Source organism: Cygnus atratus, chromosome 3 (genome assembly GCF_013377495.2).
Source record: "Cygnus atratus isolate AKBS03 ecotype Queensland, Australia chromosome 3, CAtr_DNAZoo_HiC_assembly, whole genome shotgun sequence".
NCBI lineage: Eukaryota > Metazoa > Chordata > Aves > Anseriformes > Anatidae > Cygnus > Cygnus atratus.
The window spans coordinates 16,057,916-16,122,961 of NC_066364.1; the positions used below are offsets into that span (position 1 = coordinate 16,057,916).

At 53.5% G+C, this 65,046-nt stretch overlaps 3 protein-coding genes and 1 long non-coding RNA gene across 17 annotated transcripts in view; 1 reads left to right on the forward strand and 3 right to left on the reverse strand.

Annotated features, from left to right (window-relative positions):
- LOC118246189 (uncharacterized) overlaps positions 1 to 1,612 on the reverse strand; it is a 2,008-nt gene extending 396 nt beyond the window's left edge. For 2 of the 4 annotated variants that reach the window (XR_007708096.1, XR_004778103.2), the window contains exons 1-2: positions 1,474 to 1,612; positions 79 to 356 (exon numbers count right to left, since the gene is read on the reverse strand). This is a non-coding gene — a long non-coding RNA (uncharacterized LOC118246189). The remainder of the gene's footprint in view (positions 1 to 78; positions 357 to 1,473) is intronic. The other 2 variants (XR_004778102.2, XR_004778101.2) reach the window with 2 other exon arrangements.
- On the forward strand, positions 252 to 11,167 carry CYS1 (cystin 1). Of its 11 annotated transcripts, none has more exons than XR_007708093.1 (5): positions 990 to 1,186; positions 1,918 to 1,998; positions 5,290 to 5,582; positions 5,671 to 5,723; positions 10,221 to 11,167. XR_007708093.1 is itself a non-coding variant. In XM_050709948.1 (4 exons), the coding sequence occupies exons 1-4, from the start codon at positions 1,028 to 1,030 to the stop codon at positions 10,327 to 10,329; spliced, it is 471 nt and encodes a 156-aa protein (XP_050565905.1). In that variant the 5' UTR covers positions 990 to 1,027; the 3' UTR covers positions 10,330 to 11,167. The 11 variants fall into 11 exon arrangements, 5 of the variants coding, with proteins under 5 accessions (XP_050565905.1, XP_050565906.1, XP_050565904.1 ...); XR_007708091.1 differs by lacking the exon at positions 10,221 to 11,167 and adding an exon at positions 6,382 to 6,910; XR_007708090.1 differs by lacking the exon at positions 5,290 to 5,582.
- A 3,394-nt stretch (positions 11,168 to 14,561) lies between these two features.
- Positions 14,562 to 23,166, reverse strand: KLF11 (KLF transcription factor 11). Its single transcript, XM_035543026.2, has 4 exons — positions 23,054 to 23,166; positions 20,468 to 20,722; positions 17,998 to 18,976; positions 14,562 to 16,118 (listed from the first exon to the last, which is right to left on the reverse strand). The coding sequence occupies exons 1-4, from the start codon at positions 23,093 to 23,095 to the stop codon at positions 15,808 to 15,810; spliced, it is 1,587 nt and encodes a 528-aa protein (XP_035398919.1). The 5' UTR covers positions 23,096 to 23,166; the 3' UTR covers positions 14,562 to 15,807.
- Positions 23,167 to 26,021: 2,855 nt separating this feature from the next.
- GRHL1 (grainyhead like transcription factor 1) lies at positions 26,022 to 60,443 on the reverse strand. Its single transcript, XM_035543079.2, has 16 exons — positions 60,397 to 60,443; positions 58,024 to 58,210; positions 55,879 to 55,949; positions 54,033 to 54,423; positions 53,577 to 53,653; positions 52,628 to 52,784; positions 52,045 to 52,156; positions 50,974 to 51,068; positions 39,593 to 39,751; positions 34,843 to 34,930; positions 33,299 to 33,438; positions 32,053 to 32,090; positions 31,882 to 31,970; positions 30,245 to 30,330; positions 28,274 to 28,338; positions 26,022 to 26,575 (listed from the first exon to the last, which is right to left on the reverse strand). Exons 1-16 carry the CDS (start codon positions 60,441 to 60,443, stop codon positions 26,461 to 26,463), a joined length of 1,917 nt encoding a protein of 638 aa, XP_035398972.1. The 3' UTR covers positions 26,022 to 26,460.
- Positions 60,444 to 65,046: the final 4,603 nt, after the last annotated feature.

Below are 65,046 nucleotides of genomic sequence, written 5' to 3' on the forward strand. Positions count from 1 at the left end.
GCCACCATAAAAAAAAAAAAAAAAAAAAAAGGGATTTGATAGCTTTTTGCTGATTTTCCCGAGAATTCATGGGCTTACCAGGCCTTTAGCTTTCGGAAAATCTTCGCTTTAGTCCCCAGCAGACTTTGCAGCAGGGAAACATCTCCCGGCCTCCCTGCTAAACCACAGCAGCATTTGGGTCGCCGCCGCCCGAACACCTCCCGGGCTGCAGCTGCTCCCAAACACGACTTGCTCGGCTCACCGTGAGACGCAGGCTTTGCGGAGGCGGCGTCAGCCCAGGCGGGATCCGCGGGACTGCCCTGCAGTGAACTTTTTTCCATCGGGGCCGCCAGGAAACTTTCCAGGAGGCTCCGGGCCTGCAGGGAGCCGGTAGGTTTGTTCGTGGCCAGGGCCTGAAGGCAGTGCCACCGCTCGGGACCGTGCCACCGCTTGGAGCCCAGAGCCTCCTCTCTGTCACCTGGAGCACCCCTGGACGTGGTGCTGGGCACCCTCCGTTTCCAAAAACACCCGAGGGTCTCCTGCTGTGGCTGGGGCTCTCGCAGGGGCTGTCAGTGACCCGTAAACCGTCTGCCGCCCTCCTGGCTCCCCCATTTTGGGGGGGCTTTGGGGGAGACCCCGCAGAAGGGGAGCTGCCTGATCCCAACCCGTGGCTGCTGTCGGGGCCGTGGTGGCCTCCTGGGACCCTCCCCGAATAGCGACGACCCCCTGGACCCCCAGGGAAGGAGAGAGAGGGCAGAAGAGACAGCAGCATGCCCCCCATCTCGTGGGGATCCCGAGCTGCCGAGGGACCTTAGGGACCAGCCAGCAGCCCTGGCAGCCCTCCTGGGCCGGGAAGGCTCCCCCACAACCCAACCCCCCCCCCCAACCCTTTTTCCCATTTTCTCCCCCTCCTTTTGGCCGCCCCGGGGGCTCCCTCCCCGCACGGCGCCGCTCCCCCCCTCGCAGCTTTACCGCCCCCTCGCTCCCCTCCGCCGCCCCGGGGGCCGGCCCCCGCCGTCAGCCGGCTCCGGCTCCGGCCCCCGAGCCCATGGGCAGCGGCAGCAGCCGGAGACGGGGCCCGGTGGCGACGGGGGGCGGCGGCGGAGGCGACCCCCGAGGGCCGGGGGCAGCCCCGGGCCCGGCGGAGGCGGCGGCAGGGGGCGAGGGGGCGGCGGCGCTGCCCGCCCCCGGCAGCCCCCCGCGGGAGGTAAGAAGTCCCCCGGGGCCCTCAGCGACCCCCTTCCCCGAATCGTGTCCCCCCCCCCCCCCAGGGTGGTCGCAGCCCCCCCGGGGGGTGCGGGGATGTTACCACCACCGCCCCGCCTCGCTCGGTTCAAGGGGGTCCTTGTGGGGGGCTCGGTGTTACCCCAAGGTTCTCCTCACCCCCGTTTCCCCGGGACCCCCCCTGTAAATAAGGGGGGGCAGCAGTGCCCAGAGCCTGCCCCGTTTCCCCGGGACCCCCCTCCCCCCCCCCTTAAATAAGGCTTCCACTACCCCAACGGGAGCCGGCCCCAAATGGTTCCCCGGCCGCTGCAGCCGCCCCGTTGCGCTGCCTCAGGAACCGCTCGGGTTTCCTGGATTTTCCTCCGGGGAGAGCTGAGATTTGTTTTCTTCTCCCTTACTCAGAAGTCACGGCGGCATCGCCACGGAGCCGGGACGGGGAGGGTCAGGCTGGGGGTTAGGGGAAGGATCTGCACCCAGGGAGGGGGGTCAGGCACTGGGACAGGCTGCCCGGGGCGGTGGGCACAGCACCGAGCTGCCGGAGCTCAGAAATCATGGAGTAACCGAGTTGGAAGGGACCCACGGGGATCAAGAAGCGTTTGGACAACGCTCTCAGACACAGGGTCTGATTTTGGGGTGGTCCTGTGTGCAGCCAGCGGCTGGGCTCGGTGATCCTCGTGGGTCCCCTCCGATTCGGGGTGCCCTGTGTTTCTACAGCTGGTGCTGAGGCCAAAAATCACCGGCGTCGTTCGTCTTAGCTGGAAGTTGTTGTTGTGGAAGCTGTGTCCTGTTTGTTAGGTAAGCGCTGCCCCGAGCAGAGGCACCACCAGCCCTAAGGCTCGGCTAAAACATTCCCAGTGTGTTTCTGGAGGTACTGAGATGTGTGAACGGGGCTTAGGGGCACGGTGCAGTGGTGGGATCGGAAGCGCTGGACTTGCCGGTCTTCAGGGTCTTTTCCAACCTAAAAAGATCCTGTGATTCTGTGATTTACCGACAGAAGTAAGTATTCAGGATGCGATACTTTCAGGCTTGCATGCCTCAGTTTTGCTCTTTTTTCTGTGACCAAACTGCGTGCCCGTGGCACGGCGACAATTTTCATGCAAACCGATTTGGCAACCAGGAGGCTTGGCGAGCACGAGAAACAGTTTTATGCGAGTCCTAAAGGAAAAAAAAAAAAAAAACAAACAAGAAAAACACAAAACAAAACAAAACTGAAAGGAAGTGAGGTTTGGAAATGGCAAAAGGAGAGAGCTGGTACTGCTGGAGGTACGTTTGCAGGGCAGACCCGGTCTCCTACCTGCGCCGAGGTGGCCGTGGTCCCGCTCCATGGCAGCCCCAGCTCCTCCCCAGCTCCTCCCGGCCCACGGGCTGCGTGCGGCCGAGCAGGAGGGAGCTGCCAGCCGTGGGCACTGCTCGCAGGATGCGGTTTAGGATTTTAGGGCGTTGCGCAAGCAGCCGTCCCACCCTTCCCACGGGGCCGGCCGGGCTGCACCACCCGGGGGTGCCCTCTGCTCTGTGAGCTGGGGGGCGGGTGGAAAAGTGGGGCGAGGAGAGGACAGGCTGGTTTGGCAGAGCTGCTGGGGGCCATGAGGGGCTGGAGGAGCGGTCCCGATGGAGACCCGGCTCCAAACAGCCCCCAGCAGCTCCCCACCAGCCCCAAACCTTCCTTTTTCGGTCCTCCCCCCCCCCCCAGGGCTGCCCGTGCTTTTCCTCTGAGTCTTTGCTCGAAACACCCGTGGTTTTGCAAACGCTGCCACGGCGCAGATGTGGTGGCTGCTCCCCGTGGCAGCCGGGAGGGAAGCCTCAGGCGTTTCACCACCGGCTTCCCACGACGGAAAATCGAGCAGAAACGTTCAGGTCTTGCCTTTAGCAGCTTTTTCCACGGCGCTGCCCTGCTCCTTCCCGGAGCACGATGGCAGCAATCCACCGCCCAGCCGCAGCTCCGGAGGAACACAGGCAGAGCCTGCGTTAACCATCTTCTGCAGGGGGTGCAGCACGCCTCCAGAACACCGATTAAATCCTCAAAGCTGGGTTTTTCAGCCCAAACAAGGCGTTTTCCACCCGTCGGCGCATCACCTCGCTGCCGGACACCCCCAGCCACACACCGCAGGGGCACAGGGTGGCAGATGTGGTTTCCTGCCCTCGCCAAACCAGGCCCCCGGCCGCAGAAATCTGATCGTTCAGATCTAGCGATTTATCTCTGCATTTCCTTCCTGTTTTTATTAATGGCCAAAAAAGCCCCCCCCCCCGAGTCCAGACGCTCGCTCTGCAGCTCGTGCCGGGTGGCTACCGAGGAAAATTCCTTCTCTCTGCCAATTTAATGCTCCTTTTCTTCCTGAAAGCATCTGAAATGTCAGCAGAATCCACCAAAGAGTGAGCTGTGCAGTCCCCTCAGCCAGCATCAGTGGCCAAGCCCCTGTCCCCCCTTACAGCCGGGCTCCCCAAACCATCACTGTGTATTATTTTCCCCGGCATTTTTCGGCAGAGCACGGGTCATTTTTATCCCGACACCACCCCTGACCCAAACCGAGCGCCGTGCATGCGTTCCCAGCCGGAGGACGGAGCAAGGGGTGGGGGTGGGGGGGGGGGGGAGCCATCCTTTCGCTGCCGAACCTATTTCCCCGTGACAGGAGCTGGATTTTGCTCCTGAGATGTTGTTTTGGGCGGGGATCGCTGGCCTGGCCACCCGCAGCATTTCTCGCGTCGCTGGAGGGTGCTGCCTGCCTGCCTGCCGTGCCAGCGGGGCCAGCAAACTTTTTGTGATGCTCCCAATTAAACCTCGGCAGGGAGCTTGGGAAAGAAGCGTCGGTGCTGACGGATCCCTGGGAGAAGGTGGGAGCGGGTTTTGCAGAGAGAAGCACATTTTGCCGACCGGGGGCTGCCCTGTCCCGATGACTAATTAATTCTGCCTTCCACCCACACGACACGTACGGCTCGTAACGTGGAGGAGTCAGCCACGGGGGGGGGCGGGGGGAAAGGCAACCGACCGTGACCCAAACCCACCCTGAGCCCAGCAGCGTAGGAAGGAGGCTTCCCACGGTGGGAAGGGCTGAGTCCATGTGCAAGGAGATTCGGGGCAGCAGCATCCTGCTGGGGGCGAGGAGGATGAGGATGAGGAGGGTGAGGATGAGGAGGGTGAGGATGAGGCATGTTCTGGGAGGAAGCAGCCTCAGGAACCCAGCACAGCTCCGTCCTGGCAGCACGTAGAGGGGCTGCTGCCTGCTTTTTTTTGGCTGCAGGAGGCTGCCAGGAGGTGATGCTCCGTAACCAGAAGGAAATTCCCTTTGCTCACCATCACCTCTCGCTCGCAGCCTTCGCTTTGCCCCAGGAGCTGTTTCCAGGCTCTCCCAGAGCAAACGCGTTGCCCAAGAGCGGGGACCCCTCCGAAAGGAGGTGCGCTGCCTTTTGGAAGGTAGCAAAAGGTGCTCCAGGTTTGCGGAGGCTCAGTTTGTAATTCTGAGCAAGCAGGCAGGATGCGAAAGGCCCAGGACAGGCAGCAGATACCTCTCCCAGCCCCAGGAGCGGAAGCTATGGGGGGCTGCAGAGGCTGACCCGGTGCCAGGAGAGGTGCGGGGGAGCCGAGGCGACGGCGGCAGCCCCGACCCCACCCCGCCGCCCCGGAGAGCTGTTTCGTTTCTGCTTTCTGGACGCCGAGTCCTGTTCAACCTCCGCGGGTGTCGTCACAGGAGTCAGAACAACTCGCGTGAATCACCAGCTGCGGCCTCGGCAAAGCAGCGGCCAAGTCAGCACAGGGCTAGCTCTGTGCCAAGCCACAGCCCCTGTCCCTCTCCCCATCCTTTCCCATGTGACGGTGCAGAAAAGTGGAGAAAGATGGGAATTTTATTCTTCTTGGCTGCCGGGGTTTCGCTTTACCACTGGTCGGGCTGGGGGCTTGGGCAGATGTGGGGTCTGACCATCCTCCCAGTTTAAATTAAAAATTAAAATTTTATTTTAAAAAAATAATGATTAAAATTAAAAAAAAAAATTAAATTAAATTAAAAGCCCAGGATTGGCTTTGGTGGCCCATCCAGTGACCCATCAGGAACCTTTGGGATTGCAGCATTAAAAATTTGGGTATTTCCCCTGCAGACGGGGTCGCTTCAGCGAGCAGCGTGGCGAGAAGTGCTTTACAGCAGGGAAGAATGCTGTGTCGGGTGGGAAGAAGCAGCTCCACGTTGCCGTAGCTTTCTTCATCGGCAGGTGTTTTCCTGCTGCTGGCCACCAGTCAGTGGGGCAGCGCACGTCCATGGGCATCAGGAGGTGCCATCACTTAACACGCAGTGGCTTCGGTAGCCAGCTGGATGCCCACGTAGCTGAAGGAGAGCCGGCAGGACTGTTGTTACTGAAGGGGATGCTCTTGCACCTGCATCACCTTCACAGAGGTGATTTGGGGTGTAAACACAGCCCCCTAGAGCTGAACACAGCTCCCAAGCATTGCCACTGAAATACCTGGTGTTTGTTCTTTTCAAGGCTGTGTTACCTGCAAGCCCGCCTGACCCAGAGAACAACAACGTCAGCAATGAGTGAGTTCCCTTCCCTTCCCTTCCCTTCCCTTCCCTTCCCTTCCCTTCCCTTCCCTTCCCTTCCCTTCCCTTCCCTTCCCTTCCCTTCCCTTCCCTTCCCTTCCCTTCCCTTCCCTTCCCTTCCCTTCCCTTCCCTTCCCTTCCCTTCCCTTCCCTTCCCTTCCCTTCCCTTCCCTTCCCTTCCCTTCCCTTCCCTTCCCTATGTGGGGCAGCTCAAGGTGTCCATGGCTCTCCCCACCATCCATCTCCAAACTGTCCCACCTGAGAGTTTTGTGAGAATTTTCTCTAACTGTTCATAGCCCTAAATATTTGTTCTATACCTATTTGTGAGTTAAAAAAATCCAAGAGCCACGCTGCCTGAAAAGATCCCAGCTCCAGCTTAGGTACAGTATAACAATTTACTCCTAGTCATGAGTGGTACAGAGTTTAGGATGTCTGTGTGTCATAAAGGCATCTTGAAGGACCTCATAAAAAGGTCATCCAGCATGTGTAGGATGGATAACATCGCTTTCCTCCCTGGGAATCACAAGGAGAAACCCATGAGACGCTGCCGTGCTCCAACAGTGAGGGGCAGGAGCATCCCTCGGGGACGGGGGAGTGGCGAGGACCTACTGCTCGCGGTGTCAAACAAGTGAGATCTGAATTCTTCCTTCCACAGACAAGGGTGCAGGCTGTGCCTCCAAGTCTGCAGCTCCTGCTGGCCAGAGCTGCACGCAGACGCTTTTTGGAGGTGGTTCAGCACCCGGCAAATGTTCACGTGGATGAAATCAAAGCAGCTGAGGCCACAGAAGCGGTGGTTAAAGTGTGTGTAGGTGTCTGGTCCTAAATATTACGCAGGGCTGTGGGAAGAGTTATTCCAACACTCATGCAGGGCAGCAAATGTCCTGATGGACTGCCTGGCTGGAGGAATTCCCGTAAACCAATTAAAGAAATAAACGTTGAGTGGGGAGAAAAAAGGAGATAAGGAGACTCTGCAGAACCACGGCATGGTTGGGGCTGGCAGGGCCACCCGGAGCAGCTTGCCCAGCACCGTGCTATCTGCCAGCAGAGCAGGCACCCGTGGTGGGTGCTGGAGGTGGGCACAGACTGCAAAAATTCACGTGGGACCCCATTAAATGTCTAAAGCAGGCCCTAATAAACCTCCAGTCACCTCCAGGTGCCTGGCAACGTGTATGTATTCTCCACTGCATCGTGTTACGTTTTTATTTTCCACCAAGCAATTGTTTTGTGAACCTCTCTCTGGCATTGCCCAGGTCGGATGACACGGCCCAGGAGCGTTATAACGAGTGTATGATTGCTCCCAAGCCCTGTGTCACGAGCAGAGTTACCCAAACCTGGCTTTGACCCATTTTCCAGCTGCAAGGTCTTGCAGAAGGCATTGTAATGATTAATCCTGGACTTGCCCATCCTCAGCAGAATGATTAAAACCCGTGGCCTGGATTCATCCCGCCTCATTTCCAGGCACATAACTGAGGTTGACTTGATCAACTTGACCGGCTGGCCCCCACGGGTCCCTTCCAGCCACGGCCACCCTGTGACTCTGGGCTTTCCACCATCCCCACCTTGTTGGGCTGGCTCACCATGCCCAACGTCTTGCTCAAAAAGCAGTTTTTGCTCAATTTTTGTCCAGTCTTGCCCTTTGCACTTCCTCCTGCTCGGTGCATAGCTCATTGTCTATCCATTTAAAAAAATAATTGCCTCTTCCCTTAATCATCCTCGAACACAGAGAGGCCGTTAGCTGGACGGGAGCACACATCTTGCTTTCCTCTTGCCTTAATTGTTTTGCTTTAGCCTCTTAAATCATTCTTATTGCCACTTTTTTAACTCCCTCCAAGCTGTTAATAACTTTTTAGTGCTCAGATACCCTGTACAGACATCTTGATGGGTTGCCTTGGCCTTTTTTCCTTTGCTGTCCTACCACGCTCTTCTCTTCCCAGCGCTGCTCCTTCTCAGGTCTCTCCCTGCCCCAGAACAGCCAGATCTTGAATAATTTTTCCCTCGATGTCCTGACCTGCTGTTTTCTGAGCCGGGAAGTCTAACAGCCCTCGGCTGGATTCAACAGGCAGTGCCTCGACGTGGTTGTGTCCTTCCTCCTCCAGCCCTGGCTTCTCTGTAGGTGAGACCACCAAGGGCCCCCCCGCAAGTCTGTGGCCCACCAGGTCCTGTCCCAGCCGTGCTCGGGTGTCTGTGCCCCAGGTTAATGCCAGGACCAGGATAAACATTTGGCCAAGGAGCTGCACCGGCTGCTTTTCTTCCGTGCACGATAACCGGGATGTGCCCATCAGCGCGGAGCAGCCCTGTCAGCTGCCTTAGCCCTCTCTGAAGATAGTTTCGGAGACGTGGGGTGTGCTGGGGCTTCTGAAATCAAATCCAGACTTTGTCATTGTTTAACAAGCCCTTGAGATGAAGGGTCAGGCTAGGAGGGCCTCGTGAGGTCCCTGGCCCAGGCTCCGGCTCGGAGCCACACTCAGGGCTCCGTGCGGCCTGGCCATGACAACCAGGCCGAGGCCTGCTGTCCTTGGGGCAGAGAGGTTTCTCTTTTTAAGCAGATGGAATCACTCTTTTTTTGGACTTTTTGCCATTTTTCCAAATTAAACGGCAGATAGATTTGCCACAATAGCAGAGAGACGGAACTTGGGCAGGGCCTTGCTCGTGAAGTAAACGCTGCCCCCTTTATCCCGCTCGATTCTGGGGCCTGCGTGGCAGGAGGCTTTGCTTTTGTCTTCTTAAAAGCACGTCCGTGTTTCACCGGGCTTGAATTTTACCTGGAGACTTTCTCTCATGCTTGGGGGTCACCAGCCAGGCCAGAGCATGAAGGATAATTAACAGCGAGGAATCATGCAGTCGTTAGGAGAAACAATGGCTCTTCTGTGGGTCTGCGAGCAAGCTGCCAAGAGCTCTGCCTCCGATTCATCGCGTAACATGAAATTAGTTGGAGGACTGTCCCAGCGCAGGGTTTAAATCAATAAATCATGTGCCAGCTGTGTGTTTAAGTCGGATTTCTACATTTCCTTTTCCTGATTCTTTCAAATTCAAAAGAATTTGCTTTGCAGCTGCTGGTGCGTGATCCTGGCTCGTGGACACTGGCTTCCAGCTTTCCTCCCGTATGTGCTGCTGCAGCAGAAACCAGATAGCTCACAGTCCTTCAGGAGAAGAGAAAGGAAGAAAAGGAAGGAACAGAACTGGCTAAATCCTACTCGGGAGCTGCCAGGAGAAGCTGCAGCCGAGGGCAGGGTGCAATGTCCATAGCTCCAGGCCCACATGATGCGGCCGCCACGCCAGCTGGGGGCCAGGTGGCTCCCGGGAAAACATCAAACTATTCCTGACATGCACGGGGCACGGCATGAGCACTGCGAGGTCAGGCCAGCTGGGCCTTCTCTCTTAAAAGGTGCAGCTACCTCCGTGCAGTGTGCTCCAACAGGCAAATGCTTCAGAAATATTATGGACACGCCTGTGCCCAAGGAGAACCATCCTTGGCTGCCAAAGATGGCTGAGGGTTTGTGAAAGCAGCTCCCATATATGAGAAAGTTTCCTTGGAAAAGCATTTCAGGGCATTTTCCTTCAATTCAGGGCACTTTCCTTCAATTCTCATTCCACACTTACCTGCTTTGGGGCAGCTCTCATCTAATAACCAGGGTTCTCAGTTTTTTCCCCAAGGGATGCTAACACCAAATTCATCTAAGCTACAAGGCCAAGGATGAGCTGGATCTCATCCTTAGAGAAATGGTAAGCCATAGATGCTAATGATGATAGAGCTAGAGCCATGCTATCAGATATGAAAACCTCACTTTGGCAACCAACCAACTGCCCTACAAAACCATTTATTTCTTGCTTACTTGTTCCTGGAGGGCACAAAGTGAACGCACCGAGCTGCAGGTCTGTGAAAACGTGTTAATACCCAAGTTCCTCCGAGTGAATTGCGGGCCCAGCAGAGCCCACACGCAGACACCAAACCTGGAGGGGTTTGTTCAGGCCCCGGAGAGCCCGAACAAACAAAACTACTACATTTTATCTTACATATCTCTAAAGCAGAGGTACAAAATACCAAAACAGTGGAAACGCAAGCCGTTCCTACTGGCAGTGTCCAGCCCTATCGAAAGGGGCAAAAGCCGGAGGGCATGCAAATCCTGAAATAAATAAACAGAAAATAGTAAGAACACCTTTCTGCATAAAGCCTTGAAGCGAGTAACTGGTGTAAAGGTTATGGCGAGCTTTAGCTGGGCCTCGGCCATAACTCACCGGAGGGTTATGGGGTTACGTGAGTGTGAGCCGCAGCATTGCAAGGACTTTACTTCCATGAACTCACCGACTGAAATAGATGCCAAGTAATAGCAAACGTCAGCCAGTGGTGGAAATTTGATGCGTTAGAGTATCTATATCTCAGCAAGCCACTTGTATTGCGACTTTTCTATTCACAAACAGATGAAATTAGTGTCTTTTTGTGTCTTCGGAGCTGGATTCCCCCTCATGCCCACAATAACTCCTGCCCTTAACCAGCAGGTGCCCGGGAAGGAGCAGCAAGCAGCCGGCGGGGCGGCCGGCCGTGTCGTACGACTGCGCGGAGGAGGAGCTGATGGCCAGCATCGAGCGGGAGTACGGCCGCTGAGCCCCCGGCGGGGAGCAGAAAGCTGCTGCCAACAGACCACGGCCACCCCTCGCACGGCCAGGAGGAGGAGAAGGAGAAGGAGGAAGGAGAGGGTGGGCGAGAGGCAGCGCGACTGCTCCGGTGGCACAGAGGATGACCTGAAGAAAGCCCACCTGGCAATTCGATATTTCAAAGCTCCTTTCTGAACCATGTTTCCAAATGAAGGCATATTAGAGTTCTGTTGAGCGCTGAGATATGGTGCTTTGAAGGAAGACCTTATTTTTTTGTTGTCCTGGCAGTGCAGGTGCTGTACCTGCAGCACAAGGGCTTTTACCCCCCCAGTGAAAGCAGGAGGCACGTCCCCAGGGCCACCTCGCCGTGGCCATGGCCGTCTACTTAGAGAGGGGCTTGCAGAGCAGCTCTTTGCCACCCATTCTCACTCATCGCTCCTGGCCTTCCCCTGCATTTCTTTTCCTTCATAGCTAGTCTAGAAGAAAAATCACTACAATTTATCATTAGCTGAATCAGAAAGCCTGGATCGCCACAGAAAATCGTATGTTTTCAGCGCTCCCTGACAGGGAAGCCTGGTATTTTAGGGTTTCTACCTGTGTTTTACCTGCATCTTAATGTGTTATGAGTAGCTGCTTATTATCAGAACTAGAAAAGTACCTTATTTCTGTCTTCAGCTGAATCGTAAAAGATGCCAGATGAAATCTTTGCAAAGAATGTGCAAGTGCAAGGGGAAACAGCAGGACGCAGCTGTATTTTGACTTCTTTGTCGTTCCTGAAATCTGTGTAAGAGAAAGTTGATCTGTATTCTACATAACTCTCAATAAAGGCAAATAAGCTGTTCAGAAAACGTCTCCCTGTTCAAGCAGCGAGTGGTCCCACGAGCCGAGAGCGGGCAGGAGGCACCCTTGGAGGATGGTGGCGAGGCTGGAGGCCCAGCGGAGAGCAGGCATCCTCGTGTAGCTGGGGGCAGCGGGGTGGGAGGTGGGATCTCTGCTCTCCTGGAAAAAAAACAAAATACGCATTTTGAACGGTAGCGCTCAGCAGCAGAAATGGTCGTTTTTAGCTCTGCTGAGCCGTGGCAGGGAGGCTGCCCGTTTCTCTGCAGCGCAGCAAGAGTCGGTGGCCAGATCTCCCATCGCTTGTGTTGGTTTTCGGCAGCTCTCAGGGACCTACTGGGGTGAGCAGAAAATGCTCGTGCGGAGAAGAGGGAAAACACGGGAGACCTCCTGACTCTGGCACTGCAGGCGGCCGCAGCGCTCCATGCCCTGCCCGGCTTTTATCGCTGTAGGGTTTTAGATTTCCATCCAGCTTGGAATTCCTTCTTTTGGCCAGGACCTCCCTCCAAGGCTGCGTTTGGTGACCGGTCCAGGTAATATCCCTAAAACCCCTTTCAGTCTGTCCTGAAGGAAAGCCTGTACTTGAACAACTTTGCAGATTGAGTTCCTGCACCCAGGACACAGGTGTCCTCCTGCCTCATGCAGCGTGCGGGACGGCAGCCGAGCACAGGCTTTGAGCATAGTACAACAGCAGTAGGCATGCGTGTTAACAGATTAATCACCGCATTACTCATCTAACAAAGACAAACGCTCTGTACGGTGTCTTCTGCCAGCCTACACGTAGGAGAGCCTTGCTGGCCAGCTGTCTGCACATCGCTCCTGTTAGTATTTTTTAAAGGAGGCAACGCCACAGCTGCTGGGAGGACTAAGGAGGGCCCGACTTTCAGCTACGGATGAGAAGTTACTCGTTAGTTTGTGAGCAGATATCGGCACTTCTTTACTGCTGAGCTTGGCAACGCCCATAAATCCGGTGTTTCCTGACTGCCCGTGCAACCAGCTTACAGCTGCACAGCAGGGAAAGTCTTCAAGCCGTCCCTTTCGCCTTGTTTCGGTGGATGTCTTTTCAGCCTGCCAGCGCTGCAGCGGAGGAGGAGCCACCTCCACGGGCAGCCACCAGACCAGGCAGAGCTCCAGGCTGTGATGGGACGGTCGCTCCTTCCCAAAGGATGGAGCAGATTTAGGAACCTTTTCGCTGGGCGGCTGCACGCCGGGTAGCCCATTGCCCTGCGGATGCTTGCCGAAGCTTTCTGCACGCCTAAGCAGCACTCGTGGCCATCTGCACCCATCAGGAAGTCAGCGTTACCCAATTTCCTTCTCCTACGCTCCAGGACTGAACGAAGGCTGCAGTTGACAGAGGAAGAAACAGATCTGGAAGGAAAATGCCTCAGGGCTGACATACCCTGCAGAGAAGGCCACCCCACAGGGTGAAATGTGATTGCTGTGACCAGGCACAGCCGTGGCATCCTCCCGAACCACCCTGCAGTTTCCCTAGCCCGTACGTTGCCACTTTTTGAGTCACAATTTGCTGTTTTCCGCCTGTGTAAGTTTGCCTTTTCACGGCCGCAGCCCGCCTGACGCACGCTGCCTTGCCAGACGCGGAGGGAAGGCAAACAGAGACATATGTGCCGGCCGGCCGGGCTCCAGGAGCGGGGAGAGGGGAACAACCACAGCACCTTCCCCTCTCACCCTCCAGCCGCTCCCACGACGGATGCATTGCTCCACGGGCAAAGCCTCAAGCTCCCTGCTCCCTGAGCGCGGGGACTGGGCCACCTTGCAGCCAGCAGCTGGGACAAGGCTGGCAGCGGCGCCTCCTCTCCTCTCGTCTCCCGTTCCCTTACGTGCCCCCTCCTATTCCCACGCCGATGCCATCTCAAAACGTAGCGGCTAGAAATAAACGTCGCCGTAATCCGGGAGGCAGCCGGAGGTGCTTACAAATGTAAACAAGTCGCTGCTGCTGCTGCTGTCACCCTGGGCGGGCGCGTCCTTCCCCGCTGAGCCCTGCGGGTCACGGCCAGCCTGCCAGGGCGGCTTCCCCGCCGGGGCACGGGGGCAGGAAGGAGCAGGGGTAACGCTGCCGTCTTTCGGGGCAAACCCTCACCTCGTCTGTATTTGCACCGCGCGTGTCACACAGAGCTCGCAGCACGCGGAGCAGCAAGCAGGTCGGTACCTGCCGGGATTAGCTCCTGGAGGCGTGCTACAGGAGGACGGTCACGAATCTCAAGATTTGTGTTTTCATGCAAAAAAAAAACAAACCCTGGCGGTGATGTGCGCGTCCTACCAAATACACGAGAAGCGTTGTGTAAGGTCAGAAGTGGACAAGCACCGGTCAGCCTACGGCCAGACCCAAAAATAAAAAAATGCTGTGCTTGAAGGTAAGTGAGCCAGCGAGCCCTGAAGTCTCACGCTGGCCTCCATATATAACCTAAGTCAGATGTCTTTACGCAGCTCTGAAACGTGTTCATAGGAAACCTGAAATTTCACTTTTTTATGATTTAAAAGCAGCCATATTACGTAGCTTTTAAAACAGAAATCTAAAGAAGATAGGTACCAGAATGTAATTCTACTTCTTTAAAATACAGACTCAAAGAGACTGGATGACACGGCTGAGGCAGCGAGGCAGTCACTGCGGTCCCGCTCGCTCCGTAACCAACCCTCGCGCAGCACAGCGGCAGGAGCAGAAGGAGCAGCGTGGCGGCCCAGCCACCCGTCCACGCACGTCCGCGGGAGAAAGAGCCGCCCACAGGAGGGAAGAGCCGCGTTTGCGTTCCCACACCCGCCAGGAAATTTTGTGTTGTCAGCCCATCAGGTCCTCCCCATGATGCAACAACCTAACACAACGTTTTATTAAATTACGGAGAGAGTTCCCAAGCCAGCTTGCTCAGGCGGACACCAAAAATGGTTGGTTTTGGGGGGAAAAAAAAAGCAAACAAAGAAAAAAGCCACACATGAAGTACAAAATTGGCTATCAGATCGAGACAGGACAGTCCTCCCCCGTTATAGGCATGCTAAAGCAGCATCTAAAAGTCAAGCCTCTTGTTCTAGCGAACTTCAGAGCAAAAAAGAGCAGAATTCTCTCTTTCTTCACCACGCTAATGTGGAAAACGGGGCATTGCCCCCGAAGGGTAACGCTGCAGGCACTCACTGCGCCTGAGCGCGTTTTCGGCCGAGCCCTGTGGAGCACAAAGCAGGCCTGCACGTGCACACGCTCCCCGGCACGTACGCCAGCCAGAGGGACCGCAGCGCGGCGAGAGCAGGGTGTGGGCGCTTTCAAGGCGAGGCACACAGCTCCAGCGCACCCAGCGCAGGCTGGAAGCCCGCTGCCACGCGTTCTAGCCGTACGCTTACGGGTAAGAACAGCGATTTCGCTCCCTGGTCACATTTACACCCAGCGTAAAAGAAAATCCATTCAGCGGGGAGAGTATTTCATTTAATAGAAAAGGGTGATTTCATACAAAGTACTGGGGGGAAGTATAAGGCCACATAGAGAGCATCATCGGGTTGACACGGTGGCTATTTTTTAAGTTAAGACACGATTAGTATTTCCTCTGGTGCTTCGATACAGGTAAATGAAAGCCTGGAACAGTTTCCTATAAGGTGCATAAGCATCCGCAATACATAAAAAACTTAGTTTCTCATTTCTCCTGTATTCCAAAAAAAAAAAAACACCACCCCCGGAGACCCAGCGAATTATTCACAGGTTATCTCGCCCTTTTTGCATTTTTTTCAGTAGATTTTGATATGCTGGTTTAGTGGGACCGCAAGGATCATTTTTAGCGTCAAGGCTGCTCAACTGTATTCGTGCTTCTGCATCCGCTGGAGCAGATCCATCGCAACAGCCTGGCTCCTCCGAACTTCGCTGAGGTGGAGCGTGGACTCGGGAGTGCCCAGCACGTCGAGCTTTACCAAAAGTCACAGCGTCCCCCACTCACAAAGGGTATGGACTTGGCTGAGGTTGAAATCCTCGAGACTTTTATTCTGCAATCATTCTGTTGTGTTTTGAAACAATGACACACACAGATCTCAAAATCTCAAACCTCCAATGCCACCTGCACAAGGAGGGTGTAACAGCAGCAGCCCACTGCAGGATCGGGATCCCGAAGCGTTACAATCCCAAACACTGAGTTCTCAAACGTTGTGAGTTTACAAAATGCTCTGAATGCGTTTCTTTAGGCTTCCTGAAAAATAGTTTCCAAAGCCCTGGGTCTCATCCTGCACACCCCTACTAATGCAGGTCGAGTAATTTGCCTGCATACCGAGACCAAAATGAATAAATACAAAATACATTTGGTATAGAAAACACTAGTATAAAAATTAAAAATCACCCTGTTTCACTGTCCATCAGAATATTAACAGCAAGCATTACAAGTGACTTTTTTAACCTATTGCCGAAATCATTTCAAAAAGAGTTCTGCTTTCCTGAAGTGCTGGTGATTGCATTTGCCCCAAAATGGAAAAAAACAACACACAGGGAAGGGATGAGGAAGGACAGGCCAGATTTCTCACATAGCATTATTAACCGAGGACCTAAAAAGAAGGAAGCTGAAGTGTGCGCAGACACGCTGGGGGAGGAGGGTTGCGCTGTCAGTTCTCTTGCAGCCAGCAGAGCCCTTCCCGATTTTCAGGAAGCTGGTGGAGGCGGCGCTCTCTCAGGCTAGCCCTGGCAGACAGATGACGGCACGGGGATGAGCATACCGAGAGCGCTGCTGCTGCTGCTTTTCGGTTTCTCCACCGTGGCGATTCTGTTCAGTTTGCCAACCTCTGTCTGCCAGCTGGGAACCTTCTTCGTGGTCATGTGGCGGCGGGTGTGCTTCGTCAAGTGGTCGCTGCGCATGAAGCGACGCTCGCACACGGGGCACGCGAACTTCTTCTCTCCCGTGTGAGTTCGCCGGTGGCGGGACAGTTCGTCCGAGCGGGCAAACTTCTTGTCGCAGCCTTCCCAGTTGCAGCTGAAAGGCTTTTCTCCTGCAGGACACAAAAGAAACGCAACTTATTTTCAATAAGCTCCATTTCATCGAAGAACTAACTTATAAGTTATAGCCTACCTCGCAAAATCTGATCTGTTTCACTGAACTGCTCGTGCAGGAAGTCACCATTTGCTGAAGTAGAAGCTGAATCCCAGTTTCAGGGAAAAAATCATCGGTCCTGTTTCTACTTATTTCCTCACACCTATTCAAATGTTCTTTAATCAAGCCTATTTTTTTTTTTAATTATCCAAAACCCCAGCTTAAAGAAAAACGATTCTTCACAAAGCAACGTTATCGATCGACTGAACCAGAAGCAGATCCCTCTGAGCCTGTCCCTCCTACGTGGCCACAGCTCTGTGACCGCTACACGACATCAGCAAATATTGTGGGCAAGAAGAAACCTGGAATCGAACCTCCCAGGCCCACCGAAGGGCTCCAGCTCCGCATATGCGCGCGGCGTACCGAGGAACGGCCCAGCCCTACCTGCCAGCCTACATGCCTGCACGCCCAGACACCGACGGGAGCTCTGTCTGCCAGGCAGTGAAAGCAGCCAGGAAGGCTTTCAACGTCACCTCGGCGCCTGCTTAACATCGGAACCGTCCTAACCAACGTGATCCACCGCCCGCACCCCACAGGCCTCCGGATAAACATCTACCACATGACCCAGATTTACGGCATCTCTTTGGAGCAGAACAAGAAGTCCAGCGGAAAGGATGCACCGCAGCAGCTCTGTCCTCATCGCAGGGGGTGAGGCTCTGCACTGGGTGAGTGATGGCAGCTGAACGAGTGGGTTGAAGCAGGAGCAAGCTGAAGCTGCTCTGCCCACTGGTGCCGTGCAGCGGGCTGGCTTCCCTGCGGATCAGCGACGCTCCGGGCTCAGAAAACACGTGCTGCCAGCCCGTGGCTGTCCCGCAGCACCAGGTTAACTCACCAGCCTGCAGCACTTCCCCGCAAACCAGCAGCTGAACCAGCCGAGCTCTGCTTTACAAGGATTATCGGCTCCACGCAGAGTTTAAGCTCTTTTCCCAGAGGAACTGTACGGACAAGCTGGCAACCTACTGGGAAGCCTTGCCACGGAAGCTGCCTTCCAATAAACCACAGAGGGTGGGGGAAGTAAGGCAAGGAAAAAACTAGACAAATGTTTAAATGAGCTGTTCCATACCAATGATCTGCTATCCTTGTCCCTCAACATCAAAAACAGTCCCTTCCAAAAGCTCAAAAGTTAGTTGTAACAGAAGCTCTGAGCTAGAAAAAGGATAAGTAAAACACATTTATACTGCCTCCACGCTAACCAGGTGTTACAGAGCCAATTAGCTCTTATTAACTGTAATTAACTTTCATTTACTCACACAAAGGGAGTTCTGAAAGTAAGGGAAAACAGCTACATTCCTGCAGCAGCTCTGCTTCCCAGCACGGTAGCCCAAAACCTTAACGCCCACCCCTTTAGCCTAGACAAAGCTCTAGGAAAACGCGCAGCATTTGACTTTCTCTCTTCCCTTTTACTTTCCCTTCACCAAAATGAAGACCAACCACCTGTACTACACTTCGGAGATCCCTCCACGCTCAAAACAAAAACTTGCACAATTCACTTCGGCCTACTCCAGATGGCAGAGATCCACTCCAATCTAAACACACGCACGCAGCGGGCTACGCTTCGCTCCAGCTAACGCATGTGAAATTCAGCTAACGCTACGGGGTCAGCCGAGGCCTCCGAACAAAGTCTGTCTTGTTTTGCCCGCCCGTGAAGAATGAACATTCTTCTCTTCTCCCAGAGGAGCACAAAATTCCTGATCACCTGCCCCTTCCCTTTCCCACCCCTCCCAGAGGAGCCGTGCATTTCGGCACCCCGACGGCAGGGCCCATCCCCCGTTACGCACCAGTGTGGGTGCGGAGGTGGGCTTTGAGGTGGGAACTCTTGAAATAGGTTTTCTTGCACCCCGGGAAGTTGCAAACGTAATTCCTCCGTCTAGAAAAGTCCACCTGGGGGGTGCAGCTTTGCCCGGAAGCGATGAACACGGGGGCTGGAGCAAGGGGCAGTAACTTGGTGCTCCCCACAGTCACGACTGCTTGCGGGCACTGCGGTGCCTGCGTGACAGCAGTCTGCGGGAGAACCAACATGACGGTCCCCTGAGGCACGGAAGGTCCCATGAGCAGGGGCTGGGAAAGCGGGGCTGTCTGCGGTAAGATGGGTTTCATCGGAGTCGAGGCCGCTGGAGCAGGAGGCTTGACGTAGGCGTTAATCATGCTGCTTTGCCTACTCAGGGGGACGGAGATCTGGCACAGAACCTGGGGGCTCGACACGGGGGCGGGCGTCACCGGGGCGGCTCTTTTTTGCAAGTCACTGTCACAGTTCTTCGGTACGTGGGGCTGCGGCGAAGCGGGGCGGGCTGGAAGCTGCCCTTTATTGGTCGCGGGATCGCCGCAGTCACGCGCACGGGGTCGATGCGCCGGCGAGGTTTTGGTGATGACATCAGCAGCGGCGCACGCGTCCTGGGGCGGTCTGGAATGTCTTCGGTCGGCTGCTCCGCACCACTCGGCGGAAGCGCCGCAGCCCGCCGCCGCCTGCGTCTTCTCGTGCGGGGCGGGAAGGTGGTGGTAAGCAGAGCTGTCGCCCGTGTGGCGGATCACGCTCGTGGCCATGGCCCGGCACGGCTGCGGGGCAGAGGGCTCGGCCACTCGACTCTCCACGCTTATAACCGACGGCTTGCTTACGGGGGACGCGTCGGTGGTGGAGGTGAGCGAGCAGGCGGCCGTATTTGCCATGACAGTCCTCGGCTTGGAGTAAGTGACTTGGGAGGAGAGGAGCATCGCGGCCGACATCTCAACGAAGTCCGGGCTGTGCGGCGGGGTCATGCACTGCACAAAGAGAGCGCCGTTACACAACACTGCAGCTTCATAGCACGGTTCTCTACCGTTTTTACTGCGAAAAGAAAATTCAGCCCCCTCCCCAGAATCTCAGAAACTGCTTCCTGGGGAAACCAGTTAAAGCACGCGTTGCTTTACCTGACGGCCATTGGGAACAGGCTTAAAAGCACACTAATAACAGGAATGCAATCAGGCAGACTGTAAGCCTGTTTAAGGCGTTCCATGTCCACTCGCTGCCTTACGAAAACCCTCTCGTTTCTCCTCCTCAGCAACAGGTACGGGTTGAAGAGGCTACGAGCACTCTGCTGTTCGCAGCGAACTGACCAGTGACGGCAATACTGTACCATTTAAACTGCTGCCTTCCAGCAAGACCTCAAGTTTTTAATAGTGATCCCCCATCAGCTGGCAGGGCAGTAGGATAAGCACACACAAACTGCTCTCCCCCCTCGCCTACCCCTTTCTCTCTGGGCTCTCTTGCCGCCACCACCTCTCCTTCCTCCCTGAATACCAAAAACTCAGCCCACGCCTGGCTCCTGTGCTGCTCAAGAGACAGTTCCAACACTGAGTGCCAGGAGTCAGAGAGAAGCAGCCCAGCAGCCAGCTGCTGTGCCACCTCAGCCTTTTTTCTTCTACTATTCCTTTCTTCCGACCTAACTGCACACTGAAAGTCTACTGGCTGAAAGAGGGCTTAGCCTTCTAAAACCCCAGTGGCACAGAGGGTTGCCTTTGCTGCTGTTGTTGTTTTGTTTTTTTTATCTACGTTTATTGCAACACAAATTGCAACAACAACAACAAAGTGATTCAGCTGACATTAGTCAGCCAGAGTAGGCCAATGCTCCGGAGGAACAGCAGGCTACATGTAGAAACATAGCATAAAACTAATTAAAATCCCTGTTTCATAATGGTAACCTGTACTTTCTCTCACAGCAATCAGAGCGAAGCCAAATGTCGTCAGGAGCCTTTTTCCTAAAGCACTTCCAGATAAGTCAGCGCTGAATCACCGCGGCTCGTTCTGCCTTTCTTACTCAGAAGTCTCCAAGAGGCAGGAAGCGATTTTTCCACCGTGCGGGTGCCGGGGCCCTGCCCCAGGCTGCCCAGAGAGGCGGTGGGGTCTCCTCAGAAGCCGCCTGGACGTGGTGCTGGGCACCCTGCTCTGGGCGGCCCTGCTGGAGCAGGGGCTGGGCCGGGGCCTCCTCAGGTCCCTGCCCACCTCAGTGCTCTGGGGTCCTGCGAAACCTCCAGCCAGCACCCAAACTGCCTTCCCGCATCCCGACATTTGCTACCCAGAGACAGCAGAAAGCCCCAAGCTCAGCAAGGCCCCCCCTCACTATTCCATGTATACACACACAGCACCGGCCACGCTGTGGCTATTCCCTGCAGGGACACGTAAGCGAGGTGAGCATCTCTCCAGCCAAGTTAAAACATCACAGGGATGTAAGCTCCAGACATCACACGCTTATTCTGCAGTCACGTTTTTCTTACCAGTGTAGATAAATAATCCTTGGGTAATTCAGAAGTAGCCTCGGCGTGCATTGTGAAATCGCCAGAATCCGAGAAGGGCGTAAGGGGTCTTATCTTTAACAGGTCACCCTTCTGCGATCTTTGCCCCCAGGAGCTCATGCAAACAAGTGCTTCGACAGCTTCGATGTCATTCTGCTCCAAGGTGCCGCTGGAAGACCTCTCGCTGTCGTGGCGCTGCCGTTCTCGGATGGACTCGTAGATGTCCACAATGTCAACCTAAACGCAATCGGATTACCGGCTGTTAGGACACGTCCGGAGACAAAGCTGACACCACCCACACGCTGTCTGCTCGCCGTGAAGGTCATCTGAAACGGATCCCAGGCCTGCGGCAAGACTTTTACCAGGCAGCTCAACTCTTCCCCTCCCCCTGCCAGCTCGCCTCCCCACCCCCTTACTCTTCTTTAAAAAAATAAAAATAAATGACTTGCAGGAAAGGAATTGATGTGTGTGACATGCAGCTCGGGTTTCCAGAGCTACTTTCCTGGACGACACCGCTCTGAATAAACACAGCCCTTGCTTGCACACAAGCAAAAAAGAGAAGAATTCTACTTCCAACCTTGTTTAGACAGGGCTGTCTCCCAGACCCCAAAGACTGCTGGTATTTAGCACTAATCTCGTTCCTGCCTCATTGAGAACGTAGCTTCCAGGCTGGCGGTAAGATGCTCTGAGGTCTGATCTCTGGCTCGGGGTACCACCCTTTGCAAAGACACTTTAATCTTATTTTTACCAATAGGAAAACTGGGGTGGAGGGAAGGAAAGAAAATAGCCTTCGAAGCGCAGTGGGACTCGTTGGTATTGCACTTGAAAAAATGTGTGGTGCTGCACAGGGGCTCGATATCCCAAAATGCACTGAGTACCGTGAAGACAAACCTAATCGGATTGGTTTGTTTCCGAACACGAGCATCACAGAAGACACGTGCGTGCACGCATACAAGGCAGCACGCGACTCTCCTGCGAAAGGGCACCCCAACTTCATAAAGCTCTGGGACTTCATAAAGGCTGGGATTCAGCAGTGCAGGGTGAAATTCAAGCCCCATGCTGCTACGCAGCGCTGATATACTGCAGGAAAAGGCTTTTAATTAAAAACCAAGAACCTTGTTATCACAGCCTCAAACCCGACAGGGAATTCTGCTCCTTGGGTGACATCACTTTGGGACTGGAGGCCACCAGCTTTGTTACTGACTCAAGTAACAAGCTCAGCGGTGTCACAGGTATACAGATGCGTGTGTGACACTGTTGCCACTACAGAGACACAACTGTTTCCAACAAAATGGATCTGAAACAGGAGCGTGCCACTCTCAGAGGACTTTCACCTAAAACATGAGGTACCCAGTGCAGAGGCGTGAAGGCTAGGGACAGGAAGGGGTTAAAGCACTCCAAATTAGGAAGCCAAGGGGTTAGCTGCTCAGAAAAAGAAATTTAAAATCTCCACTGAAAGTAACGAAAACTGGAACGAGGGCAAGCACCGATGCAGCGTGCAAGCCCAGATCACCTGTCAAATAGGTGCCACACCACGTGAGGCTCGGCACCGGGGAGCCAGAAAGCCTGCGAGCGTTTGTCAAAGCTCGGCTGCAGGCAAAACCAAGCCAGCACATTTATTATTTTATTTTATTTTTTTTTTTTAGCCGACATTTCAGGAGAACGGCTTTCCCTGCAGAAACGCGACAAAATATTCCCCTGCTTCAAGAAAAAAAAAAAAAAAAAAAAAAAAAAAAAGGGCTTCCCGAGGCCAGGCCCTGCCCGCTGCCAGGGAAGCGGCTCAGCACCACGCCTGGCCGCCTGTCCTCGCCTCACCCCGCCGCTGCCGCAGCGCCGGGCCCCCCGCAGGAAGCGGGGGCTGCTCCCCGCGGCGCCGACGCTTCCTCCGCCCCGCGGCGAGGCGGCGGCACCGGGAGGGGCCGGGGGGGCACCCCCGGGGTCCCACAGGCTCCTCGCCCCTCAGGGTGCCGGCCCCAGAGACCGCTCCCCTCAGGGTGCCGGCCCCAGCCGCCCCCAGCCCCCTCAGGGTAACGGCCCTAACCGCCCCTCAGCGCCCCAACCGCCCGCCGCCCCTCAGGGCAACGGCCCCGACGACCACCCCTCAGCCCCCCTCCGGGTCCCGATATCGCCTCAGGATAACGACCCCAGCCCCTCCGGGCCCCGATATCCCCTCAGGATAACGACCCCAGCCCCTCAGGACCGCGATATCCTCTCAGGATCCCGATATCCCCTCGGGGTCCCGATCCCAGCCCCTCAGGGTCGCGATATCCCCTCAGGATAACGACCCAGCCCCTCAGGGTCCCGGTATCCCCTCAGGGTCCCGACCCCAGCCCCTCAGGGTCCCCATACCCCCTCGGGTCCCGATCTCCCCTCAGGTCCCCACACCCCCTCAGGTCCCCACATCCCCCCAGGGTCCCGCTACCCCCCCAGGTCCCCGCCCCCGCCTAACGGTCCCCTCACCGCCGAGCACGTGCCCGCCGCGGCCCCGCGCTGCCCCCCCCCCGGGATCAAGCATAGCGCCCGCCCTCTCCCCTCCCTCAGCACCCCCCGGCCGGTGCCGGCGCTCACCGCGGCCGCATCGCCCATCCCCGGGCCGGGCGAGCCGTGCATGGCGCGGGCACCGCGGGCGGCGGCGGTGTGAGCGGGCTGGCGGCACGGCGCGGCGCGGAGCCCCCGCCCCCTCCCCTCCCCTCCCCTGCCCCGCCCCGCCCGCGGGGCCGGCGCCCAGCCGGGGAGCGGCCCTCCGCCAATCAGCGCGCGGCGCGGCCCGCGCTCGGCCAATCGGGAGCGGCGGGCGGCGTGATCGCGGCGTGCCGCGGGGCTGCCGGCGGGGGGGGCGCCGCGTGGGAGGGGTGGGGGTGGGGGGGAAGGAGGAGGCGAGGAGGGGAGGGGGCGGGGCGAGGCGCTGGAAACTGGGGGAAAGGTCGGGGGCGGGGCCGAGTCGGAGGGGGCGGGGCCAGGGGAGGGGCGTGGCCGAGGGCGTGGCCCGGCGGCCTCCCCCTCCCGCTGCGTGCCGCGCCGCATGTGGGCAGCGGGCTGTGTGTGTGTGTGGGGGGGGGGGGGGGCGCCCCAAACTGGGGGCGTTTTGGGGACAGCGGGGGTGGGGCACCCCAAAAACCCGCCGGTGGGAATGGGAAGGGCCTGGGGCGCTGCCCCCACAGCCCTACGGAGCTCTGCACAGCCCCCCGGGCACCCCACCCCCTCCTCCCCGCCCCACTGAAGGAAGGGCTCCGCGTTAGAAATGACCATATAAAATTTAATAGCTCGGTGTGAAACACACTTGGGGTTACAAAACACAGCAGGAGGACCCACAAAACGCCACGATGCACGACAGCGCTGCTACCGTCCTAAGCCCCTTGTCCCCGGGGGAAAACAAAGCGGCAGGCCTGGGTTCGCAGGCGTGGGTTATCAGCGGGGAACTACCGCCCTACCGCTGCGCAGGCTACGGCTACCGCCCTGCCCCCAGCCTGAGGTTCTGCCACAAAACTTCCATTTTCGACAAAAACGTGTAAATATATATATATATATATTCCGTATCTATATACCAAGTTTAAAAAAGTTCCCTTGCCATAGTAACTCGATTCCCCGGAAGGTGAGGGGAAGCCCAAAGGGCAGGTCCGACGCAAGTCCGAGTGCTCGCAGGGGACGGCGGCTGTCCGCGGGGTCGCGGCGGTTGTCTGCGGTGTCACGGCGCCGTGCTGCTCTCCTGCGGCTCACGGACCCCTGGGCTCCGTCCTCGTGCTGGACGTGGTGGCCGTCACCCCACGGCGCTGGCTCGGCTCCTGGCACCGCGCGAGGAGGAGGAGAGGACGCGGCGCCCGGTGTAGGACCCGGCTCAGGATCCCGAACACAAACCCCAAAATACTCATGTCTCGCTAAGTCATAAAACAATAATAATAAAAAAAAATAAAATAAAATATGGTGGGGAGGGATTTCAGGCGGCCACCTGGGCTCAGCACAAGGCCACGACCAACGAGCCCTGGCCCAGCTCTGCAGACCCCCGCTGCCAAACACCACAGCCTCCCAGGCCGACCTGTTCCTGTCGCTAGGAAAAACAAAAACAAAAAACCTAAACAACCTTCTGAATGTGTAAACCTGAATTTCTGCAATTTAAGCCCACTACCTGGCGCTCTGTTCGCACCGGACTGGCAGAACGCTTCGACACGTTTCGGACTTGGCTCCTCAGCCCTCCCCGGGGGAGCTCACCCCGAGCTCCGTGCCCCGGTCCTTCCTCGTGGGGCACGAGCCCCGAGCCCCTCCAGTGGGACGGCGCTCGCCGGGGAGGGCCAGGCTCAAAGCAGGGCACGAGGCTCCAGCTGGGGCTTTCTCGGTGCCAAGTAGGGCAAAAGGCGGGTCTCCTGTTTCCTGCGGGCTCTACTCCCGTTTACAAAACTCGGCGTGGCATTTGGCCTCCCTGCCCCCAGCAGCAAATCCTAACCGAGCGTCAACGAAGCGGCATCGGTACCGCTGGGTAGAGCCCTACATCCTACGTCTCCATCCTAGCCAGAGCAACCTCCCCGCCCTAGGCGAACCGCGTGCAGCTCTTCCCAGCTCTGCTCTGCCTGAAAACACGACAAACCGATCGTGAATCCAGATCGCTACCGAAAACAGAGGGGAATCGACGCAGCGCTCGCCCTTCCCTGCTCACATGCCACCCGATAACGCAGGTTTTTGCCCTAGAGCCTAATCAGAGGGCGCCTTCCCTTGCCTTCATAAGCACAAATGGGGCACAACAGCAGCTTGGGGAGGTTTCTGACTCTCCCTGCTGCCATCTGGGCTCAGGGCTCGTGCTACCAGCTGCCCTCGCTTGGTCTCCCCCCCCCTTTTGATGCGCGCCAGGAACGTTCAGCCCCCAACTCCCCAAATACCACCCCGCCTGCCGCAGCAGGAGGCAGCTTTCCCGGGCCACAAGCCTCGCTTCCAGCTCTCGACATCCTTGCAACCCGCCTCTCCCCCGTGGGTTCATCCTGCCTGAGCTGCCGTTGGGGTAAACGTTCACCGCCAGGCTCAGGGAAGGTCTGGGGGAGCTTTAAGCGCGCTGCTGCAGACCAAGCCACACCCTCCAGGAGGCTTCGGGGTTTAGGAGAGCGCCGGTACCTTTCCCTCCACGGAGGAAGACGCGTGCTGAAGGAGGAGCTCTGGGGGCGTTCTGCCAACGTCCAAACGCGTGCGCACCTTCGGCGCGGGTTAAGGGTTTGTCCGTTTTTAAATAGCTACGTTAAATGCCTGCTTCCCCCGCATACGGCATCCTTTTCGATGGGCTTCATTGCGTATATTCGCGGTATGTACACGAACACCATATTTTATATATATTATATATATATATCACTCGTATGTACACATTTACAAACCTTCAAAAATATATTGCACTTATATACAATATAGCTTCATCTGATGAGAGTTCACACAGTTACTAAGGCGAGTTCTTCATAAGCAAGGCAGTTTTTACGTCCCGTCCCCCCCCCCCCCCAACGACACAAGTGATCTCAACAACCTGCCCTGTTAACGAGTAAACATCACAAAGACTTTTCTCCGACCTGCCGCAATTCCTCCTAGTGTCAAGTAGTAGTTCCGCAGCTCTACCTAACAGAAAACAGTCCGACACAACGCTATTAGCTGAGAACAGGCTCACACGTGGGTACTGAAGAGATAAATAAGATATCACCGCTCTAAAAGGCCACCTTCCAAGGGTTTTTTCCCCTCCCGTAGTTACTAGTGTTTTATACATGCTCTCTATTTAATTGCTGGTCTTTGCTCGCTCATTTCAAGTGCAAATAAGGCCATGAGCGTTACCACCTTCTCCGGAAAGGACAGAAACACAAAGGTGTTAAGCAAAACCACTACTCTGATCCCCAGAACGAGCCGACACCTGGCTTGCTCCTGGAGAAGGTGACTAGCGTTTTACCCAACACACCAAATTATGGGAAAATGTTCACTCGAGACCTTTGTTTAAAATCCACAGGGGATCAGCGATCTTAGATCTCGGTGAGAGTGAGCTTGTAAGATCCCCCGACTTCTTCGATCTGCAGCTGGAAGGTATCTTCATTAGAATAGTGTTTCACGATGTTGTCGTCCATGTTGACCAGAATTCTGGAAAAACAAAAGTAAGGCAGGGAAATGTTAGAGCTCCACGTGCCAAAGGCAGCAAAGGCACACTCAAATCTCAGAGAGCTGGGACTGCCCGGAGGTAACCCGAGGTTCCTGCCCATCCGTCCCTCCCTCAGCGCTTCCTACCGGGGATCTAGCTGTTCTTACCCAAAGCTGTCGCCAAGGGCTGCAGCCCCCCTTGAACGGTCTGAAAGCAAGCGGTAACTCTAGCTCCTGAACCAGGGAGGGAAGAGACCTCAGAACTGGCAGAAATCCCTTCGGATGCTGCAGACACTTGAGCAACCTTGGGGCTCTGAGCTGCTCTGACAGCTGGAAAGACTCAGCACAAAGCCCTGCGGAGCTCACAACGGAGAAAGTGCTGATGCCTGGGCATTTTTCGTTTGTCAGGACGGTCAATAACTGAGTATTTGTGCGCACGCAAATACACACAACTGTCCTTCACAAAACTGTCCTTACCAGCGCTTTAGCCACCACCAATTCATAACTTTTGCAGTTATTCTGGGGCAGTAATTCTGCTATGAAAGCACAACTCTTGAAACCACATTCCAAAGGTGATAAAAGGACTTATTTTTCTGACCAGAGGGACTTGGGGAAAGAGGCTAAGAAACTGAAGTGACTGTAGAGAAGAACCAAAAAAATTACTGAAAGATTAAAAGGAAAAATAAAGGCGCCTTCATGAGCTCAAATATGTTACAAAATAAAAGGAGTGAGGCCTTTGCGGGGAGCAGGTATTCTGCCAGTCAAGTTCTTTTCAATGTAGCGCACAGAAAGACAAGCGGGTTTAGTAACCGCAGCCAAATGTAGACACCCTGAGCACAGTTAGCCACTGAAACCACGTAACAGGGCTTGAAGTAGGTTCCTCGTCACTGGGAGCCTTTACACAGACTGAGCTCTTCTTCCTCTGGCACGATCAACTCTGATTCAAACGGCAATTAGATCAGAGAAGTCCAATGACCTGGTTTTGTAGGAGAAGTCAGAGTGCTTATTTCTGTGGGACCCTTCCGGTCTTTTGCTCCATGAGCTGCACTGGAACAGGATCAGTACGCGGTGCGCACACACGCTGTGTTCAGCTTTGGGCCCCTCACCACAAGGGCATCGAGGCCCTGGAGCGTGTCCAGAGCAGGGCTACGAAGCTGGTGAAGGGCCTGGGACACAAGTCCTGTCAGCAGCGGCTGAGGGAGCTGGGGGTGTTTAGTCTGGGAAAGAGGAAGCTCAGGGGAGACCTCATTGCTCTCTGCAAGCTACCTGAAAGGAAGCTGTGGGGAGCTGGGGGTCGGCCTCTTCTCGCAGATCGCCAGTGATAGGACTAGAGGGAACGGCCTCAAGTTGCACCAGGGGAGGTTCAGGTTGGACATGAGGAGACATTTCTCCTCAGAAGGAGCAGTCAGGCATCGGGACGGGTTGCCCAGGGAGGCGGTGGAGTCCCCGTCCCTGGGGGTGTTCAAGGAGAGGTTGGACGTGGTGCTTGGGGACGTGGTGCTTGGGGACGTGGTTTAGTGGTGACATTGGTGGTAGGGGGACGGTTGGACCAGATGACCTTGGAGGGCTTTTCCAACCTTAATGATTCTGTGCTACGGCATTTGCATATGAGCAGTCCATAGAGGCATTTAAAGCAGATTTGCCTACAGGTTTGGAAAAAGGTGCCGTATCCTCAGAGTTGCAGCATGGATACATACTCACCCTTTTTTACACTTTTTGAAGATCTTCCCTATTTTATCAAAAGGAACATCGTACTTGTCAGATATCTGAAACAAAAGGAAGAAAGCCTCTGTAAAGCAAGGAGACTGCTAGTGCTGTCTCCCACTTACTGTTGTACAGAAAGGAACAGTAAAAGGTCTGCAGATCAAGACAGCTGCTCTGCCCTTTCAGGGCAATACCAAATCCGGAGTACAAGGATAAGCCCGGAGATGAGAACCCCTCCTCTGCAGTTTGCCAACTTCACTGTGAAAAATGTAAATGTTCTAAGGCCGGCCACTGACTTCTCATCAGGCAACCCCCCGCCCACCCAACAAAAAGCCCACACAGAGAAAGAAACAGGAAACAAACACTCAGCATCCTCTCTGGGATGTCTTCAGCATATTGAAAACCATTTTTAAATTCAGTGCCAGAGGGGTCAGGTGAAAACTAGTCATCACGGTGGCTGATAGAGGGGGAAAAACAGCAAAAGAGCAAAGAACTCTGCTGTTAAAGACATAAGCTGATCATAAATGTCTCCCTTACCCATCAGAGGGTTCTCCACGTGGAGCCACAGCCTCTAAGCATGGCATTTCATCATACAGACTGCCATAAAAGTCACACGGCCAGTATCCCAAGTCTGATTTACCCAGGCAAATCGCTCTATTGCACTGACAGCGAGCACCAAACCAGCAGGGACACGACACAAAAGCACAGGGTGGGTTCTCCAGCCTGCATTTGTGAGCTTTTGATTCCTTGTTTTAAGGAGTCCAAGTGAAACAATAAAGGTGCAGCTTCAGTGCAGGATAATGGGGTAAGGGAGGGCTTCCCAGCCTCCTCGCCCGCTACCTGTTGGCCCCCACATCCAGCCTGCCTGTGCTGACAAAGCTCGGGTGCCCCAGCACCAAGAGCCCACCGCTGCTGGAGCCGCTCCCAGCAACTACACATCAGCTAAATTCCTCTTCCGCCTCTAGCTCCTCACCCAGGTTCACAGGGGAGAACAGCCCAAGAACTTCACAACCCAAAGCCCCACAGGGAGGACAGACTCAGGCTACAGACCCATCTCCAGGTCCCAAATCTCATGGCAGCACCTGGCCGTGCAGCCACAAAACACCTGTCCTCTGCGCCTCGACAAGGCGCTAGTCACAGGAAAGACAGGCAGAAACAGTCAGCGTTGAGCCTGTGCCAAGCATCACGCCGTTCCTCAGGGTTAAGCTCCAAATCTCCTCTGCAGCACGGCAGCAGCAGGGGTGGTGGAAGGCTGTTTTGGAAGTCACGCACCAGGGAATAAATTTCATGCTTGTGTGCACAGATACATAAAAAACTGTTCAAGCACACTCAGAAGCTGGGACTCAAAGAGCTCTTTGCTAGCGGGTTGTGAAGGGGGAGGGGTGGCCCCCAAACAAGGCTTCCAAGGCCGAAATAACCCAAGCCATTGAACCCATTCCAGAAATCACTCCATTTCCTAACGGAAGTATCCTCTCTGATTTTGAGACATTTGGACATTGTAAGTGGAGTCCAGTGACCATTTTTTGACTCAACCAGGAAAAGACCCTCAAAGCTGCTTCTGCCACGTGGCCAAACACAACCCGTACAACAAGCATGCCCAGAAATCTATACCTTTCCAGCAGCACCTATCATTTTGGGACTAACTCAAAAAAGACAAGCCTGGATTTTCAGGAAGGCTAAGAAACACCTTCTTCCACTCGGACCTTAAGTGTGTGGAATAAGTCACTTAAAAGGGAAGCTTCCACAAGCCCCTTCAACAATGAACTGAAGTGTTATTCACATTCCTTTTCCCTTTACTAAAAGTGCATCAGCCTTCTGCTTTTGATCCCAAAGCAGCAGGAATACGAGGACACAAACTGGGATCAGCATTCCTATGATTGTTTGGTGCACGACAACTGCACAGCCAGGAACTACACATTTTTTTCCCCAAACCGGGGGCAAGGACTAGGAAACAGCCTTATTACTTACAGCTTCCATTAGGCCTTTCAGAGACGGGGTCTTTAACATAAGTGCATCGAAGACTTCTTCCGACTCTTTTCGGACGTACAGCAACACTGAAAAACAAATCAGAGAGGAATTAGCTGCGTAACTGCTCCTTAAAGGCCTGTATACGACTGTGGCAAAGTATGGAGTAATACACAAGGATGCCCTGAAGAGATGCAGACATGTACATTCACCATACATTGAAGACTGCGTGAAGTCCACAGCATCTTGCACAACACAAGAATTTGATGGATGCTGTCACAGTAGGCGAAGCCAGCCTGGCCACCTCTTCCTTTTTAACTAATTTATTTGTCTGCTCCCCACTCCTCCTGTGCTGTCTCATCTGTCTTCCTTCTCCTTGCCATGCGTCAGCAACACCCGTACCACCTCAGCTCACTGCGGGCTCAGTTTCCTGCTAGGAGGGGAACCAAAGAAGAAGAAACCCAATTATCAAGCACCCCCGAGCGTTCTCAAGCTAGCAGAGTCAGCGTGCATAACATCAGCCTCATCAAAAACCGCATTAAGGCTGAGGAGTAGGCCTGAACAGCTGAAAAGCCAGGACTTGGACGTCTTCGCCGGCTTTAATCCATCTTCTAAGGACTAGGTATTCCAGCCCGGATCGGATACAAGGCTTCATTAGCTACACGCCTGCAACACAGCGCAATTACTGGCCTAAGCTGACCAAGGTGAGCTTGGGACAGCACAACACCTTGGATTTCCTCTGCTAAAGGAAGGTTCGAAAAAAAGGACTGCAAGGTTTAAAGGCAGCACACGCTCAGTAAGAGCACAGGTAGGACGTTACAGCAGCCAAAGGACAGATAATCCCACGGGTCTTGTTTTATGGCATACAGCAGCAAGAGAAACAAAGGGGCCTCGTTCCCTTTTGTAAAATCCATTGTTCCGATGAGTTTACACAGACTACACAAGTAGCCCCGTTCGCATCAAACCTGGGAACTTTAACCTTCGCCACATCAGAATTGTAATCCCCGCCTTTTAATCCTTTAAACTTTGTCATTGTCCTTCCACACACAGCTGTAATCAGGCAGATAAACCTCAACACCACCTCCAAAAGGGATCTCATCTTCCTCCACAAGCCCACAGCAATGTCCAATCCCACAGCAAAGTGCAGAAGTTGATAACAGGTTTAAATAAGCAGAATACTCGCTCGATTTGGTTCTTGGTGGTGAACAGCCTGTTTCCCAGCCCCATGAAAGGTGCAACAGTGTTACACCCAGAACCAGTCCTTGGCACGGGAACACTCCAAGTCTTACAGAGGATTCCCAGAGTATTTTGTACTGGATTATCTGATGAATTCTCTCCCCTAATCCACCAAGGAGACCGGTAAACTCTTCAGCTCCTCTGCATCTCTTTCCTTATAACAAGTTAACAGGCAGTCCATGTCTAAGCTGGTAGAAAAAATAATAAATCCTGACATGGCAGAAGGATTTGTGGAGCTGAACTACATCCTGGCACATGTACTTTCAATTACTATCCAGGGGCAGAACATCTGGCTAAAATATATTCCCAACTAAATTAAAACCAACTCCTTAACCTCGGATCCATCTCCCTATCCAGACAGACAAGTACTGCAACAATCCAGTCTTCAAAGGAGAAAGCAATACCTCTTTTTGGTTCTTCTATTCTGGCCATCTTATTAGGACTAGCGATGAAGTCCTCTTCACCAATATAAGCTCCTCTCTTCAGGTTGGAGCTGTCATTGATAGGACAAAACATCAGCCACAGCACAGTTACAGGGACAGAACCTGATGAGGCTGAAGTGGCACAGCTCTTACCTTTCGCCCTCCAGCTCTTCAGAAGCAACAGGAAGGACCTTTTAAAAACAAACAGAAGATTTTTTTTTGACTTACGCAGAAGAACACTGGATGATCCCGCCGCCACCCACCCAAAGGTCCTCCAGCGACGAGTTTTTGTTCAAGGAGGGAGAACCCCTGAACCCACGGGAGGAATTGCAAGGGACAGGCAGGTGGGTCACCCGCCCAGCTGGCTCATGAAGCACATCGGTACAGGGCACGGGGGAGAAAGAGGCTGTCAGGTAGGAAGCTCACCACAGCTACGCTACTAGAAGTAAGACGTTTGGTCCAAGCAATAAACATTGCCTCCATTTTAATACACAGATATTTTTTGCTTAGGGTCATAAAATCTTTTATCCAGAACTGGAATTCATTTCTCATCTTTCAACCCTGTATCAAAAACACTCAGTTTTCCAGAAGCCACTAAAAATCTTCCTCACCTCGTTTCATAACAGAAATTGGAGGATCTCAAATGCTAAAGATGAGAACATACAAGAGCCAACCAGTTTTCTGTCTAGTGCGGTGTCTTCCATCAGCGCCCAGCAGCAGAGCCTTTGATTTTTAACATGTGCTTTCCCACAATCTTACGGATACAAGTTTATTCTCCCAATCCCTGTTAGGAGCTCAGGCAATGCTCTTAAAAGTAAGGTTAACATTCGGTCAGAACGTGCCAGAACTCTCGACACAGTGAAGTTAAATGTTTTGAAATTTGGTTGCACTCATTTTTTTTTTTTTCCTTCCAGCTTCCTGTCAGCTGGGACTTTCCAGGAATGCTGAGGCAGGGTGCTCTGGCAGCAGATCACAAAGCTGAGACATTTGCCAGCTCCGCAAAACGGCTTTTCACTCTGCAGCAGGCTGAAGAGGGAGAAGCCCCAGGTCTACAGCAGCACACCAGAAATCCGACAGACTTTACAAGAGAAAAACAGCCTGCAGTTCCTTCAGTGAACCCTCGGCTGGAGATGCTTTGGAAAAAAAAAAAAATCACTTCAGGTTCTTACCAACAGGAGTTCATCTGAAAATAATTAATTTAGACAACATCCCCAGTTAACTCCAGCCAACACGTCTAGGAGCAACGTCCCTTGCTCATTTAAGGCTCGCCCTGGGTTTGTTTACAGCCTCGCTGCAGACAGTCTGGTATTTCAGATTTATTTACACACACGGCAGCCCAGACTTCTTGCAACTACGCCCCACCCCCCCAGCCCTCCCCACCCCCGCGGGCTGTACTTACGTGAGCACCGCGCTGCAGATTCGCAAAGTGAACGTCGGGAATGAAGAGGACTGGCTGCGTGTCTAGGTCCATGAAGGGCTTGAAGATGGTGATGTCCGTGCGCTTGTGCGAGGGAAGCATGGGCACTTTGACGTCGGAGACTGGAGGGAGAGCAAGGAGCGGATTGGAGGGCAGGGTAAACGGCGACGAGGCCGCAGCTTTCCTAAATCATTTAAAACGCACCGAGGCTGTTGGGCACGAGTACCCTGCAGGCAGGGTCAAAGGGAGAACCTCCCGTAGCAGAGAAGTTTGAACCTGGGTTGTCCCGGGTGAGGGCCTGGACCCCAAAGAAACAGCTTTCTTGCTCCTCCGCAAAGCGTTTGCTCCATCCAAGAGAGCTGCCTGACTTCATTCAAGCATTAAAACAGGCTGCGGAGCGGCGTGACCACTCACCCCAGAGAAACCCAGGTCTTCCACGTACCAAGTGAACCAAACAGAGGGCAAAAGATGGTTCAAGCTCCCCTCTTCCGCCTAAGCATTCCCCCAAAAGGCTGCTGAATTTCCCACACCAGGAAGTCAGAGGGAAGACAAAGAATTAACTTGCAATCTGATTTTTTTTCAAGATTGCTCTACTCCTGCAAAAAAATAGTTGGTGACTTTTGGTGAAAATAATTGCTGCTGTTGTTGAATCCACGGGCACGTGGTATTAGAGATCCTGGAGGTGGGTACGACGGCTTAATGGCTTAAGGCAATTAAAAACTCCCCACACAAGACCTAAACAGCAACGGCTTGGACTTTCCAGGAAAATAAAGGTCGCTTCAGGCTAAACCCAAACCTAGGAAATTCATCCTAGAAAGCACCTTCTATAAAATCACAAGACCCTGGGAGTCAGTGCTGAAACTGCTGGCACCGTGCAGCCGTTACGCAAAGAAAAAAAAACCTTCTGGGAGCCGCTGGGGTACTGCATTTGTGAAACTGTGCTACACCTACCTTTTACTCGGGGGGAAAAGCAAAAACCCATGCCTTTTTCCACCTGCCCTTGAGCAAACGGGTTCCCTCAGAGCATTATCTTCTTCTGAAGCTGCTCCAGCTGCCCGTACCTGCTGCGTCAGGAAAATCCCGCCCAGCAAGCTGGGAGGTGCGCGCTTGTTGAAGCGGCCGGGCTGTTAATAGCCCGGCTCTGAGGAGCAGGGGAGAGCACACACCTGCCCCACGCAGAGGTGAGCGCAGGGAGGTGTTCCTCTAAGCGGCTCTGTTAGCGAGTAACTGGTCAAAACACGGGGCCTGCTGCAGTCAAAATACAAAACCTCATCTGCAGCAGTTAAGAGACGCTTAGCAGGAGGCAGCTCCATCCACGGCCTTTACACACGAAGAGCGCCGAGGCCTTCACTTCATTCACTCACGTGGAAAAGCAAAGGCCTAAGCGACCCATAAACAACAGCTTGAAACAAAACCAATTCCATGGGGGGTAAAAAAACGGACTTAGGAGAATACTAGCGCACAAGTTACGTGTAGCCAAAACGAGATCTACTACTTAAAATACCGGCGGAGTAGTTTCTACTTACAGGCATTCAACTGAGAGCTGGGGTCAGTGCACTTGCCTTTTCTTTTGCTTTGCTTTCGCTCTTCATCCCTGATCTTCCTTTCTGCTCCCTGCCAGAGATTAAGGGAAGGGGGAGAGAGGGAAGGTCTTTTTAGTTTGGGTTTTCACCCAGAGGCAGGGACACCGATTCTTTAAGAGCTGTGTTCGGGGAGGTCAGCTTCAGCGTACCAGAGCACACCACCGTTGAGGTCTGCCCAGCGTTTACCTCCAAGTCCTGTCGCCTAAAGGAGTCCAGCGACCGCATCTAAGACGGAGCCGCTGGCTTGTCTTTCAAGTCAGACAGGGGTGTGACGACAAAAGATACCCACAGCAGAAACAACCGTAAGAAATACGACACGAAATGAATCTGAAGCGTTTGAAACAGGAAAAACTTCCACGTTTTCCCAGTGCAAGCGTTCACTAGGTAATCACTAAACGGCGACCCACGGAAACGAAGCCGCACGGGATCACCGAGTGCCAGACGCTTTTCTGCACGTCACGCGTGCAGCCAGCAGCCTTCGTACAAGCCCCCACCCACCCAAAGCTGCAGACGCCCATCACTTTAAAGCGGGCGTTATTTCTTCTCCTCGTGTCGGCGCCAGGCTATGGCAGCAGCCACAGCCCCCAGGTTCCTGCCCACGCAGCCCTGGCGCTCCAGCCCAAGCAGCAGCGGGGAGGGAGCCCTATTTCCTGCTAGCTACACGCGGGCAGCTCTAACGGGGAGGAAGAAGGAAGGAAGGTTTGTCCTGGAATGACGTTCGCTCCTGCAGCTTGCACAGACGCCCACGGGAAGGCAGGGATGGCACACTGGCAGCTGCACGAGGCCACCAACCCAAAGCAGACGCCCGACACTCGGTGCTACCATCGGGTGACTGCCCCAGCTGGAACACACAAGCTGTCCCCAAACCCCCTCCCGTCAAGCAGGGTGACAGTTATCTGGCCACAGGGGAGCTCCGGGAAGCCGTTACTTCCCATCCCCGCTCCTGCAAAGCTGCCGGTAACACACCCGCGGCCTCGTGCAGCGCCGGAAGGAAGAGCAGATTAGCTACAGCAGCGGAGATGTCAAAAAACACGTGGCAAGGGGGTGGGAAACTGCCTAGTGCAGAGCATGGGAAGAGCACCTCTTCCCCTGGCTAGCAGCAGGGACACGAGCAGCTTCAGGCAGCTGCTGTGGAAAAAAGAAGGAAGTTCCTAATGAAGCCAAGCAAAGCCAGCGGTGGGTTTGTCCCCCTAAAGCTGAGCAAGGCCCCGGCAGTACGACGAAGACATCCCACCTGAGCTTCAGCGCGGCTGCACCGCCTCCCTGGGCGGCTTCCCTTACCTAAAGGGTTGCACCATCTCACCTTGACTGCAGAAGACGGCAGCAGGAAGATCGCATTTGGCTCCAGCCCCGTGTTTTCTACCTTTCGTTTGGAATTACTGAAGTTCTGCCACCCGAACTTCGTGCTACAGAACAGCACTGTCTTCGATGCAAGGAACAAGCAGAGCCATCACCAGGATTTGTAGGGGTTTTGGGGAAACCTCCACTGACCTCCCTTTCTGTACAGTCTCAGAGCTCTGCTTTCAAGTAACTTGTTTTTCCCTGGGCCTCTGCAACCTCCAGCATCTCAACTGCTCTGATAGCAGGCCTTTCTGATTCAGGGTAAGATCCTTTTGGAGGAAAGAAGAAAAAGAGACATGGGAAAGAAGAGACAGGAACCCAGCATTCCACAGTTCTGGGACAAATAGGCTCGTACGAAAGAGGTTTTCCTAACTTTATCACCTAGAAAACAGCCTACAGCCTGAAATCTAAGATTTCATGCTCTTGCAACGCGTTCAAGGCCGCAGGATTTTTTTGGTTGTTGCTTTTCTCCTGCTAAGCCTCTGGTTGTGAAAGGGATTCTTGGGCTGTAAAAGGGAGGCTGCGTTTCGGGGAGGGCAGCCATTCCTCCCTCCCTCCCTCCCGCAGCGGAACGGGGCTTGCTTGGTAAGCTCCAGATACGCAGGAGCCAGGGGAGCTCGCCGGGTGCTCCGCGTCACAGCCTTTCCCCTGCTGGCCGCTCCAACAGCACCGGGCGGCCGGCAGCAGGGCTCCGCGCGCTGCGTAAATCAAGCCGGGCTCCCTGTCGGCGTGCCCGACGTGCCTCTGCATCTGCCAACGCAGCCGGGGCGTTTGGCTGGCAGGGAAATGTCACTACGAGCCACTTCCCCTCCCGGTGCTCCCCCGTTCGTGGAAACTAGGGCAAAGGGGCTCGAAGACGCGAGGGCGTCGGGGACACGGAGCCGAAGAGGTGTAACGTAACAGCGCGGCGCTCCGGGGAGCCAGCTGGAGGCCCGAGCCGTGCCCCACAGCGCGCAGGAGGCGCTGGAAAAGGGGCACTCACCGCAGACCCTCAGCCTCGTCTCCTCGCTGTCAGGCTTGCTGAATAGGTCAGACGAGAAGAGGTCTGCACAAGGAGTGCAGCTACTCCGAGGGTGGATTTGCTGAGCTGGGGGAAGAGACAGCCTCACGCAACACTAACTGAACTGTCAGCCCTCCCTGCCACGGGACATCCACCGATTTGTACCAAAACACAGAAAAAAAAGGGACAGCAGAGGACTGCCGGGCGAGCGTTGGGGTTCGAAGCCAGTCGGTTTAGGCAGGCTCTAACTGGACCAGAGGGGCTCTACAGAGCTGTCCGAGTTGGGCGGCCACGGCACGAGCGTTTTGGGCTGGTTTTTCCCCAGTTCAGGCTTGGCTCCCCCCGGTAAAAGCAGGGGTAACAGCACTGGCCTGCAAGCAGCAGCAGGAGGACAAACACATCAGGGGCCGCGCTGCGCGGATGCTATAGTAACGGTGGTCCTATAAACACCCGAGATAAGCTGATTGATTGCTTCAGGTTTAAAGCACGGCTGCTGCTGGGAAAACGGGAGCTCCTTCTGAAACGGCAGGGCTCTTACAGGTGGCCGGAGGGGATGGACGGGGCTGGGGTTTAGGAGTCAGTGCCTTTTCTCCCCCCCCTCCTCCCCCCCGTTAGTTCAGCTCCAATTTGCAAAGCACCTGGGGGAACCAAGCGGGAGGAAAGGTCAAAACCCCAAGTGAAAATAAAGGATGCAGCCGCATGGGGATAACTAGAGGGGCTGAAGTTTATAGCACGGACTCAAACGGTTTCCTTTAAGCTACGTACCCACCAAGTCCGCCCTTTCATTAACCAACTTGCCTCGTCAGCGGTGGCACGAGCACGGCAGTCATTTTAGCACAGTGTCACTGATGGGCTGGGCAACGTCAGAGTAAGAGAACCCCCAAGCCCCGCAGCAAGTCTGCGCTCGGTGGTATTGCAAATAAACGCATAAAATAATAAAATAAAGGTTGATAACGCACAAGACTCCCAGCTAATCTGACAGCTTAAGGTGACGAACTTCCCTCAGTCTCAATTTAAAGGAGGAAAAGGGGAAGAAAAAGACCTCCAAGGCTTAGGCCTGGAGAAAGTCCACGAGACCCAAGTTTCCAAGGCTTCCTGGCAAGTCTTTAAGGTAGGGCCAGTCCTACAGGATGAGGGAAACGCTATCTCAGAAGAGCATCTGCAGAGGTAGCAGCAAGAATTTAACTCCCTGGTAAATTCCTTGCAGAAACGATCCCAAGGAGACTTCTCAGGAGGCAGCTGAAGGAAGACGACTACGCAGCTTTACACCAAGGACTACAGGCAGCTCCTCCCAGCCACGCAAGGAAAAGAGGCCTATTTAATACAAAAATGGACAATAAAACGTGGCAGGGTGGACCGATGGGATGCCATAGCAGAGGCGGACTCCATACGCTTTGGGAGGTCGTGGGGACACTGATCTTCGCAGCAGTGTCCTAGGGTCACAGAAAGCCCATCCGGAGAAGGCGTGGATGTAAAGAATGAGAGGCCCCAGTCGAGTATGGGGCCAGCAGAACAGTCAGCGTGGCTCACAGCCATCAAGAGAGGGGCTGGGAGCTCTGGGCAGTGCTCACGCCTCTGAGAGAGCTCTTGGTGGCTCTGCGAGCAGCACCACGCATCGCTTGCTCTGGTCCCTCAGAAGATGGTTCGGATGGGAGAAGGTTACAGAGACAGGCAAAGATCCCTCCTTCTCAAACTCAGAGAAGCTTTAAAGACTGCCTTCAGCTCAGCTCCCGCTGTGCTTCCTTCACAGCTTCAGGTGGTGCGTGACCGCGGGAACGGTGTGAGTTCTCTAGGGGCTGAACTAACTGCGTCGGGCAGAGCAGACACATCATGGCACCCGTCCAGCCCGCGAACAGACTTGTTATACTCACGGGAGCACAACGAAAACAGCAACATTTTCTGCTCACAGGACAGGTCTCTCTTTTTTTTTGGATAACGAGTACAGTAAGAACGCACAAAGGCACTTAAAAAGGCTGTCACGACACAAGTTGGGCAAAAGTAAAAGCCTCCAGCTGTTCAACTGCACCGACTCGTCCTTCTCCTAGTGAAGGCACTCTCCCAACGTCTGGGCCACCACATTTACCTTCTGCCACGGGCTGACCTTTCTCCAAAGTCAACACCGACGCAGCGCTCAGGGAGCGCTCCAGCATTCTGAGAGCAGCAAATTGATCCGAGGTCATCGTAACGTCCACGAGCCAAGTGGAAGGGGTGACATTTTTTCCCTTGCCAAGGCTGCGCACGCACAGGAGCCCTCAGTGAGCCCAAATACCAAGCGGCAGGATGAGAAAGAAGCCCCCTCAGCTGTGGAACAGCCTTCCCCAAAATATCATCCGCACGTTGACCCGGCCTTACCTTGTCGCAGAAGACTTTAATCTGGCAGTAGGCCCTGTGCACGGGCTTGTTACTCCTGTTATTGTAGCTGTAGGTGTCAATCTGAAGATTCAGGGGCAGGCCTTTCACCCCCTTCTGAGAGGAGAAATCTGTGCTGAGGCAGTTCACAGAAATGAAAACCTGCAGGAGAGGAAACCAGAGGAAACCAGTCCGTCAGAAGTGCCACGGAAATTCCTGGCTGCCCACCGAGCAATGGACTACTCGGCCAGCATTGAGACCTAAGCGCGGGTCCTCACCCCTCCAAGGAGGGCTTTCTGTCCTTTGAGGTATCAGCTAAAATCCACGTGGAGCAGTACCGCATCCCCAATTGTTTATAGATGTCATTACAGGGGACAAAGCCCTTGAACAAGAGTGAATTTCAGCAAACTCTCAAACTTCGGGAGAGCTCCACCCGTCTTTCCTACGTATTTTTTGCTGAAGAGACCTCATCTCTCATCATCAAACCTTCAGCAGCAGGAATCCTCCTACACCCAAGCTTCGCTGGCAAGGCTTTAACCGCCCTGAAAGACTTACATTAATTCAGGCGTGGTAAACCAAAGCTTTCTGAGTTGCACGTACGCTGGTGCGAGCACAGCTCACAGGCAAAACTTTTCAAATCGTATTAAAAGCTATTAAAAACATTAAGCAGGCTATCACCTTTAAACAGAAGAATAATGCTATTAGTTCAGTGAGAGAGTTTCTGGGTTTTCTACTTAAAACTATGAACACCATTTTGAATGTTCCCCAGGAAGACCTGCAGCATCCTGTTAAAGCTCAGAACCAAAGGGAAAGGGTAATATTTTCATGATTCTAATAAAAAATTGGATTAGGGGGAAAATGAATTAAGAGCGATTTTCAATGGATCTAATTTTATTTTCTTAATTGCCTCAAAAAAAAAGCCCTACGCCAGAGAAGGAGTGCGGCGCTGCCGACCAGAAGGAAGGAATATTCTCACGTGGCTGTGAACAAACAGAGCAGAGCTCTGTGTCCAGAACGCGTGCTTTGTGCCAGGCCCTTCTCCAGACACAGCGCTCGTTACTGGCGTGTCTCGGAAGAAGCTGCAACAATTAATTACCAGGGATTTATTTATCAGCTACCGAGACCTGCAGTGGCTCCTCTCCTCCCTGCCTCATGAACTAAGGCTGGCAAACCCACCTCTGAAATAAAAAGCTAAACAAAAAATAAGGGACCGAAGCTGTTGGAGCCAGAAGCACGTTGCCAGAGGCTGCAGGAGCACGGTCCCACCGCCTAATTGCTGACTTCTCTGGTCTAACATCAAGCGCCAGGCTGACGAGCTCTGCAGGGAGCTGGTGCCACCTTCCGGAGCCCTCCCAGTACTGCGAAGCCCCAAATGCAGCTCGGAAAGGCGTAAAGGTTTCATCGGGATGGCTGTGGATGCCCCAGTGCCTGGAAGCGTTCAAGGCCAGGTTGGATGGGGCTTCGGGCAGCCTGGTGGAGCGATGCTGCGATTCTGCGACTGCACTAACTCACCTGAACGCTCACGCTCGGCACGCAGCTTCTCGTGGTGGCCCCCCGTGAGCGCCACCAGCCCGGCCAGCCCCGCGTGCAAGCCCCCATGCCATTGACATACGCCCTGCGGAGTCCCACTTGCGCACGGAGAGATCAAAACGCATGAAACAACATCTAAGGAACGCCAGCAGCCCGTCTCTGGCAGCCCAGGCACAGCTGCCTGCGGCCTGAAGCAGGGAGCGGGGCAAAGAAGGGGTGCTGACAGTGCGGCAAGCGTTGGCTCGGCACTGGTTCTGCCCACTCGCCTCCCAGCTCGCGTGCCAGCACCCTAAGCCCCTTGCTGTTCCAAGGCAACGCCTCGGCTTTTTCGCACTACGTCACAAGCCACAGCTGGGAAAGTTACTTTACAATAAGCTCGTCTTCCAGAGACCGACCCGACCGACCGCTACCCCGACTTTCATCCGCCCGCCTCCCCTTTTTGCTGCCTTCAACTCCCCAAGCTCTTTCCGCTTGCGGCGCTGGCACGGCCCCGGGGGAAGCTTGGAGGCGTCTGAAGAGCCTGCTCTCGCCCCGTTCCGAGCCGTGTAATCAGCTGCGAGCACAGCCTGAATAATCGGGTTCCCTGGGCAGGGGGGGTGCTTTCAGAGAGCCTTGGCTCCGGTGTTTGCATGTTTCCACGTTTTTAATTTTAAGCTTCTTTACCCCCGATGAATATTCACACGCAGCTCTCACGTCTGTACAAAAAAAAAAAAAGAGGGTGTTCTGCGGGGAAACGCGCACCAGCAGCCGCTCCAGAAGGTCTGCCACAGCCTCACCACTCCCGCGAAATCCCCCATCCGAGTTTCACAGCGCCGTACCCCGGCAGGCTGAGCTCTCTAGAAGAGGCAGCACGTCTCTTCTGGAGGATTCGGGTCCGAGTTTTGGGCTCTCCCTCCAGGCTGCTGCCCGAGAGGCTCCCCGGAGGCCGGGCTTACCAGCCACGCAAAGCGCACGCGGCTCTTGGAGCCTCGGACTCGACACGACGGGTGCGTGCTGCTACAGCAGGACGGCACGGGTGTCCCATGGGAACGCGGGGCCGCCCGTCAGACGACAAAGCTTATCCTGCTACTTGAAGTTCTCCTCATTTGGTTAGTTTCAGCTTTGAGCGGCTGACTTCATTTTAATGCCATTTAAGTCTTCGGGACGCCGGGCAGATGACAACCACCGCCTCCTCGTACCTCCCTCAGAGCCTCTCCTGTTCCTACAAAGCCCTTTGGGAAGGATCACCTCCTCCTCCTCCCCCCTACCCATCCTGTAACTCCAAGTCCTATTTTCCGGCTTGAAGTCCCCTCAAGTTCCACAAAAACGGACTTTCAGAGCACAGCTTCTCCAGCTTGGGCTCAAGCAGTTTCAGCCAGGAGCTTTTGTTCAGGAAGATTTGACTCGCGCTGGAGAAGAAACGTAAGGCCGAGCGACTGCGCCAGCTACATCCCCACCCCAAAATTGCCAGAAGAAAGAAAAACGTAACCGCAGAAGTTGCTCTGCGTCTCCAGCCTGCTGAGCAAGATTCCTTTTCATGTGTCCAACCTATTTTTCTAAGGGCAGTTCCGCATTCTCAGCTATATTAAGATTTGTTGTTACTTTTTAAAAAAAAACATTTTCATCTCACCTCCCAGGATTCAACACAAAGACGGCACTTAAAAATAGAGCGCTGTCAAGCCCAAGCGCTTACAGCCATGAGTCAAAGCCTCAAAAGTTACGTAGGTTTTCTTTAAGACAGATTTTGGAAAGGATTAGAAACCTGGTCCCGAGCTCTTTTGCTTGCTTGGCAGTTAAGCCTTGAGTGTACATTGAATCATATTTCCAGGCTTTTCTCTCCAACCGAAGCCAGACTTGACTTTTTCTTTCTTTTTTGTTGGTTTTTCACCCCAACGTGCTACAAGAAGCCCCGCACACCCACCGGTCCCCTGCCACCGCGTGTGGCGTCCCGCAGCCTTTGGGGCAGAGGAGCAGCCCGGCCCCACAGAAAGAACAAACGGAGGCTTTAAAGCAGAGAGATCTGAGATCACGATGGGAGGCAGCGTGGGAAGAAGCCCGACCTCGTGACTTCCCGGGCTGCTCTAACCGTCCGACCGCTCGCGACTCGTAAGAACGGCGCTGTGCCCACGTCGGGAGCCACGAGAAACAACCTTCAGTTTTAATAACGCAGGAAAAATTAATCCGGCTGCTCTGCTGCACGCCCTCAAGGAAGGGCAGCGGAGACAGCCAAGTTCTTTCCACACAGCCCCTTTTTCTAACAAGATCTGCCTTTCAAACAAACCAGGAAAAACAGGCGTAATTAAAGGGCAATCAAAGCGCTGCAGGAACCTCGCTGTCAGCGAGATGAAAGATGCCTTTCTGAAATGAAGGCTTGCGCACCCAGATCTCTTCTCCCCGGTTTATCTTGGACGCCGCGCTCCTTTGTCACACAAGAAGCGCCCGCAATTTTGCTTAGTCCGAAGGCTACATATGCAGAAGCTTCGGATGAGATGTCACCTCGGCCAGCCTCTCCTTACTCACCGCGGCGTGGAAGAGGAGGTAGGCACGTCTGGGGTTGCCACAGGTGACGGCAAGCAGCTCGGGTGGCAATTAGCAGGCCGGGAGTGCTGGCCCAGCACACGGACACACGGGCGAGACCTGAAGTAGGCAACAGATCTCCCCGGCGCGCGGTTCCTGGACGTCCTTCTGCACGAGGCTGGGCTTGGGATTGTTCTGGTGCCATCGCCTCGCTCCCCGTGGCTTCCTTTCTAATAAATACAGCTAAACTGAACTCACCTCCTCCTGTTTGTTACAATTTTGTAACCAGAGGATAAAGGCACCGCTCGACAACCCGAGTCCGTTGGCTATTTCTTTCCCTATTCAGGATTCAGATAAAAATCCAGCTTTCCTAGCACCCTCAGGGAGACAGAAGCCTCTCATTTTAATGTTATACTCAGCTTAAATTTATCAGGCTGCTTTTGACATCGGATTAACTGGGTCTGGACAGAACACATGGTGTAGACTCCAAAACACCCCCACGAGAGACAGGCTAAACTGCAATAAGCTCCTTGTTAGGGAACGCAGCCTGACACCATTTTCCGTGACCTCGGCTCACCAATTCCAGCGTTCTGCCCCACACACGGTAGGCAAAGGGATCCCAGCGAATCCTGGCGCCATTTCCACCCCGCAAAGGCACAGCCTCGCCTGCGGACGGCTCCCCACGCACCCTACTCGCAGACCCATCCTGTGGGCTGACGCAGAGCTTGCCCGGCAGGACCCATGGGATCCGTGCTGCTCCACATTCAGCTTTGACTCGGGGCTCCACGCTCGTTCTTGTGGTCTCCGGCTGGGGAAGGCAGCAGTTGCTGTGCAGCTGACTTTTATCCCCGTGTTATTTTCACTTTTTGCAGAACAAAGAAGACGCACAACCCTTCGACCGAGCTAACCTGAAGGGTTAGTTTGAGGCTGACCCGGTGCCAGCAGTCCCAAGGAGCAGCCCAAACAACCCATTGATCAGCCACACACGAAAGAGGAACTGCCCAGCAGCTCCACGGTTGTTACCGAAGTGCTGACGGTGGAAAACGCGTGGTTTCTCTAAAGGCTTTGACAAATATGGACACGGAAGGGAAAAATAAAGGGTCTTTTCTAAAGCTACGTCCACATGGATGTACGTAAAATAGGCCCTGACATGCTCCATCTGTGCTGGGAGCTGGCAGGATGCAAATCCTCTGGCCCCAAAGCCTTATAAATTACACCAGCGGGGCTCCGAGGCCTTCCGAGAGCAGCGCGGTGTGCTAACGAAGCCATGTGGCTTCCAGGACGGGCGCTGGGTGGCGGCCAGGCAGCTCGCAGTGCGGGCAGGGCAAGCACAGCTCTGCCCGCACACATCCACCGAGGCACGTCCTAAGAAAGCAGTGCTGAGGAGACTGCTCTGTCTTTAAAAGAAGCAGAAAAAAAAAAAAAAACAAAAAACCCCAGCAGCTTAGCAGGGATCACCTGAGAGGTCGCTAATCTTCCTGCTCTCACATTCGTTTCTTCACCTCCCACGTGCGCACCGCAGGTTTTGCATCAGCAGGAGGCGAGCCAGGAAAAGGGAGATAAAAAAAAAAAAATAGAATTGGGCAACTCGTGCACCTGTGGGCTCGCCTCCCGCCTTTGGGATCGGACGCTCCAAATAAGGCTCGTCTGGCAGGGCCGCATCCGCTCCAGCCCCGCTCAGCGCCCTCCTGCTCGGAGCCCGAGGAATTGGTTTGCATTGGAGCCCCCGGAGCCCCGTCTGGGTGCCTGGCACCGGGCGCGCCGCGGGTCCCACACCCCGCCAGGGAAGGCGGAGCGGGAGCCATCGCCCAGTCGCAGATAAAAGAACGTCCTCGGAGCAAGTTCATCCCATCAAGAGACCGAGAAGGCACGGTAATGAAAGGAAAATGCATCTTCCCCCTCAAAGGGGAACGCCGAGTGTTATCCCAGCGTGTTCTGGGGCAAGGAAATACAGGAACGTCGCTGCTCACAGCACGTGGGAAAAGCGGGGAAAGAGGTTCCCATTCCTGCCAGCGCTTCCTCCCCGCCCCACGCTCTGATAAGATAAAGATGCGGCCCAGGTGTCGGCTCCCGTCGGGGTGGTTCGAAAGAAAACAAAAGCAGCAGCTCGGGGGGGTGAAAAATTGGCAATAAGGTAAAAAAAAAAAAAAAAAATAATCTGAAAGAACGAAGTCTACAAAGGCACAGAAATGGCTGAAGAGAAGTTCCGCCATAAGGCATGAAAGGAATGGAAGTTTAAAAAAAAAAAAATACCAGCACCCAGCTTTCCACCTAGGAAAGCTCACCGAGGGAAGGGTTTTGTTTTGGCTTTATGAAACACGCTGCGAGCTTCAGAGCCAGGCGGAAGACCAGAAAGGTGGTGGAGATTGAGACACCGAGTCCTGAGGGGAGATCTTAGCTGAGAAACTCCTCCCGGTGTGCAACGTTTAGAACCAAGGGCAACAGACACTTGGTTTTAGAGAACCCAGGCCAGAGTAGGAGAGGTCCGTGTTGAGAGGCAGGCAACGCTTGCTGGGCTTTTCCTACGTCCCTGCTCCAACGCTGCATGTACTTGTGCCTCAAAGTACCTGTGGTCTGTAGCGCTGGCTCCAAGCCAATCTCTCTCCGTGAATTATGTTTGACTCATCACATTTCATAGTTTCATTTCCAGCTAGCCAAACCTGTACGTCCTCAATGCTGCTCAAGGTGGCAACACCTTCTTTAATGAGGCATGTGACTGCCGCTTCATTACAATGGCATCCATATAAATACGGGCAATATTCATCAAGCACAAAAGTTGAGTTCTTCCTACGGCGAACACCAAGCGAGGGCTACGCTAGAAGAACCTCTTAAAATAAATCAGCAGCGTACACCCCAGCCTTACTTTGAGTTAGAGCAAGAAATCTGTCCTCTCCAGAAGAAAAGTCCTGCCCAGGAACTGCAGGCAGGAAGCACGAGGACCTGCCAGCAGACCACCCTCACCGGGCAACCTAATATTTCTGAAGGCCAATTCAAGTTTGCCACAAATTACCTTAATGCAGGACTGTCCCACTCGTCTTGGACAAAAAAAAAAAAGAGCATTGTTTAAACTCTGTTATTCAGGGTGTCACTTGAGAGACGTCACAGCACCTCGTCTTCAGTGGAAAGAAGCAAGAAGCTCTACCACAGCATTCTCCACCTCCAAAGCCATGGTTAGACCCTTACGACATGCCCCCTTTTAGGGGAAAGGGTCTGCTTACAGTGTCTGCTTGCAGCACCAAAGGGTGCCTCGAACACCACCTCGAGTCCTTGCAGCTACAAAATCTGGCGAAAACGCAATCACCGGGAAGACGCGGGTGTGTTTTCCTGCGTTCTGCCAAATCCTGCCTCTCCTTCGAGCTGCAGCGGAGCAGGTTGGGCACGTGAGCCGTTCCGAAGCCCCCCGGCTCGCCCCGGCCCTCCTGCTCCACGGGGCAGGAGCTCAGACGGGACTCGAGCAAAGCCGGATCCAGCAAAGCCAGTTACCCCTGGGGAAACCGACCTGGCCGGATTGTTCAACCGTCACTGACCCGAGAGCGGGCCATGTCCCCAGGCCAGAGGCAAGGGAGAGAGAATTTGCCTCACGCGGCCTAACGGGTAGCAGCAGGGGTAACAGGACAGCCAACAGTAAGAACAGAGTGGCAGGCAAGACGGGTGAGAAACGCGCGCTTAACCACGCGCATAACGACAATTTCCACCAGAAGACCTCTAACGGACGCCAGCCGGGGGAGGAGAACCAGGCACGCTGTACAGACACGAGAGGAGATGGCTCCCAGGCCCAAAAACTCATACCCTGAACCTACAGACGCTTCTCCCCATTGCCAGGTGGAGGCAATCCACACAGAAAGCGCTACAAGGACAGGAATTCCTCTTCCCCAAGTTCAGCAACAGACTTTAAAGACGGCCAAAGCCTGCTCGGTCAACGAGGAGGGGCAGGCACCTCCACAGCAAGCTCCATCCCAGCCCTAACGAAGTAACAGAAGCGAAAGATGACCAGCCTGTGTTCAGACACCCAAAAGCTGTTACACAAAAACAATTCTACCTCGACCTTCTGCCCAACGCAGCAGAAGCCCAGGACGGGGCAGGAAACTGTTTGAAGTCTCCGCAAGCCTCAGGGTGACTCCGGCGTTACCCGTTGCGTGCGAGCGAGTGTATCAGCTCCCCATCTCTGTCAGACTCATCAGGCCACGCTTCCACCCAGCTGGGGCTGCTCCCGAGTAGCTGTGCTGACCACAGCACCTCCTCCTCCATCTTTCCGTCCTATATTTGCTCTCTTTCCAGTCTCGGAAGCACCACTTACAGGCAGCCTCTCTCCCCCACTCAAAACCTGGTCTTCCTCCCCACCCTCAGCTCCCTTCCCCTTTAGGTCCTGAGCCCTTTTCCAGCTCGAACACGCCTGGGAAGCCCACCGAGTTCTTAACGCGCCGCTCTCCCCCAGGCTGGCCGTTCCCAGCGACTCCTGTGCTGTCTCCGAGGAACAGAAGAGGGCAGAGAGGAGCTGCCAGAAAGAAGCACAAAACATTTGCTCCGAAAGCCACAGGCACTGATCCCAGAGTGGGAAAAGCCTGTCACGCGTGAAGTGCCCCTGGTGCACTCGACAGCACACACCCAGCCAGCTGCGGGACACCAGCAGTCGCTCCAAGCAGAGCTGCTGCGTCCCGCATCCAGGAGGCGTGCCCAGCTCTCGTCAGAACAGTTTTGCCTCACCAGAAAGCTGTATTTTACCCAACCCCCTGTGCCTCCAGGCCAAAGCGCTCTCAGGGAGCGAGGCGACACGCTCCTGGCATGGACGAAGCGGCTCTGACGTTCCTGTACGTCCCCACAGCGAGGGCTAGCACGAGGCAAGGCAAGTTCTTGTAAACCTCTGGTCCCAGAGCTGCGAGGAGCAACTCGGTGTGACGAGATGGCATTTCCCCCTCAGCAGTTCTGACCCACGCCCAGAGCCCCGGGTGCGTGGCTGAGCAATTACAGCACAAACCTCAGGCGCAGAGCCTCACACCACCGCACCGCGCCGCACGGCACCGAGTCCTCCCCACAGCAACCTGGAACCGAGAGCAGCAGGGAAAGGGGCGAAGCAGCAACCCCGGGAGAATCACCTGGCTCTGGGCCAGCTAACTCCGGGGCGCAGGAAGCAAGTTCCTAACACGCAAGGCTTGCTGGCTGGTCAAATACGCCGTCTACGCAACGCTGCTCTTATTAACCATCAGACTTGGTTTATTTCTGATGCTACAGAAGGTCTTCCCCAGGTACTCAGCGCTCCTCGTTCCCTGCTCTTCACATTCTTCACGACTATTCTTTGGGGGGGGGCGGGGAAGGAGATTGAGGGGGGGGAGAAGGAGAGAGTGCGTGCACACAAGGTAAGTGAACCATGCAATAAAAATTGTTGAAATTGGCTCAGGCATCTCCTGATAAGATCACAGGAGTTGGGAAAGAGCAGCAGCTCTGCTGATGAGAAATCCAGCCGTTGACAGAACGCATCCACTCAGGGAAAAAAAGTAAAAAGGTTAAACTGATGTTTAAAACGCGTTTGTTACAAACGAGAGTTCTTTCAACACTCAAAATCCACGGTAGTTTGGTCTTAACGTGATCCTGATACGAAGACTGCAAGCCCTGGCTCCTGGAATCAAGTCCTTTCAAAGCACACGCATCTCGTACGCTAGCAGTGAAAGTCTGGAGGCAAATTTGCCTTATGTAGCTACCAAACCAGTCTGGGTCACATCTCCCCACACCACCTCATCCCCTGAGCTGAAATACAACCCCGGGGGGGTGTCCTGAGACTTTTTCAAACCGCTAGGGGCGATTTCCCCACGGACCTGCAAGACCTGAACGTTCAGGGGTCTGTCGAGCACCTGGGCAACGACCATCTGCACCAGGTTCATACAGATAAAGTGCCTCAGTTCCCCGCTGAGGAACCTGTTCGAACGGTTTGGTTCGCCTAGACGAACGCTGCTGGCCCCACTAAAACCAGCATCTCTGCCTGGACGTGCCAAGGATGGCACAGGGGAGGTTGCTGCACGGCGTATTTCTTCGTCCATAGAGGACAGCTGCTAAAAATTCACCATATCTGGATCCGCTCGTTGCCTCTCTGCTTGCTGAGGCTGCCCTGAGAGGTGAAATCAAGAGAAAAATGGCTGGGCTCTGTCAGCAGGTGGGAAGAGACGGCTTGCCTCAGGACAGCCACCGGGTTCTCAGCACCAGCTCTAAGCCCTGCTCCTCGATCTTTGGCTACGGTAGCACGTTAACACCCCGGGAACACCGACCGTCTCCTTTCTGAGGCTTCACGTCCTTGTTCATAAACCAAAGGGCTTTGTGCTTCAAAAAACCACAGCAGGCAAGGCCCTCCCTGCCACCCCCCTCAGGCTGACCGCGGCCAAACCCAGAAGCCAAACCTGGTGAACGGAGAAGCCCGGTGCCCAGTTCCATACCCGGGTAACAGCAGGCACGCCGCAGGGCGGCCTTCGCTAGCCAGCGGCGCGCACAGCTCCTCGCTGCTGCCTGCCGAGCACCCCACGCTTCCCCCACCCAGCTGAAAGCCAGCAGCAACCCCCAGAAACCTCTCCCTGCGTCCTTTTATCTAAAGCTCTCGCGCAGCACAGAGCAAAGCTTGCGATGACATCTCCCGGGCCTCTCGTTTTCGCCCAGGTAGTTCAGACACTCTCCAAAGACGGCTTCCGCACTTCGGCTCCAGCAACAAAGCGGTGGGAAGTGCCTGTGGAACTGAGGGGACTCCGTCCTCTCTGAGCTGCCACCCTGGCAGCTGGAAGGCGCGCAGATCCTTTTTGGGAGCTGGAATGGCTTCCCACAGGTACAGCTAACCAGCGGCCCGGAGAGCCGCCCATACCTACGCACCTACTGCAGCGCCCAAAGATCAAAACGGAGTTCGCTGGGAGGCTGCTGGGACTCGAAATAGGTCACCGTGCGTCGGCACCCGTGGTTTCAGCAACGCACGCTTGGGTAGCTCAACAACAGCAGCTACTCCCTCTTCTGCTGAAGACGAGCCCCTCGTCCCAGCCTTAACTCCTCAGAAGTTGCCCCCCGGGCTCCTGCCAAGGGGCTGTGCTAACTGCCAAGCCCCGCTGCGCTCAGCACCACCTCATCCGCCCTGGAAACCCTCGGCGCTTCCTTCTGCCAGTGCTCGCCTCTCAGGGAGACGATTCTGCCAAGAGCCTAAAAGCAGCTGCAAAGCTCCCCGCAGTTGCACACGCGAACCCTCTGAAGAAACAGCCAGGAGGTTTTGCCTCACGTTAGAGTGTAAACAAACTTGTTACATGCTAATCACCGGGTAGGCCACACGCCCTTCCCTTCCCCCCGCCCGGCGAATCTCTCCCGAAAGGACAGGAAGCCTGAGCGTGGTCACACACCTTCGCCTCCTCGTTGATGTCCCAGGTGAAGGATATGGCGTTGTAGGCGATCTCCTCGATGTTGCTGATGGTGTTGAAGCTCTCCTTGTAGTCAGCTGTTAGAAAGGAGAGGCGTGAGGGAGAGGGAGAGGCGATACCGTCCGGAGCTCTTAATCACCCAGAGCAGCTAGAAACTGCAACTCCTCAGCAACCCCTTGGGGGCAAAGGAAGCTGAACTGTATTTAAAAATGGATCATTAAAAAGTCTGGAAATAGTTCTCATACCAAACACACACACATCAAAAAACAGGAGGGAGGAGCAAAATAGGGGACTCACAGAGAACCCCAGCTAGAAACTCCTAGGGGAAAAGCAGACATCACAGATACTGCATGCCCCGTGCCATAACCTGCTGTGTACGGGAAACTCCACTCCGGATGGCAGAGGAATAAGCTCTCAATAGAAGTCCTTCAATAACAAAGATTTGCATGCGCGTCTGCTTTAAGTGCCAAGTGATTAATCCCTGCTTTTATTCGCAGAAGGAAGACGAGGAGTACAACCCAGCCTTCAGCCAGAGAAGGCTGGACGCCAGCCAGCCACTGCCTTGTCTAGAGGCGAGTGGAAATTTGCAGTGTTTTCTTTTTTGCCGTGCACCAAAAGCCAGTTGTGAGCAAAGCTGGGGGGAAGGAGGATCACTAGCGTCGAGGTATTTCTACAAGGACGTTGGCCTTTGAAGAAACACCGTATTTAAGACAGCCGCGGAGACTGTGGGCTGCAACTTAGCTACAGCCACCAAGATACGCCAAAGGAACTGCAATTTGGAGACAGGCATTACATCGCCCAATGCAGGACTCTAAACTCAGTCTGCTCACGAACAAAATAAACCCCTCCAAAATCCAGCCCCTCTAAGGGGTCCTAAAAACCGCAACATTAGCTCAAAACTATCAGTAGCTCTCTCCAGTCTTTCAGCAAAGCTACAGAGAGCTGAAAGCGTAATCCAAAGGTTGGTTAAAATAACAAAGCTTTAGCAGAAAGCCAAACCGTGCCAAGGAATTAGGCTGGAGTTTGACATCAGCACGAAGAGTGTTCCTTTACCTATGTCAATGCATCTTTGTTTGGCTGTGTGCTGTCTCGAGTGCCAGTACTTCCAGTGCCTGAGCTGATCTTCTCTTGTTTTGTCTTCAGCAAACACCACCATGATGACACTCTGAAAGGAGAGGGGGAGGGCAGAAGATTAAAGAAAATAAAACGCAACCACGTGAAAGAAAAGGCCGCAGAGTACATTTGTCTTGGAAGTCCTCCTCGGTGTCAGGTTTTCCGCGTTGCACTTCGCAAAGCGGCAGCGCGGCTGGCCCACGTGCTGCCCGGCAGGAAGGCAGACAGCAGCGCTTTCTGGGTCACAGAGGGCTGAGCAGAGCTGCCCTCCTAACTGGAGTTCACGGATCTCGTTGCAGGTGTTGCCTCACCTTCACACAAGTGCTGACACCGCTTCTTAGCGGGCCGAGCCAGGATGGGTTGGTCTGGAAGGAGGCGGACGGCAGAGGAACGAGCGCTGACGTAACAGAGCGGGTAAGCTGCCCGGCGTGCTGATGCTCCGGTTGGGATTAGCTCCGGGAGAGCATAAGGCTCCCAACACGCACGCCCTCTTTCCCAAGAAACCACAAGAGCTGCCACTTACTCGGACTTTGCTGATGGGGTGATGGATTCCTTCGCTGCTGCTCACTTCTTTCAGCGTGATCGGGTAGAATTGGCCTTTGTTCAGGTAAGTCATCGTGCTGTCCCCTGGCTTCTGCCGGAGGGACTTGGAGGCTTCCAGGGTGTATTCAAAGTTATTCCTGCGAAGCAAAGAGGACAGCGATTGCTAAGGCATTTTCCTGGAAAGCTGATTAAATGTTTTACATTTAATTTGGAGAAATTCCAAAGTCGTTAGTTGACTCACTAAGCCATCAACAGGCGAGGAAGTTGGAAAACAGGATGAGCCCCTTTTTAAACTATTTCCTTCGTGAATGACGATTTCAGAGCAGTTCTTGGCAAGCTAAATTCCGAGTCACAGCGGCAGGCCAGTCTGGAAGCTCTCTATTCCATCTCGGAGCAGCAAGCTGCTCTCATGGAACAGAAAACTATCCATTAGCTATTAGCAATTAAATTAAATTCACGAGCTAATAAGCTATTCAGTGGCCACGGTCTCCCCTTCCCTCTCGGTGAACTGCAGCTAACACAACTACCTTATTCCCCTCCCTCGGAGTTCACACGAGTTTTGTGCTTCCCATTGCTGCTGTGGCTTTCCAGCAGAGGGACAACAGGCCAGAAGCCAGCTCCGAGAGACGACTGCTGACAGCCGCTGCACCTTCTTACGGGACAGGGAGTTGTTACAAGGGCAGCAACTGAAGCAGGGTGGTATTTCCAGCCCTACAGGTAGCTTTCCTTGAAGATGTACGTAGGAATTGAACAGTTTTCAACTCTTCAATTCCAATTAGCAGCTACTGTTGGTGCTTTTGACGTCCACGGCCCCCAGGAGCCTGACAGAGACTCAGTGCAGAAGGGAGCGAGCTGCACTGCCTACTCACATAAAACCCAAATCAAAGAGAAGAAGAGAGTAAAGGCCCAGGGGGGTGTTAAAGCATTACCCAGAAATACTGTCGAACACATAATCTTCTGAATTCATGTTGGTCATCCGGAGATTCAGTTCAGCAGGAAAGAAAACCTGGTGTAGACACAAAAAACAGAACACCGCGACAATTAACACAGCAGCACCAAGAAAAGTCAAGATTAAACAGATACGTGTTGCCACAGAACTTCTGGCAGGCCAACTGATCATCAGATAAGAGCTGATTTTTGGTCTGTACACACAGGACACCGGAGCAGGTTTTTAATCCAGAACTTTTGGGTGTCAACTAAGCAAGACATCTCACAAGCCTTCTGAGTCAACTTATGGCAACATTTTAAAGCTTCCTCAAATCCTCAAAGAAAAAGAGCAGCTACACAGTTCCTTGACGTGTGGCTTTAAAACAAACAAAATCACGGTTACTGCTGTTTTCAGCTGATACCATTAAGACACACGCACGGAGTGCCTTTTTTTGTACCTCTTGCACGCCTTCCTTGAAGGTCTCGGAGAAGGTCGAGTCCGGCGTCCGCCTCTGGGAGTTCTGCGGCTGGGTGTTGGAGTTGAACTGGTCGGGATTGAGGTTCCTGTCAAACACCACCACCCGCTCGGGGGGCTCGGGGTGGTAGACGCTCGGAGGGATGCCCACCGCGAAGCCGTGGGGCTGGGTCTCCGTTTTGATGGAGTGGGTGGGCATCGTCGCGATGGAGACGGTGACGGTCGTGTCAGGGGTGGTGAGGTGGCCCCTCTTGTCCATGCCCATCTGGGGCGTGTGCGGAAGGACGATATTGAAAGGCACATTCTTCAGGACCTGGACTCTGTTTTCTCCGGCAGAAATAAGCGATTGTTCCGTCACGTTCGGGATGCTGTTCCTTTAAAAGGCAAGAAAAAAAAAAAAGTAAATAAACAGAACTTTTAGTTTTCTCATTAAACAAGAACCAGAACTGCTTTTCAGCCTTTAGGACAGCTGATACCAACTCTACTGTCTGCGAAGAACAGCTCTACCCTAACCTGAAAAGCTGGGAAAACTCAAAAAAAAAAAAAAAAAAAAAAAAAAAAAAGAAAAACCACTCACCCACTGCTAATAACTCCACCTTGGAGATGAATTACCCTGGAGCAAAGGGTGAGGGTTCACAGCCCCGATTCTCACTGCCTGGAAAACAGCGATCCAAAACCAAGCGCTGTGATGCTCCTCTCACCACATGCAGGCTCACGCTAGGCCGCGTACAACTGCTGTCCGGTGGTCGGAAGGGGATCAAGAACAAGGTCGCCGTTCCTCTGCCCTACAAGTTCGCCACCCAAGACGAGCTCCCAGGGAAATTACAGCCCTCGTTCGTGCACGTCCCCCAAGAAAAGCCCCACCGGGACTCCCCAAGGCGGTTTGCATAGCTTCACACTCTCCACCCCACCGCGCTCATCTCTGCCAGGATGACACTGACACCTGCGGCCGAGCTGACCTCGGAGCTAGCAGCCCCTCAGAGCCAGCCCTCCCTCCCTTCCTTTCTCCCTCCCAGCGACGTGGTCCTGCCCTCTGCTCCGCGCCAATTCGGACTCTCCCCCGTCCCCTCGGTGAGCCAGTCCAGCTTGTTCCACTGGCAGCAAACTTTTGGTCCTGCTAGGTTATGGGTCGGCGGCAGACCACAGCTGCTACCAGGGGAGCAGGGGGAACACGTGGCTGGGAGCCAGGCTGCTCTTCTCAACCAGAAGTCGTTCGAGCAAACCACAAAACCTCACCTCAGGTCCTCAAGACATTTTAATCTTCTAACCAGTCCAAAGGAAGAGGACGGTGGGAGTGGAAGCCTGTCTTGAATGAACCTCACGCTCATAATATTTATTTAATCGGTATCTTCGTCTGCTTTGGGCAGGGGGCACAAGAGAGGGAGGGCAGGAAGAGGAAGACGAAATAAAGAAGTTCTAGAGGATACAAAAGAAGGCCACAAACAGTAAGGAAAACTAAATCACAAGCACTCTGAAGTCCCTCCCCCTCAGCCCATGCGTGAGGGAGCAATGCTGCTGGTGCCTGAGACCAAAATCAGCAGTGAAGAACCGAGATAACTGCATGCAAAAAAAGAAAAAAAAAGACCTCTGCAAGCCTTGGGAAGGGAAGCCTTCACTTAACGTTAAAGAAAGCAGCTTTTGCCAAGCTGACTGTATGACACGAGCAGACAGAAAGCAGAACGGATGGCAATAAGAAGCAGCTTGGGCCTCAACTCTCCGTATCACAGTCCAGTCCCTGTCCTGTTCTTGGGGCAGAAGGTTCTCTTTCAGCAGCTTTGGTGGTCTAAGAGCAAAGGAAGACAAGCAGACACAATAATAAAAACTAATACCTTTTGCTATGGTCTTGGTCAGGATGTTCCACCTCTGGTTTAGCCGTTGAAGATCTCCTCTCCCTTGGCACCTGGGACACACAACACACGCTGTAATTGCATTCCTCCTCCCGTACACACGCGCAAAAAATTGGTCCTTCAAACCCAGCCATTACAGCTCTTCCCCCTCTTTGGTCAAATTAAGAGGGCATCGCTCTCTGATACCAGGCATTATTAGCGTTACAGCCTGACTGCTGCTAACGTCCGCGCAGCTCTGGGACACCAGGCACGTCCCACGTGCTGCTCGGAGGATCCTGCTGCCACCAACCCGGCCACTCGTGCAAGCCCTGCGCTCCTGCCAGCGTCAGACCACGTTAAAGCTGGTGGGGAAACGCAGCCCTCGCAGGCTGGAGCACCTCGGCTGGACCTGAGGGAGAGCCTCGACGTTCTCCGAGGCCGCTCAAGGCTTTACTTTCTCCTCAGAGCCCAGGGGACTGGGGGCACCAGGCTCAAACGGTGCTCCTGGCACTTGGACCCAGCGTGCCACCTGAAGGATTAAAGCAAACGTTTTCCTGCGCGAGGAGTCGACTCCCGGCACTTCCCTTTGCTCCACGAGCGCACTCGGATACTGCTCGTGGTTGCCAGCTCAGGTGCAACGTGAAGAATCACCGCGTTGCTGCTAATTAGCTCTGATGCTGGCGACGCAGCTGCATGAAAAGCATATTTCTCTTAATGGCCCCTGGCTAAAGCCTAAATCCTGTCTGTTCCACGTAACACGGGAACTCCAATAACCCCAGAAATGGATTTTCCACAGCCACCAGCAGAACTCTGAAAACCTCTATTTGGAGACCACTGAGAGCCTGACCACAGCTATCCACCGAAGAACAAGGTGCTTCCAAACTGCTCGTGGCCCAAAGCCCACCGCGGCTGCAGAACCCACATTGTGACTGAAAATTTAACTTCTGTAAGGCCCTGCTAGCAACAGCTGAAGGATCAGGGTAGCCCGTTAATCAAACAGAAGAGTCTTCAAGTGTTTTTTTTTTTTTTTTCAAATATAAAATATTCAAAGGTGATCTCATCGCTGCTTTTAATATTGCAAAGGGAGAGGGGGCGTATTGCGAATGCCTAGACGCTGTCCCTCTGACATTACTTCATCACAGCCTCCAATAAATCTTTCAGCCCTAACCGTTCTGCCTCACACAAGTGTGCTGAATACCTGTTTTTCCACCAAATTTTCTACACACCTACTGATACCCAAACATGAGGAAGCCCCGAATTAGACGTTAATGTTCAGCAAATCCCTTCTGCTTCGCCACGCATGAAGGATTGACATCGCCGTTCTCTTTGTAATCTACACATTTAGAAATCAAAATTGATTCTGTGGATTAAAATTGTTCTGGTGAAAGTGTTTTTTTCTCTTCCCCCACCCAAGAGCACAGCAAGCGTGGGCACAAAGCAGAAAGGCAATACTCCCATAAAACTAGCCGAATAACACTCACGCCAGTGAATTTGTGGCATTTTGTTGCATGCGTGGAGCGCTAAGCTCCATATAAAGCGTTACAAGAATATTTTGATACACAAGACGTGTTCAAATCAAATGAAAAAAAAAAAAAAAAGACGGGCAAAGATTTTGTACGCCCAATGCAACCTCTGCTAGGGTTTGAGGAGCATACTGAGGCTAGCAATTGCACTCGCTGCCTGCATCCCTCTAACCAACTCCTTCTGGCTGACATTCCCCTACCCACAACCAAAAATTCTGTCTTTGTAGCTTCACAGCAGCACAAAAGCCAGCGGCCCCACCAGAACAGGAATCACATGAGCAAAAGGAAATGCATATTTACATTCAGACACGGACATGCTCCCAAGTTTCATTCATCGTGACTACTTAACACTCTGCCTCCTGCAGAACCTGGAGTCAAAGTGCTACTGAAGCTTTTGACCATTACAGCAAGATCCAGATCTTATTTTACTGAACTAAAAATAAACCAACTTTCAAGCGATTTTTTTTCTTAATTTTTAAAGCCATATAGTTTAAAGTCCTCATGATATATTCACGGCTTCAGCAAAATCCATGCAATGACTCTTTGTCATCAAGCAAATGACGCCTTTTCCACCGGTGGAATAAAAGCTCCGGTGGCTGTCAAAGCACCCCCGTGACAAATCTACCTTGTAGTAATCGTACAGCAGTCCGAGGGCAGCCGCGCTGTCTTCATCGCCGTTGATGCTCATCATAGCTTTGGTAGCTGCCGTAAGGGGATTTTCAAGAAAGGATTTCCAGGCTTCATCTTCGCTGGTGTACGGACGTCTCTGGGAGTAGAGAGAGTCATTCTGAAGAACCAGCACGGGTCTTTTACTTGAATCATAAAAAAAAAAAAATGAAAAAAAAAAAGAAAAAACACCTGTTAGAAGTCATGAAAAACATTCCTGAAGTTCTTTAAAGTTAGCTGCCCCAGTTTCGCAGGGTTCAAATTCTGATTCAGTGCATTGCAAGGATTAGTCAACACAAAAAGCCCAGAAACCTAATTCTGATCTCACCCGTGCTCAGCGTAAATCGGGATTAATGTGAACAAACTCAGCTGGATTACACCAGCCCATATACAATCACAGAGCTGTTTAAGAGCACAACAGACCTGCTAACGCTCTGAATCCAGCCCAGGAGTTATACGTGCTTACCGGCCTACCACCTACAAAACCTCTAGCACATCCTACGTAATGGTAGCGAGCCGTAACCTGCTCTAGTTGCCATGTGGAACTAGAAAGTGTGAACTAACAAAACATCTTTCTCCCAGAGCTTTCAGAAGGTGCCTGCGCTCTCCGAGTCCACATTAAAATATCACCTAGAAGCTGATGATTAGTTACAGGTTACGCGTGGAAAACTGGCCAGAGTCCTCAAAAACCAACACAGCAGTGAATTTTTCTGACAACGGAAGCCAAAAGATTTGCTGTCTGGTTACTGCTGAAGAGACACGAGCCTAGCTTGAGCCAATGACAAGTTATAGCTGGGAAAGAGAGAAAACCTTGGCTATTTCCTTGATGATGTAGTACATTGAGAAACTGCATCTACTCTGAACATGCTGCTGTTGCTGCAAAGGAGAAAATGTCCAAGACTTGGACCTTCAGCCTATAACTGAAAGCCAGTCATGTTGGTGAAACATATGCTTCATCTGTAAAGTCAGATCAAGATAACATTTTAAAAATCTGACTTTTTAGATGAGCTCAAACAGTTCTCCTTGCAGTGCAAGGACAACATTAGTTTGCTAGATTGGGTGGAACAGGGGACATTTGGATTTCCTCAAATAATCCAAGATTTTTAATCCGATAATCTTTAATAGATCGATAACAATTTGTTTAAAAAAAAAAAAAAACAAAACAAACAGGCAAACAAACAAACACCAAAACACATCCTCACCACCATCATACCCCTTCCCCGGAAGATAAGGATTCTTTTCATCTGTTATTTACCCAGATGCATTCAGAGATTGAAATACACTACAAATACAAAAAGTTGTGAAATACAAAGTTGTGAAACGCTCTAATCACTATAATCAGCTTAGCACTATGCTGCATTTATCACCACCTTCTACCAAAAAGATTGCAAAGCACTTTGTAAATGATGCGTTCGATCCTTTATCGGTTACACAAGCAGTCCCACAGCTTCAATGGGACAGCCTGGCTGAGCTTAAGGCAGTTTAAGTGGGAGTTTCCAGGATTTATAAGAGCACTTTGTACCTATAAAACAGCATTGTATAGTTGGGGGAAAAAAAGCAAACAACAAAAAAGACAAGCTCTTCACCAAACCCTTTTCTAGGTCTTTGTAGGGATTCATGTGTGGACTGACATATGTATGCCAAATTACAGATTGCTATTGTATCCGGGACATCTTGGAGGTCCCTTCCAACCTAGATGATTCTGTGATCCACCTTCTACCAAAGACTGCACAGCAAAAGACAAAGCTGAACTCTCTTAAGGGATGCGGTACAAGTTCCTCCTATTCTTATACAATGCGATGAAAGGAGCCTGGAATATCCACAGTAAGTGGGCAAGTCCTCAAGTCAAGTTACTTGCGAGAAAAAGGGAAGTGTCATAAGCGCTGTGTGATGCCTTTTTACCCATCCTTGCTATGCCAGGAGCCGCAGGACTGCCAGCCCACCGAGCTGCTCCCCTCCTGCACTCCCACGGGAGGAGAAGGAAGGGGGAGAAGCAGGAGCACCGGCAGCTGGGACGGCCACGAAGAAACCCAGCAAAACGCAAAAGCTGCCCGTTTCTCTGCCATTTCCTCAGCGTGGCCACAGCGAGGAGCAGCACACGCTGCCCCACAGGCACCGTGCAGGGGGAATTACCTGCGGAGCTGGCAGTCAGTCAGTCCCTGCACACAGCCGCGGCAGGAAAACGAGAGGGGGCTGAGGAGAGGGAAGCAAAGCTCAAAAAGCTTCTGCTCGCTCCCTGGCAGCGAAGGGGGCCTTTACAGCACCCGAAGCGCCCCAAATCCCCCCGACCCTACTGAAACCGAGGGGATGAAGCGCGGGGCCGCCCCGTTACCTGCCGAAATCCACCTTCCCGGCGGGGTGAGCCTCGTAGAAGTCCATGGGGCCCGCTCACAGCCCCCAGCCGGGCATTGGGGAGGGTGTGTGAGGGAGGGGGGGGGGGGGGGGGGGCTGCGCACACCACACGCGGCGGAGCCCGCTCCCGGCAGCGCGGCCCCGCCGGCCGCCGCCCGGCATTTAAGGAGGAGGGGGGCGGCGGCTTGGGCAGGCTGGGCGGGACGGCCGCAGGGGTGTACCCCCCCCCCCATCCCCTCACACACACCCCACACACCCGGGGGCTCCCTTCCGCCATTTCGCGCCGCCCCGCCTCAGGTCGCTGCCCTAAGATGGAGGGGGGGGGGGGGGGGGCGCCCCCTGAGGGGCTTCTCCCCCCCCGCCCCCCCTCCCCGCCCCACAGGGACTTCCAGCACTCACTTGTCGTAGTCCTGGGTCATGTCTGGAGGAGGCAGCGGGCGGCAGAACTGGCCCGGCGGGTCGGGACGGGACGGGACGGGACGGGACGGGTCGGAGCGGGACGGGAGGGCGCGGGGGCGAGCGGAGGGAGCAGCGCGCAGCCCGCCGCACCGACGGGTTTTGTCGGCTTTTCTCGCCCGCTCAGGTGGCGCCGCCGGCCGCAGGTGGACGGGCGCCGCGCGGAGCCTCCCATTGGCCGCCGAGGGCGGCGGGGAGGAGCCGACGGCTCCCCATTGGGCGGCGGGGAGGGAGGGGGCGGGACCGCGGAGATGGTGCGGAGGGGACGGGCGGCGGCGGCTGGCGCTGGGGTGGCCGCGCTGAGAGGAGGGGGAGGGATGGGCGCAACGACGCGGGGTGGCCCGTCTTCACACTGACAGAAAAAAAAGAAAAAAAAGTTCCCGAGGTAAAAAAAAAAAAAAAAGAGTCTGTTCCTGAGATTCCTGAGGTAAAAAAGGCGCTTTCTGAAGTAAAAACTCAGTCCCCGGGGAAAATAAATAAATAAAAAGCCGTTCCTGAGGTTAAAAATGCCGTTCCTGAGGTAAAAAGTCCGTTCCTGAGGAAAATAAATAAATAAAAAGCCGTTCCTGAGGTAAAAAGTCAGTTCCCGAGGAAAATAAATAAATAAAAAGCTGTTCCTGAGGTAAAGGAGGCCGTTCCTGAGGTAAAACGTATGTTCCCGAGCAAAATAAATAAATAAAAAGCTGTTCTTGAGTTAAAAAAAGGCCGTTCCTGAGGTAAAAAGTCCGTTCCCCCGGTAAATAAATAAATAAAAAGTCGTTCTTGAGATAAAGTCTGTTCCTGAGGTAAATAAATAAATAAATAAAAAGGCCGTTCCCGAGGAAAATAAAAAGCTGCTCCTGAGGTAAAAAAAAAAAAAAAAAAAAAAAAAAAAGTCCGTTCCCGAGGAAAATAAATAAATAAAAAGCCGTTCCTGAGCTAAATAAGTAAATAAAAAGCCGTTCTTGAGGTTTAAAGGGCCGTTCCTGAGGTAAATAAATAAATAAAAAGGCCGTTCCTGAGGTGAAAAGCGCCTTTCCCCCGCGCTGCCCCCCGGCGGCTCGACCCCACCGCCCCCCTCGGGGCCAGGTTTCCCTCCTCCCTCCCGCCCCGCTCCCCCCGCGACTTTTCGCACTAAAACCCCTTTTTCAGGAAAAGTCCTTAAAGACGGAACAATTCGCCACTGCCCCGCTACGGTGGACCCCAAGGACGCCGCAGCCCTCGAGCTGGGCGCAGGGGTGGAGGGAAGGGGCGGCTGAGGACGGAGTTAATGCTGCTGAAGCCTCGGGGTGACAGCGGGGCGACCCTACGAGTACATGGGTACGTCCAGCGGGGGCACACCAACATAAATCGGCAAATCTTGAGTTCCTCCTTGAGAAATAAGGGTGGGAGGCTGCCTGTTGAAGTAACAAGCTGAATCAAACCCCATGCAGCAGCCATGCTATCTATCACATGTCAAGATGCTTCAGATAACTACTGTAATTTAAAAGCGTGTATACTAATAAGAGGTCTCTCTTCTAGGTCAAAATCTCTTCCCTATTTGTACAGGACATACTCCAATGCAAAATCACAGAAGGACAATTCAAGCAGCCAACCGAGGGAAATACGAAACTAAAGGGAACAAACTTTCACTAAGGGTCTAATTCTGGAAGTTGCTTAATATCCTCGGACTGGATTACAACTAGCGTTCTAGAAACAAAATGCTTTGTTTGGATCGGCAAACATTGCCACTAGGATGGCAAAAGATAAATATTGCTATCTGGGTAGGATCTCGCTCTACAAAGTGAAATGAACTGACTTGAATTGTTCTTCATGACATGCAATAAAAGCTATTCTGTATTTTTAAACCATTTTAAAATCTAGTTCTAGATTACACAGAAGATGTAATTTCTTACCTGCTTGCACTTATGAAAAAGTGCTATCATCAATTAAGATGTCAGGAAATCACATTTTTCCAAACAAGTAAAACTTGCTTTGTTTCCAACATAAATTACACAAACAGCTCAGAATTAGAAGTATTGGAAAGGGCTGCTAACTTTCTCAACTGTTATTTGTCCATAATGCTCTCTGTTCTTAGAGCTCGGGGATGTGCACGCGCGATCACCGCTTTTTGGCACACGTGCACACTTTTCATTAACACTAAAATACGGTCCTACCCTGTAGCTCTCAGTGACCCAGAGGCAGTGTGCCTTGAAGTTCAGTCACCTGCTTACATTGCACCCCAATTGCTGAAATCTTAGTAATATGCCGTGCTTGGCATTTCTACTTAACTAAAGTTTGCTGAGGCTTTATTCCAAACAAATCAAAGCTGGTGCCTCTGCAAAAGAGTCTGCTTTTCTTAACAGCCTGATTCACGGATGAAAATTTAGTTATCGACATGGCAATCACTTCCACATTCAGGAGACAATGATACAAACACCGGATTGTGACACCACTGACTAATCTGCCGGTCACAATCTAGACTCTGTAACACCACTGGTAGGTGTATTTCTGTGATGTCACTAACCCAATTGCATCATCACTGGATAAAATCAGGCAAGAAGCACAAAGGGATTGAGGAGGGCTTTGGTTTGGGCACGAAGCCATCCCAACCTGATGTGGCAGCACTCTGGCAGGACTTCCCTTGCCTTGTGCTGACTGGCGTTCGCTCCAACTGCTTCCCTCACTCAGCCCTTTCACCTCCGTGTCACTGCTCTCCTCCACCTCTTATGCCCTCCCCTTTACCTTTTCCTCTTCCTCAGTCCTGCCTTCAGTGCTCTCCTTCCCTTCCTCATGCATTCATTTCCTGTTAAGTGAATTCCCACTCAAAACACATAAAGAACCCCACAGAACCCACACACCATTTGCAACCATCCGGCTGAGCGCTGTCTCAGCGTGCTCATCCGTTTCCCTATTGTCTTTTGACATCACTCTCGAGAGAAATCGGGAATTATTCTGGACGAGGATCACCCACTGTTATGACTTACCTAACAAATAAGGCTCTATAAGTTCGTACGTGATAATTATCATCTTCGTGCACCGGCCATTCATTCACACCTGTGTAACAAACAAGTTGCATCAAATTTGTAACAGTATTTTTGATTTCGCAAAACACAGCAGGCAGTCAAGACAAGATGCTTTCTACTTCATCCAAACCCCTGAGACGTTGGAGCCAAGCTTCAGATCTGGCTGTAAGGAGCACCAAATATTCTATACTTCACTGCACAGCCCATCAGGCAAGCTCTTCTTTTCTGCGTTAGGCCATATGGTCACCGACGATACAGCTGGAAAAGTAAGCCCACAGCTAACCACTGACCCCCGCAGAATTAACCTGAAGGAGTCAAAGGGATGAAAAGAAAGAGAAAAGCCCAGGCAGAAGTTCGTGAACTCACTAGGAAGTGAGGTCAAGCAGGCACAAAGGAAAGGAAGAGGCAAACAAGTGGCCATGGAAAAGGAAGGTGGAAATGCCTTGTAGGAAAAAGATGGGGAAAAAGGAGTAAAGAAATAAATGAAAGCTCAATGCATGAGATACAGAAGAGGAAAGTGTTGGCTTTTCAGTCATATCCCTATATGCAATCTTTCCAGCATACCTTAATAATCTGATTTTCCCTTTAATTCTGTATTTAGCCTTAAAAATAACATAGAAACTGTTCGCAGACAGCAGACTGTTCAGGGCCAGGAGATGCAGCTCCACTCTGACATGCCTACCACATAAACGAACCAAATTTGCAGAAGCCTACACATAAAAAGAAGTCAACCTGAAGTCTAGAATTTTAGACTTTAGAATTTAGAATTTAAAGTCTTTAGACTTTTTAGAATTTTAGACTTTAGACTTTAATCGACAATAAAACCTTTGGCTAGCCAGTCTTACTGAATGTTTCTCATCCCTATAAAGCACTTCCTTTGGATTTAACTCCTTTGTACATACACCCTACTATACGGGGTGAGAGCGATGTAGCAAGAGGACAGCGTGTGCAGCTCTTTGCCTGCATACTGTTGTCTGCCTAATCCGCTTTGCTCCACAGCACAGTCAGCACTCAGCTGCCCAGCCAGGAGCTACAAACACCACGGAGCTCAGAGACGAGCCTCCCTTCAGTCAACAAAATGTTTTGTCACGGTCTTGTGCCGAAGTAGCACACCTCACTGCACTGATGAGCGTCCCTCGCAGCCTAACAGAGCAGGTTGCCCGCGGCTGGGAGAGGGCCGGTCACCAGCG

Bases quoted from the DNA above. Each gene is read 5' to 3' on its own strand.
- CYS1 (XM_050709947.1), top strand. From the start codon at position 1,028: ATGGGCAGCGGCAGCAGCCGGAGACGGGGCCCGGTGGCGACGGGGGGC. The intron at 1,187-5,670 runs GTAAGAAGTCCC...GTTCTTTTCAAG, and splicing joins CCGGCAGCCCCCCGCGGGAG to GCTGTGTTACCTGCAAGCCC. The intron at 6,532-8,776 runs GTAGGTGTCTGG...TTTGCTTTGCAG, and splicing joins AAGCGGTGGTTAAAGTGTGT to CTGCTGGTGCGTGATCCTGG.
- KLF11 (XM_035543026.2), bottom strand. From the start codon at position 23,095: ATGCACGGCTCGCCCGGCCCGGGGATGGGCGATGCGGCCGCG. The intron at 20,723-23,053 runs GTGAGCGCCGGC...GATTGCGTTTAG, and splicing joins GGATGGGCGATGCGGCCGCG to GTTGACATTGTGGACATCTA. The intron at 16,119-17,997 runs GTGCGTAACGGG...TGTGTCCTGCAG, and splicing joins CCACCTCCGCACCCACACTG to GAGAAAAGCCTTTCAGCTGC.
- GRHL1 (XM_035543079.2), bottom strand. From the start codon at position 60,443: ATGGACTTCTACGAGGCTCACCCCGCCGGGAAGGTGGATTTCGGCAG. The intron at 58,211-60,396 runs GTAACGGGGCGG...TTATGATTCAAG, and splicing joins GGGAAGGTGGATTTCGGCAG to TAAAAGACCCGTGCTGGTTC. The intron at 39,752-50,973 runs GTGTGTGACCAC...CCTCTCCTGCAG, and splicing joins ACATCAACGAGGAGGCGAAG to GTTTTCATTTCTGTGAACTG.